The sequence below is a fragment of the Protomyctophum bolini genome (genome assembly GCF_963924005.1).
Source record: "Protomyctophum bolini genome assembly, chromosome: 2".
Lineage (NCBI taxonomy): Eukaryota > Metazoa > Chordata > Actinopteri > Myctophiformes > Myctophidae > Protomyctophum > Protomyctophum bolini.
Window position 1 is genome coordinate 33102359 of NC_137863.1, and position 72089 is coordinate 33174447.

A 72089-nucleotide genomic window follows, 5' to 3' on the forward strand; every position below is an offset into this window, starting at 1 on the left:
CGTTGTGAGCTTGTAGATCTGCTATTTTCAGAAAGTGAAAAAATCTTATGACATTTAGTCAACTCAAACTAGAGTAACACTAAAACATTCCAGGTGACTAAAATGTGACAAAAACTAAATGAAAGCTATTCAAGAGACTATGACTAAAACTAAAATCAAAATGTGCTGCCAAAAACAACACTGGCTCAGATAGGAGAGGGCTCATCAATCTGAAAATGGCACCACCGCTCAGTCACACCTTCCTTCCTCAATCCTGCACTTCCTCTTTTTTTCCATCGCTTCCCTTATTTCTTCCTTTTATCTTCTCTTATTAAACTTAAAGGCATTTTCAGTGATTTCACTTAATTCAAATATGACTTATTTTTTTGTTTTGTTGTGATAATCCTCCTTACTAGAGTGTTCTGACCATATAAGGAGACGTTGGTTTTGTTGATTTCGCTTTTGGCTAGGTGGCCCAGCCTTCATCCAATCAGGATAGAGAGGGGCCTTCCGCCAATCATGATGGCAGGCCTTGGTGTGTGTGCTGTTGGCCTGTCGCGTGCCCCCCCCCCCCCCCCCCCCCCCCCCCACTGTATTGTGTGCTACACATCTTGTTACCGGGGCGGACCGTTTTTTTTCCTCCCAAATTACCCAAATCACTGAAGCTCCTTCTCCATTTTCACGAGAAAGCGAACGAGGAAGAGAAAAGAATAAGGGTAAAGGCAAGGCAGACAAAGAGAGGAATTATGCACGGGAACAAACGGAAGGATGTACTGAAGGCACCGATTTGAGGCTTTACGCGGTTTGAATCATGAGACCTGCTCACTCACTGGCCCTTACTTAACCACTATAGCCCTAGATACACTTTGTCGTATAACAAATAGCGAGCTATTTGCAATATATATATATATATGTTTTCAAAAGATGATACCCAAAATATGGACGGCAGGTCCAAAGTGGTTAAGGCCATAACCAACAGTCAGAGACAGACCCTGGTGCTATACTCTACTTGCAATGGCTCAGAATGCAAAAAGAAAAAGAAAACACAAAGAAAGAAAAATAAAGTGTTTTTTTTTTATTTGATTATCCAAATGACCACAAATTCCACCAAACTAATCTGGCCGCGTGTGCGGGCATCACAATCGTCATGCCGAGCAATCACAATGACTGTCACAGTTTCAAATAAGCACTACTAGCGCTCAAGAGAGAGAGAGAGAGAGAGAAGGGGCTATACACACACACACACACACACGCACACGCACGCACGCACACACACACACACACACACACACACGCTCACGCCATGAGGCAGATCAGAGGCTAGTTTAAGAACTCGGTGAAGAAAAGGACATCGGCATGCAGGAAAGAGGGGGAGAGGGATGGATAGAGAGAGAGAGAGAGAGAGAGAGGAGGCGAAGGGGACAGGGATGTGGATCTGATGGTACGTCCATCTTCATCTCCACAGGCAGAGCATGCAGGGGGAAAAAAAGAAGAAAAAAAATAGAACGCAGGGGGAGCACGCACGTCTGTCTGTCACTCTGCGTTAGGCTCAGCGTAATGACTGTGAAATGACACAGATCCAGCACTTATAACAGGAGGGCAGCTAGAGGGGAGAGACCCGGCCCGCGAGTCACTCACAACAGAGCTATATTTGTAGCAGCTCAGAGAGCCTTATAGAACCTCAAAACTGCATGGAGAAGTATAATGAAAGGGGCTTCTAACGCACGCATTAACCCATTAACATTAAGATATTGTTGGGGTCTTTCTTTCTGCCTTTATTGATAGATTAACTGTATAGGTTGACAGGAAATGGGGGAGTGGCACCCAGCGAGGTCTGGATCACCAGCCTGTACGGTAGCTCCTCGCCACTCGCCCTACACACACTTCCACTCGGTTTGAGCATAGACATATAAATAATAGAGACGGCACCGGAACTCCCCTCCCATCCGCTTGCATCGCATTATATATATATATATATCTATGGTCAAAACCGAGTGGAAGTGTGTAGGGCGAGTGGTGAGGAGCTATAGTTTCAACAATGGCCCTATAGGTGTCTGCAGACGGCTACATGCCAGTCGCACGACATTCTAAATCCTATACGGCTTGTGCTTATAACCACGGCCCGCTTCTGTGGGCAATGCGAAAGTGCCTCTAGCCTATACAACAAGTAGTTTTTAAGTATAGTTTTTGACCGTGACGGAGGCCTGCCGTCTCAAAGCGAACTTGAGCCACGCGAGGCACCACAGAGCCAAATTATGTTCTGGCGCGAGGGCGTTTGCCCCGACTCGACTGCCACTCAAAGTGGCTACTGGCCAGTCGGAACGTGTCCTTGCGCAAGCCGTGTAGGGTTTCGAATGACGCGGGCCAAAGTTTAGATCCAGATAATCAACATAAAGTCAGGGTGGGGGCGGCGTGGAACTCATGAGAGACATGAGTTTTGAAGTGACAGAAATCTTTCAGTATACAACTCAGGGTTTTACTAGAGGGGTTGAACAGAGCCCACCTGTAGCCTGAAGCCCTTATTTGTTACACTTTGTGGTGACGTCGTGTGCCGAAAATAAGCCAATCTCTACAAGCTCACACAACGTGTCGCATCATCAGAGTATAACTTAAGCCTTAAAATGCTATAGGTCACTGCATCCTCTCTTAACACACGACTATACAGAAATGGTCCTCAACTGCTACAGATTAGATATAGTCACATTTGTGTACCTGCTATAACGTATATGGGAGCGATGCAGCACTTCGACCAACACAGAAACCTTTCACAGCGCAACACATTGGGCATTGCTCAAAAAGCCGTTAATGCGATCGATGCTGCTGATACATACTGGGACAACTTGTACCTCATCTACATCGTCAAATAGATTCTCAAACATTACTGGTTAAAAAGAGAAACAAAGCAGCTGCTTTAGTCACAATGTTAATATAAAACAATGCATTTTGTTATCAAAGTCCGTGCAAAACAGAAGCAAACACTACATAATCATTTGATCAGTTTTTTGCCTTTTTACATAAAAGAAGAAAAGGAAAAAAAACACATTCATTTCACTTCCTGTTTTGTGCAATGGTGGTTTTAACGTGGCTGTTGCTGAAGTTGTTGTTTTTTGCTGTTGTCATTGTGTAGATAGCTGGCAGCTTGGTCGACATGTCAGGCGGTCGGTTAGAAATGCGTCTCCTTGTCGCCGATGGTGGATATTTTCCCATCGCCCTTTAGTTTGGCATCGTTGACAGCGTAGGGACTTTGCGAACCCGAAAGCTTCCCTCTCATCTTCAGGTCTGGGGAGGGAGTGGTCAACTTCTTCATCCTCTGTAGAGACACACAGAGAGAGAGAGAGAGAGAGAGAGAGAGCAGAGAGACAGAGACAGAGACATGGAGGTCAGTGTTGTTTTTGGCAGCAAATTTGAGTTTAGTCATAGTCTTTGGACTGAAACTTCATTTAAATATCATAAGATTTTAGTCGACTAATTCTACAGGTGATTTAGTCGACAAAAATGTATTTTGGCGGGCCTTGATGCAGTCGTAATAGTGTTTTTTTCACTTGCTGAAAATAGCCGATCTACAAGCCCACAACGCGTCGCAGCGCGACGTGTTCTGGGCTTGTAGATCTGCTATTTTCAGCATGCAACTAAGTGTACAATGACTTATACTTGTCCATTAGTCCCTTCCTAACAATTTAGTCTAGTTTTTATTCGACAACGAAATTGTCAATATAATTAGTCTTAGTTTTAGTCACCTGCATAGCTTAGTTTTTATTTTGTGTCCATTCAGTTTTCGTCAGTGAAAAAAGGTAGTCAACGAACATTTTTCATTTCAGTTTTAGTCGACGAAAACAACACTGATGGAGGTTATATGCAAAAGATGAAGAATATAAATGATGTCACGTCATCATCATCGCCCCTCCAACCTCACCCCTTTCATCCTCACCTCCCCTATAGACGAATTCAGAAACGGGTCTCATGGTCGCAGCTTACTGTACGTATTTCCTGTAGGCAGAGCCGACATAGCTGCGGGGTAAACCCGCACCTCTTCTACTACAGTGAACTGTAGAGTGACTGATGTTAGTCTACCTCAAACGTAACTCTTTCACCTGCTTTTTACTAACACTAATGTTACAAAGTTGCTCAGAACATTGGGATGAACCTATGTAGTTTATGGCTGCTCCAACAGTAGTGGCAACATTACAAAAAAATGGAAATAAAATATCCATGCGGTGGCTGAGAGCAGAGCCATAGAGTAATGGTTGAGACGAAGCAGTGAAAGGTCTTGAAAGATACATAACGTCAGTCTTACCCAATACCCAATCTTTCTTTTTTATGAACACAAGCCTGCTGTACTTTAAACCTCATACTAAGCATTTAAAGTATGAGTTATTTCAGAAAACATGATCAATGGCATCTTGAGACACATACTGTTCTGTACACTGTAAAGGCCACATTGCTGTCACAAGGGGCAGGTGCTCTAGCAATTAGTGTTATGGACTGTGTACTTTTATTGTATAGTGATGCCCTAGTGTTTCCTGCTTTGCCTGTCTTGTCTCACCTCCCTGTGATTACTAGTTTTCTCCACCTGTGTCCTGTTAGTCTCCCAGCCAATCCTAGTGTTGATTGTTTGTTCTGTACACCTGTGTATTGTGATCCCTGTGTCTACTTAAACCCTCAGTTCCTTGTGTTCCCTTGCTAGATTATACGTTCTTGTTACGTTGTGTTCCTGCCTGTGTATGTCCTGTTCGTTGCTAATGCATACTGGACTTGACCTGCTTGTTCTGCTTTGGGGTCCTCACCTGACACGCACCGTGACACTTAGGGCTCCATTTTTGTCTCATCTTTCTAAACTACTATTTGGGGTGTGGTGTGGTTTGGGCGTTGCAATAATTAAACCAAATTTAACCAATCACCAGTCCACGTGCCATTGCCTTTAATAGATCCCTTATCCGTTGCCCGTTAGTGCTATATTGCTTCATAGCAATATAGCCCTGAAGTCTCACTGCTGTCTATATAGGCCTATATATAGGCCTGGGCCTAGGCCTAGTAAGTCTTAAAACTTACTAGGCCTATATACAGGCCTATATATAGGATATAGGCCTATACTAGGCCCTATAGGCCAGGCCTCATACGCATCCACACCTCCCGTCCTCGCACTCCATCATCCTCCCTCCCTCCCTTTTACCTTTACTCCACTCTATGTATCTGAACATCTTAGTTGCTAGTTACTTTGTAGTGTGTGTGTGCGCGCGCGCGCGTGCGTCTGTGCACGTACACATGTGCATGTGTGTGTGTGTTTGTACCTCAGAGAATGTTCCAGGAGTCTTCCAGATCATCCAGATCATGCCGATAGGAATGCAGATCATGGAGGACATGGCCATGAACCACCCGATGCCGTAACCCCAGTCAGGATAGGTGTACACGTTGTTGTACTTCAAGGGCTTGTATTTGATCAGAAAGAACAGAAAGATACCCTGTGGCAGAAAAGAGAGATTTATGTAGTCAAAACAGAGATGTAAGAGGTGCCGTATACATCTAATATGTGAAGCAAATAGTCCGGAATCTGGATTATAAATATAATTTTATAATTATTTCAGATAAATCCTCTTATCTCTATTTTATCAAATACTATTACATCCTATTCGATCCTGATATTACAATGAGCGCAATGGAGGACCAGCCGCTATATGTGTACATCTGAACTGTTATTATTATTATTATTATTATTATTATTATTTAATTATCACCCTCCCTTTTCCACGGCTCGACATACACATTTAAATTAAAAAAACTAAAACTAAATGTCAACAATGAAAACATTACTAAAATAATTTAATTCATACAATTTAAACTAATTAAACTAATAAAAAAAAAATATATATATATATATATATATATATGTTTTTAAATAAATGATGGCAGACTCACAGCACAAACGCCTGGGGTTAGGAGCATCCAGCACCATTTGATAAAGAAGGTTGGTTTGTAACCAATCATGTCCTCAATGTTGGTGTAGAACCTGTCACTTCCTGGAACACACACAAGGATGGCCATTGTCACACATTATAGAAAGACAGACGCCTCCTTCGGCTCTGGGGCGTCCGTACATAGACATATTTAAAGGCTAGATGGCTCAAGGCGGAGTCTCTGACGCAGTTCACCCGGCGGCCATCTTTCTGAGGGGCTACAGTACAGTATGTTCAATGGCAGCTTAAACAAAAGCATAGACAAGAGAGACAGACCAGACGGGTACAAAGGGTATTTCGGGTATTGCATAACTGGGTGGGGGGGGGGGGGGGGGGGCATACATTTCCAACTTCCATCATTCACTACTTGCCTCGATCTACAAGAACTGGTAGTGTCTGGTACACATGGAAACAAAGTAGAGTTTGTAAGTGTAACTCAAGTCTGCTTCTCAAAAGCCAAATTCCAATCCCCAACATCTCGGCCACTCGCTCACTCACACTCGGTCACTCTAGCATGGCAGTGTTACAGTGCAATTGGTGACCTACCGATATATGTGACCATGTGGACTTCAAATAACTTAACATGGAGGTCTATAAAATAAGTGGCCTAAATACAGCTAAAGTTGAACTCTGCTAATAAACAAACCACAATGATTTATGTTCGGACGCTGATTGTTCCATATTTCATCAGGTCCCCAATTTCACCGTAACACCGCCATGCTAGAGTGACTGAGTGTGAGTGAGTGAGTGGCCGAGGTTTTGGGGTATTGGAATTTGGCTATAAAATACTAGAGGCTTTCAGTGGTTGAAGTAGATGCACTACAGCTCACTATCCAGCAGAGGGCATAGGAGGAATATTAATGTATTGGGAATAGCATTGCTGCACAGCTTTTCACATGGGAGAGCCTGCTAATTCTATGTGAAAACATCTGGCTAAACTAAGACAAAAAACTACCTTTTTCCACTGACTAAATGGAAACTAAATTAAAACTAAGCTATGATGACTAAAACTAAGTTTTAAATATACCGACAACTTCGTCAACAAATACAATTAAGGGACTAGTGGACAAGAGATCCAGTATAAGTCATTTTACAATTAGTTGCATGCTGAAAATAGACGATCTACAAGCTCACAGTGAGACGCGTTGTGGGCTTGTAGATCGTCAAATTGCAAGAGAAAAAAACAGTCGTTACGACGGCATCAAGGCCTGCCAAAATACACTTTAGTCGACTAAATCAACAGTAGAATTAGTCGACTAAAATCTGATGACATTCAGTCGACTAAAACTAGACTAACACTAAAACATCCGGGTGACTAAAATGTGTCTACAACTAAATAAAAACTATTCAAAGGATATGAGAGTGAGACACATAGTTTCTTACCATAGACCCAGCCAATGCATATAGACTCGAATATGGCCACGAACAGCAAACACATCCCAGAGGCAGCGTACGAATCAAATAGCTGGAACACGTACATCCCTCCCTGATAGGGGGATACAGGTGTCAGTCACAGGCAGCCCATAACCCATTTAGACCTACCGGTACTGTAAGTACGATTCTAATGTCTTCTAAATCCTGACAGCTTTCTGAGAAACCCATGTTTCTATGTCAGTGGTGCTCAACCTTTTTCATGTCAAGGACCCCCAGAATTATCTGTATTTGGCCGCCGACCGCCATCTGAAAATATGTTTTCGCAGGGACCCAACAGTAGCAAAGATTTGATTTAAAAACTTTCGCTCTGAAATAATATATATTCAAAGATTTGCGACACATTTTCGTGATTTTTCAAAAATAGCAGACCTACAAGCTCGTAGCGCGGCACCGAGTGCCGCGCTACGAGCTTGTAGATCTGCTTTTTTTCAATAGCTAAAGCATAACATTACATAATGCTGAAAACACCAAAATGCTGTTCCCGCCCAAAATGGGATAAAAAAGCATTGGAATTGGTTCTGTGCGAGATTAAATAATGCAGATGCAAGGTTTCGGCACGACAAGTAACAATATGAAGCTGATTCTGAAGTCAAAGTTCAGTGTGTGAGCCCACGATGTCTCTCGTTCTTCTCAGTGTCTAGCTAGTCTTGAGACAATGCCGCCATGTTCCGAGGTTATGGAAGTATGTATATACAGTAAGATCAGCATACATACTTGTATGTGAAGTTTTGTAAACATATTGCTATCCCTCTTTTAAATAACCTGCAGTCCATCACTTTCATGTGAATTGACCTTTTGCAGATGTTGCCATGCCTCTGATGGCCTGTCCTACTGCCTCTAAGACAAACATTAAACCTGTGTACAGCATTGTCCTGCTGCCTCTAAGACAAACATTAAACCTGTGTACAGGAAAAACATATCACATGGAGTGCTGTACGTGTTTTTTGTACTTTTTCTGTTTTGTATACGTAATATGATTCATTACTGAGAGTTGTCCTCTGTTCCTCTGTATGTGTCTATGGAGTTAACATTACTCTAATAGACCCCCAGGTGTGGTTAGAATATTGAAATATGTCTTCCCTGTGTATTTTCTCAAAAGGCCCATGACAGTGATATAGTGACATCACAATATCATCCCCTCCCCTAACCCCTCCCTCTTTTAAATGGATTCAGGGTTAAATGGAGAGGAAACCTTTCCACGCATATAAAATGCATGTCTGACAAATACCACAAAGGATTACTGAGTACCTGAATAAGACTTACCTCAGACTTGTATTTTGGTGATGGATGGTGGTCGTGATGATGATGATGATGATGATGATGATGATGATGATGATGATGATGGTGGTGGTGGTGGTGGTGGTGCTGATGATCGAAAGCTTTTGGGCGGGAACCCCATTTGGTGTTTTAAACATTATGTTATAATTTAGCAATTGAAAAATCACAGATCTACAAGCTCATAGCGAGCTTGTAGGTCTGCTATTTTTGAAAAATCGTGAAAATGTGGCACAAATCTTTGAATATATATTCTTTCAGAGCGAACGTTTTTAACTCGAATCTGTGCTTCTGAGGGGTTCCTGGAACAACACATTTTCAGATGGGGGTCGGTGGCCAATTACATTTTTGGAGTTCTTGACATGAGATATTGAGCACTGCTGATACAGAAACATGAGGTATTTCAGAAAACTGTCAGGATTTAGAAGACATTTATTGATTTCGACATCAGGCCTAAATGGCTTAAGAAATAATTAGGTATCCTGAAGAATGCCCAAGTGCAAATGAGCAGATAATACCAAATGTGTAAAAATGGAGATGAGTCATACCTCACAACACATGATGAGTCCTATCAGGAAAGAGAATATAGACATGCCCAGGATCAGCATCTCTCTGCGATAGCCTCTCCTGAAGGTCTTTGGATACATGTCCACCACAGCCGTCACCAAGCTCTCCACACACACAAACTGAAGAAAAAAGTACTATTAGGTCAGAACCAAGTAGGACTGTCACTGTATGGAACAGTTTTGTTTTTGGCAGCAATGTCATAGTCTTTGGACTGAAACTTCATTTAGTTTTAGTCATATTTTAGTCACCTGCTGGAATGTCTTAGTGTTACTCTAGTTTTAGTCGACAAAAAATCATCTGATTTTAGTCGACTGAATCTACAGTTGATTTAGCCGACTAAAAGATGTTTTGATCTACAAACGTGTCGCAGCGCGGCGCGTATTTGTTGAGTTTTTTTAATTGTCAGTATATTTAGTCATAGTTTTAGTCATCATGGCTTAGTTTTTATGTCGTTTTTGTCAGTGAAAAAAGGTAGTCGACGAATTTTTTTTGTCATAGTATTAGACTTAGTCGACGAAAACAACACAGCGACACTTGACGGGTTCAACTTCTTCAGTCACCTGATGTTCAGGTTTTGTTTTAACAAACCATGTGCAACCCATATTCGGCACAAACAAGGGACTAGGCCTACTGTAAATTATTTTCACTCCTATGCCACCAAAATGTGGAACTCCCTACAGTCATTAAGACATGCAAATCCCTTGACTCCTTCAAAACCGCTCTCAAAGGGCACCTATGGACGGCCGCAATTCGAAACTGGCCCCGTAAAAGCTGAATCCCCACCACCGTTTTTTCCCCTCACTGGATGTATGTTTGTTTGGGCCCTATTGTAAGTGTAATGCTTTATGGTGCCATCCACAGTTAAGTGACGGAAAAGTGATTGGCCAGTAGTCACTTAAATCAGGCGCAGCGTGGCCTTTTGCACTTCTGCTCTTAGGGGCGCCATGCACTTAAACCCTCCAAAATTTATTTTTTCTGTACTGGTTTCTGCTTTAATTGGGTGGATATCGGTCGGGCAACTGACAACCCCTCACATTCACATTGGGTGAGGTGACAAATGATAGACGCTAGGGGGGTTAGTCGCCACCGACTAAAAATGAATCCTCTACTACGCTGCGCGTTGCCTAGGAGACAGGTTTAACAGCCGACCCTTCGGCCCGGGTTGAACCGGAAGGGGAAAAAAGATAAACAACAAAATTGATTGGATTTCCCAAGTAAACTTTTGGTACCAAAACCAAGCCAGATGTCCTAAAATTCGACTTATAAACGCACAAGCGAGCGGGGGGGGGGCGCACTCTAAAGATCTCGCTTATAGCGTCACTCAGACTCAGAGCTATAGCAACCACAACGTTGATCCTGGATCAGATATTCATTGAAAAACCTTTTTTTTTAATTATTTTACTGCAGTGTCAGATCCTGGTTAAACTTCTTTATTGCTCTTCACAGTCCACACAGGGGACCTTTTATATTGACCAGATTGTAATGTAAACCTTTATGTATACAGTAATTCAGCAACTATATTTATTGTTAGATTATTCAACAACTGAATGACATGAAATGGCCGGTTGTGATTAGAAAGCCCATGGTTAATGTATCTTTCAGTCTTAATTCAATATTTTTTGTCTTTTTTGAAAGCCGGTGCATTTCAGTACCACAGGATACCATGGTTAATTCTCACCTGACTGTCCAGACCAAGGAAGATAAGCATCATGAAGAACATAATAGCCCAAAGTGGAGACAAGGGCATCATTGTAACAGCTTTGGGATAGGCAATGAAGGCGAGACCGGGACCTGCATCATACCACATACACATGTACAATCAATGAAGGCAAGACCGGGACCTGCATCAAACCACATACAGTACACATGTACAATCAATGAAGGTGAGACCAGGACCTGCATCAAACCACATACACTACACAGTACAATCAATGAAGGTGAGACCAGGACCTGCATCATTCACACCACATACGTACACAGTACAATCAATGAAGGAGAGACCGGGACCTGCATCACACCACATATAATACACAGTACAATCAATGAAGGAGAGACTGGGACCTGTAATACTACAATATCAGTGGTGGAAAGTAACTAAGTACTTTTACTTAAGTACAATTTTGAGGTATTTGTACTTTACTTGAGTATTTCCAATTTCTAGTACTCCACTACATCTCAGAGCCACAATTTGTACTTTTACTCCTCCACAACTATTTGAAAACTTTAGTTACTAGTTACTTACTAATTTTGATTAGAAAACGTAGAGTAACCACTTCAACCCTACATTGCGGCCATTTGAAAATAGCCGATCTACAAGCTCACAATGCGTCACAACGCATTTACCTCCCAATGCTCCACATTTTACGCAGGTTATTAACAGGAAATAGGTGAAACTGGTGAAATAGCAAAGGCCTCCTACCTGTATATGCCTCTGGGATAACTTTGATATGACATCAGAAACACATTATGGAATAACACATCTCGTTATAACTAAATCATTAATGCTGACATGAATAAGTCATATACCTGTGACAGTCTTAACAGCCTGGGTGAAATGTGGGTGGTTATATAACTTCTTCATGTATAATGTATCACTGTTTAGAATGGTGTAAGGAGAGAGAGAAAGACAAGGTGGGTTCTATAGGGTTCACAGACAGAGAAAGACAAGGTGGGTTCTATAGGGTTCACAGACAGAGAAAGACAAGGTGGGTTCTATAGGGTTCACAGACAGAGAAAGACAAGGTGGGTTCTATAGGGTTCACAGACAGAGAAAGACAAGGTGGGTTCTATAGGGTTCACAGACAGAGAAAGACAAGGTGGGTTCTATAGGGTTCACAGACAGAGAAAGACAAGGTGGGTTCTAAAGGGTTCACAGACAGAGAAAGACAAGGTGGGTTCTATAGGGTTCACAGACAGAGAAAGACAAGGTGGGTTCTATAGGGTTCACAGACAGAGAAAGACAAGGTCGGTACTGTAGGGTTCACAGACAGAGAAAGACAAGGTGGGTTCTATAGGGTTCACAGACAGAGAAAGACAAGGTGGGTTCTATAGGGTTCACAGACAGAGAAAGACAAGGTCGGTACTGTAGGGTTCACAGACAGAGAAAGACAAGGTGGGTTCTATAGGGTTCACAGACAGAGAAAGACAAGGTCGGTACTGTAGGGTTCACAGACAGAGAAAGACAAGGTCGGTACTGTAGGGTTCACAGACACAACATGTCATTTTCCCTCACCAGACTCCGCCACCTCCGCGATGGGGACGCCCTGTTCATAGGCCATGAAGCCCAACACGGAAAAGATTGCAAAACCCGCGATGAAGCTGGTGCCGCTGTTCAGGCAACAGAGCATGAGGCAGTCCCTGAGAGAGAGATGGAGATAGCAAGACAAGGACAAAGAAAGAGAGGGCAAGGCAGAGAGAAAGAAACAGAGATGAGGGACAGAGACAGAGATGCAGAATGAAGGGAGACAGAACGTGAGACAGTCAGCATTGCACCATCAGTGTCACCATCGTATGACAAAGTATAAATCTTTAGATGTGAGCCGCATTTCAAAACTCCCAGGAATTGGGGGCAAATCTGATCAGCTTCCATGTGTTTTTAGTTTGTTTGATTTTCTGTTCAGACTTGATTCAATTCCAATCTATTTAAGCCAAAAAAATTGGATGTGTGTTTGGAAGAGGAAAGGGAATCAGTAGGAATCATTCCCTGGAGGTAAACATGAAGGTGCAGCGCAGATTGCAGTGCCAATCCAGCCAGCCAGTAGGTTTTGACACATTCCTTTAAGTGCTGGACGGACAGGCGACAATGCCATGCTTAATGTCCCACTGTCTGCTAGCAGCAGAATTCATCAAAATATACAGTAACACAAAGTACAATTACAACTATTTTTTTATTTATTTTTTCCATGTTAAGGCTTCCACGCCTCTCATGTCACTTTCAGTGCCAGACCAGAGTCAAGTTCAACAAGGGAGTTTTCTTTCCCCGCTGATTTTGTCACGCCTGTTTCCTTGGCGGTGGTTTTGCTAAATAGCAGGTGTAGCGACAGTGGGAATCTGTTAATCCGTTAACGCGCGTCACTATTAAGACGACGAGGCATTTGGCTATTTCGAGAGAGTCATCTGCGGTACCTGTAGCAGTTGTTATTGTAGGCATTGTAACTCCCCAGAGCTGTGAGACACCCGAGACAGATAGCATAGGAGAAGAAAATCTGAGTCCCTGCATCCACCCATACCTGTGAGAAAGACAAGCATGCACGCATGCACACACATGCACGCACGCACGCACGCACGGACACACAAACATTTTGTTAACCCTTAAAGGTTCAAGTCTTTCTGAAAATATAGGCTACTCTTATTTCAAACAATACAGGGGTTTCTTCTTTTATAAAACTTTGCCATGATACGCCAAGAAATCTCCAATTGCATGAACTGAACCCTGGATAAATAAGAGCCTATAGTTGTCACAGATGTTTCAATACACTTTATAAAGTGTCATACATAATATAGTGCTCTACCCAGTAAAGTAATAAATGTTATTTCTAGTACATTTAATAGAGCAGATGTGTACATACAGTTAAATCCACAAATGATAGTGGCACTTAAAGGCTGAAGGCGAGGCTTTTTGAAATGTAACTATAAGGTATTTTAAAACAAAACATACATTTTCAAAACTGTCCGATGGCGATGTTCAAAACTGAACAACGGACAAATTGAAGAGAAAAGGCTCATAGATTTTTGCCTACACTAATTGAAAAGTAATTGCACTGCAGTGCACACTGTGCAAATTGAAATGTGTACATTGAAAAGTAAGTGATTAGAAAACAACCTGTGATATGTCTTCTGTTATTTTCCAGAAGTGATTACTTTACAAAAGGTCTCAAATGTTATTGAATAATGTTTGTTATGAGCTGGTCCAGCCGGCTCCATTCACTGCCATGTATTCATTGCACTTCCTGTGTGAGTTTGGTTCCCATGAAAGTGTCATGGCGCAGCCCAGTCACGTCACCACTTCCCTTCCTTCTCAGAGCTTCCTTGCCTTCCTCTGCATATGGTTCCTGGTTGTTATGTGATGTTTGCTCCCACCACCACCCTAGCACCACCGGTGAGCTCTGCTATTTATTCTCCCCATGGGATTGTATACTTATAACACCACTGACAGGGGCTATCATTTGAAGAAGAAAAAAAAGGACAGTGGTAAAATGCACATTAAGGGAACCGAGCTTGCTGTGCCCATGCACACTGGAACCTAGCAGCACCCAGCCGGATAGCACAGGGGGAGCGGAGGGATTCAAACTTAATGCAGCGTGGCTCTTTGAAAACGCTCTCACATCTACTATTCAGCCACTAATCTCATTTCCCCCCACCGATAAACAATTAACAAAAACGCAACAGTCTTCTCTCCCTCCTGGGAGTAACCACGGTAACTTCTCCTGACCTCACAAACACAGGACTGTTCCTGTTTTGGGGAGAACTTGGCCTTTTCTCTCTCTCCTAATGTTCATTAATGTTCCCTTTAGTTCACCCCTGGGCAGATGGCCGCGCAGCGCGGGGGAAACCTTAAAGGTCCGGTCTCTCCGAGAGAATCACTTGTTGATGTTGTGCCTAATTTGTGCGGCCTGTGTTTGGTTATGTTGAGACTGTGGGTTTTTGTTGTGGTTTATTGTGTGAAAGCTGAATAATGTTGGCTCTTGTTTCGATGTAATATTATTCGAGCAGAGTTGTTCTCAATTTACAAATTACAAATCTTAATCCAGAGTGATTTACAGTAACGAAGAACTAAAACATAGTAATACATCAAAATCAAATAGGCAATAGGCATGATGACTATTTTTGATGTATTCGATGCATTTTGTTCAATATAGAATGGACAATATCTGCACATTACGGGAATGGGATGAGTATGAGACTGGAAAGAGATGGTAACGTATATCCCAGCAGTCACACGTCAAATAGTCACATATATCAGTTGCAGGGACGTGCACACATAGACATCAAAGGGGGCTTCAAGCCCCTGCCCTTTTACCCGTCTGTAAAACAACAGCCCTTTCCAGACCACGAATGCAGCATTTACTACATGGTAAAATAAATGCAAATGCCTCTCCTTTTCCATGCCAGCATTCAGGATAATTGCTTTTTGTCTCCTGAACTTGGACACAGTGTTTTGCATTGGTTTCGAAATGTCGTACGTACACCATACATCTCCACTAGCTAAAGAGTGCTTTATTTGTAGATCTGCTATTTTCGCTATTTTTGTCCAAAAGTGCCCTCTTTATATGGGATTCCAACCCCTGCCCCTCTAACACTCTCTGCACGTCCCTGATCAGTTGTGCATGCTGAACAGAGGAGGGTGGTGATCGCCTGGGTTATGATGGAAAATGATGGAAAAAGTAAGGGGGGAAATAGCAGATCTACAGGCACAAAGATGCATCGCGATGCGAAGCAGAGCTTGCAGCTATTATTATTACAACAATGTCGGACGCCAGGTAGGAAGTGGTTAAACTGACACAATAATCTTATGAATGGAATTTGAATTGAAATGAAACGTGGTGGCCCCCCCTGCAGGTGTCCCCCCCTGGTGCCCCCCACTGGTGCCCCCCCTGGTGCCCCCACTGGTGCCCCCCCCTGGTACCCCCCCCTGGTGCCCCCCCATGGTGCCCCCCCCCCCTGGTGCCCCCCCCCCCCCCTGGTGGCCCCCCTGGTGGCCCCCATGGTGGCCCCCATGGTGGCCCCCTATACCTTGAAGAGGGCGGTGGTGCTGCTGTGAATGATGCTGGAGAAAGCGGGAGAACAGAAAAGAAAGGTGGGAACTACGGCCGGAGAGGGGGAATAGGGGAGAGGCATGATGAAGACCTGGGGGTGTAAATGGGGGAGAGGGACGGTCACACACATACAGTCACATCACTGCTCAACACCGGCCCCGCACCACACAGAACAGAGGGCTGATTGTCCCCCCGAGGAAGCTCATTTAACATCGGGTGTCAGAAGTAATGTCTTCCTCGCTAGCTGCCAAACAGCAGCGCTTCTTTATCACCCTTGTCTACCCATGCCTCTCTCCATCTGTTTGTTTCCGCGTCTTGTTCTGTCTCTCCACCTCCCTCCCTCCCTCTTTCTCTCCCCCTCCCTTTCATTCACTCTCTCTTCGCGCTCTCTTTCTCTTTCTCTACTATGCTACAACACAGTCATTGAACAGCAGCTATACACTACGGAATGAATGAAATATCTTCCAAGATCTGTGGAAATACACACTGTACTATACCTAACAGACATAGCCTACTGTATGCTACTGTACTTTGCACCGTGATTAAAACCGACGGACGGGCTACACCAGGCTTTTCGCGCACGTTTTGTGCTCGTTTGCGCGTGTGTGCGTATTCGTGTAAACGCGCACTGAAAAGCCTGGTGTAGCTTGGCCTTAACATACCGTACGCTTATAAGAAAAAAGAAAAAAAAGTTGGGAGTAGTAGAGTTGGGAGGTTTTGGCCGAAGCGCTTAAAAAAAAACCTTTCATCGGTTAAATATTATTGTTTAACACACAGACGTAAAGGGTGCATGTCCAATGAAAAAAAAAATACAATCTGCTGGACAGCGACTAGTATACCAGGGCTGCCATAACATTTTGCCTGCCAAGAGTGACTTAAAATGCTCATTAGCTTTAATTAAATCTGTTCATTTGATTGATTGCGTAAAACATACGTGCCCTGTGGTGGGCTGGCGGTGCTCTAAGGTGTGTAATTAGGCGTAGACTTGTGTGTCATTACCGTGGCCACATGGGGCTGTGGTGGCAGCAGAGTGTGAAACAGACTTGTCCTGTCTTTAAAGTGAGTGAATAGTGAAGCGAGCAGCATTATTACGTTCAACACATCTGGGCCCACAGACGGACTGACTGGTGCCTGGGCGGGAACCGTTGGTGTTTTAAGCATTATGTCATACTTTAGCTGAAAAATTGCAGATCTACAAGCTCATAGACGAGCATGTAGGTCTGCTATTTTAGAAAAATCGTGAAAATGTGGCACAAATTGGGAATATATATTCTTTCAGAGCGAACGTTTTTAACTCAAATCTTTGGTTCTGAGGGGGTCCCTGGAACAACATATTTTCAGATGTGGGTCGGCGGCCAAATACATATATTTTTGGGGTCCTTGACATGACAATGTTTGAGAACGACTGACATAGGGTTTTCAGAAAACTGTCACAATTTAGAAGGCATTTTGTAGGATCAACCTCAGGTATAAATCCTACTATAAATGTGCCACGTGTCTGCGTGTGTGTGTGTGTGTGTGTGTGTGTGTGTGTGTGTGTGTGTGTGTGTGTGTGTGTGAGAGTGTGAGTGTGAGTGTGAGTGAGTGTGAGTGTGAGTGTGAGTGTGAGTGTGAGTGTGAGTGTGAGTGTGAGTGTGTGTGTGTGTGTGTACGGTTGTAATGCACGTAACTCGAGAACACCGACTTCACATTCAACACACGCGTTCCACACCCCCACAGGGAGCCAGGTATCGAGTCGGTCGGACCCACGGTTCTCCAGAACCACCACAAAAAGGCTCTGCTCAGGCTCTGCCAAGTGGGCCTTATCAGCCTAAGTCCCCATACCTGTGCAATTCCCAGCCTCTGCCTCAGCCAATTGATTGCCATGGCAACCCCACACCTGCAAATTGATTACTTAACCAGTACACTTTTCACAGTCAGTTTGCACTCTTCAGGCACAGGCAGACAGAGACAGACAGACAGATATAGAGATCTCCATTACTCCAGTATGGGCACAAAAGGGACACAGACAGATCATTTAAATGGCTGCTATTACAAGTTGACAACGGGTATTAATAGTATTATTAGGCTCCTAAATTGCTTCGTTCTCAAGTAGGCCGGTGGCCGACGGGCACGTACAGGTCTAGTGGTTTAAACAAGCAGACTGAGAGAGAGACAGGTGCTCATAAAGGACAGGTCTAGTGGTTTAAACAAGCAGACTGAGAGAGAGACAGGTTCTCATAAAGGACAGGTCTAGTGGTTTAAACAAGCAGACTGAGAGAGAGACAGGTGCTCATAAAGGACAGGTCTAGTGGTTTAAACAAGCAGACTGAGAGAGAGACAGGTGCTCATAAAGGACAGGTCTAGTGGTTTAAACAAGCAGACTGAGAGAGAGACAGGTGCTCATAAAGGACAGGTCTAGTGGTTTAAACAAGCAGACTGAGAGAGAGACAGGTGCTCATAAAGGACGACAGCTCTTGCCATCATCAGTTTCCTCCCTGTCATTCTGTTAACTCTGAGAGTATTCAAGTGCAAGTAAGGTGGCGTAAGTGATATTTTGGCGTTAAAAGATATGTTACATAGAGCTCAATATTCCCATAGTAATCATCGCTAAAGAGTGTTTGTTGAGTAACAGTAAATAGGTTTTCAATGTAATGAGTCCCGGGTATGCAGGGATGATCTTTTAGATGAGTCCCACTTCAACAACGTTAGGAGTCATATATTACTTAAATTGCAGCATTTAACTTCCATTTAATTTCATGTGGTTATATTGGTGGTTATGTAGAAAACAGAAGAAGAAATGATTATTATAACTAAAGCTAGCAAAATAAACTAGAATAAAAACAGTTCAGTAGTACAGTAAGTAGTACATCCTGTGGATGCAGAGATCGTTGTTTTATTGCATCCCTTATAAACTGCGTTTTGGGATGCAAAATGCACCCTATTTTAATCTCTGTAATAGGGTGCATTTTGCATTTTTTACGTTTTTACGTCATTTCAAATGCCTTTAATTATACTTGTGTTGAGCAATGAGCTACTAATTTAGACTGAAGTAATTAAAGCAGGTCATGTTTGGAATTGTAAACAGCTGAAACCAATATATCAGTATTCTGACATTAACCTGAGGGCCACATTAAGTGAAGGTGGGGGCCGCATGTGGGCCATGGGCCGCCAGTTGCCCACCCCTGATATACGGTAAACATTTTATAACCAATGTGGCAAACCAGGGGAAACAGCCAGGCCTATTCCCCACAGAAGGAGGCTGGGGGAGGTGATAGAGGGAGTATATCACCCTGTACATGTATTGCAGCCAATGGGAGCCTGGACATGGACGCACCTGCAGCCAGAAGGCAATCACCAGAAGCTTTTAACTAGCCGACGCCCAAGCTGTCTGGTGAGTCAGTTTGGACTAATGGAGGAGTGAGGAAGCAGGAATCACTCTGTTCATGAGGAGGCTGGTATGATGGATATCTCACAAGTGAGTACAAGATTTAACTCAAACCTTTGGACCCACTTGGATGTGCTGTGCGTGTATTGTGGCTCACGCTGTATGGGTTTTTACTTTACTTTTGTGTACATTTTATTTTAAATAGTAATTGAGTGTCTCTTGGTTTCTTCTGTTGCTACTGTTACTCGTCTTGTCTAAAGCATTATTCATAGTCTAATATTTTCGGTGGTGAGGTGACCACCAAACTCAGTGGCGGCCTATATGTTTCAATTGTTTCAATTGAAACGGGCCTCGAGCCTCCAGGTGCCGAGCCTTTAAAAAAATGTATAGTAGTAGTAGTAGTAAGTAGTAGCAATTGTAATTGTTCCCACTTCCCAGTGTGTGCACTCACTGCACTAGCAGCGCTGCCAGTTGCGATTGCATCATTGTATAGCCTATGCTGCCTTCCAGTTATACCTTAAAGTAAAAATTTGTTTAATCAAGCAAGCTGCTTTTGTGTAATGAAAACAGTGAAAACAGTGACATCTGCTGGTTGAGACCTTTGGCGATGGATGTCTGCCTTTTACAGACCAGGTGAAGTCTGCTTGCTGTGTGTATGCGTGTACTGTATGTGTGCGTCCATGCATGTGCATGTACAGTTAGCACTGCCTGTGCTGGTATGTTGTAGCTTAGGTGAGAAAACATTTGGCAAAAAATGGGCAAGCTTCTCAACGCTGTTGCAATGCTTGTAGAGCTGTCTATCTATTTGGTGGAGTGATTTTGGTGTTGAGGTGTTATTGAACGTAGGAGTTATGCAGTATGACAATCTTGTTTCCATAGTGCTATCGCCGCTATACAAATGTTGCTATTCATAAAGTGTCCCACTGTGCCATACATCCTTATTCCAGAGAGGAATCGTTTGAAAAACAGTTCATTGAGACACTTCAGCTCAGATTGACCATAAACCATTTATTGCAATGCAAAGCTATTGCATGTTAGTATGGCGGTGTGGCTCTGCTCATGTGATATCAGATAATCTGCATACCGAGACACAGGTCTGATATCACATTTCATATCTTCGATTATCTGTGCACCAAGACACAGCTCTGATATCAACGACCCCCCCCAGAGCAGAGACACAACACATGATTCAACACAATGAATCTACACAATCGCAAACAATACAATAATATCCCATAACCCCTGGATACAGGGAGGAGGCCGGGGAGGTGGGGGAAATTTTCACGCAGACGCGGCACGAGCTGCTTTGACAGCACAGCATGGAGAATGAGTAGTGAGCTGAGGCTGCTTTAGTATAGCCACCTAAATTGCACTGTGGGAATGTGGGCGTGGCCTGGAGAGGTAGCTGATTTAAATAAGCAGACTTAATTACTAGGGGGAATTAATGAGGGGAACTATATATACATAATAACCTTCTGCCTTCCGTGCCTCAATGAACTATCGCTTACGCTTGATTAGTCTGAAAATAGACTCACAAGTCAGTCTGTAAACACTTGGCTAGAACACTGGGACAATCTCCCAGTTTTCTTGCTAAAACTTTGTGGGTACAGTTGCACTAGCAATCAAAAGTACTGTAGCATTTAGGGAGATCCTTCATATTGGGGCTGTGAAATAACAGTTTCCAAAGCAGTGGGTGAGGCTTTATTGCCAGCTTTTCTAGGCTGGACGATCGGAGGTCTCCACCTTCCAATATGTCTGGTGATTTCTTGCCAAATTCAATAGCCTAATGCCTAGAACAACCATAGATAGAAAAAATAGATGCCTCATTGGCCGCTGCAGTTTGTTGGAGCCTTGTGTGTCGACGGAACGGCGGAAGTGCGCTTAGGAACGAAATGAGGAAGTGCGCCGGAAGTGTGGAAGGCACGCTTCGCCACGCTGCCACTCAAGTGACTTACTGGCCAATCACTGCGCATGTTCTCTGGGACTTGTCAGCCCCGAACATCCGCTCTGCCCCGAACATACGGAAGCTTCTGTGAAGCACCAACGCAGAAGCTTGCCCTCCCTTGAGAGCATGAGAACAACGGTGCTTAGAAAACTACCCCATATGAAGGACCGCCCTATAGTCTTTGCGTTGGTTCTGGACGGTTCAGTTACTTCATGAATCTCAGAATTGCATCCACCCACATACAGTATAACATATAATAAATTCCTACACTGACGAAGGCCTGGGTGCAAAACGCGTCTGTTTGGTTTGATATCATTAATATCATTATTAAACAAGACTCCTAAAGATTACAGAGAGTGCAGGTTTTATTCTCCATCTACGTATTTTCTGAACCTGCGCCCAGCAGCATACTCCTGAACACGTACAGACTGTCCTTGAGTCGAGCGAGCCTTTCCCTTGAAGTGAGTTGTGCACCGGTGTAGTCTGGCAGCCGACGGGCTTCTTTTGTTTAAAGTGGGACATTTGATATGTCTTTTTTATTGGCCTAAAATATTGTCTATATTCATATATTCATGAATCCACTTGCTGACCGGCTGTCACTAATGGGCAATCTTTTCTTGTGACTTTCTTGTGACTACCATTAACATCCTATATGGCAGATCGGCTATTAAAATTAATTAGATTTGCAAGCTCACAGCACGTTGCGATATGATGTGCTATGTGTTGTGAGCAATTTTTTTTAAATTGCTCATTGCTGACAACTTCCTTGACAACTTGAAAATATTTGAGAACCACTGATGTGCAGCTTTGGTTCTCAATGTGGGGTCCGTGGGGACCGCCAGGGGTTGTTCAGGGGGTCCCATGGGGTCCCCACAGCAACATTAGATAATGCAGCATCACAGTCAGTTTACCAGTTCAACCGCATACTTCGGCCACTCAAAAATAACTGATCTGCAAGGTCACAACACACCACAATGAGACGCGTTGTGAGTTTGTATATGTCTACTATTTTCAGAAACGCCTTGGGGGGGATTTGGATAGGGGTTCCTCCTACCTGTGGGTCTGACAGCCGTGAGATGTCGGGGTAGAGGTAGAACATGATGCCGTCGTATGCACCGGGCAGCGTCACGCCCCTGACCAGCAGTATCAACAGCATGACGTAGGGAAACGTAGCCGTCACATAGACCACCTGCAAACACGCACAAACACACGTCAAACGCACACACATGCATGCATAATTATGTACAGTTTAAATAAATTAATGTCCACAATCCACATATACACACACTGAAGATTGAATGTGAAAGTGGCTAATAAGTTAAGTTAAGTTAAGCTAAGTTCAGTTAAGAATGCCCCCATTCATGCATGGGGATAAATATGTATTTCTTTACAAAAACATATTTTTTTATTCTTTACTATAGTCCTACTAGACCCCAAGAAATTACATCTGGCCACAAAAGATCACAGGATCTACTGAATGTGTCAAACTGACATTGAGCCTATATGACACACAGTGTGGCTTCCCCCCCAGTAGGCCTCCTTCACGTGATTCAGTAGATCCTGTGATATTTTGTGGCCAGATGTAATTTATTGGGTTCTAGACAGTATACAAGTAAGACGCGCAAACGCGGGAAGCGAACGCAGCTCGTACATATTTGGGTTTTGGACGTATAGCTGCTTTGGGGACTCCTTATATGGTTATGGCTGAGTCATGGTGAAGTAACAGCGGGACAGACACACACACAGACAGACAGACAGACAGACATGATCTGCTAGGTCTCATAGTTAGTGCTCACTGCGTTCGCAACTATAGTAAATAATAATAATAGAAAATCACTATAGAATGTTGTAATTTTTGTTTACGTTGTCATACCAAATGAGCATGATGAGATGACACAGAGACACAGGAGCAGCCATGTATATATAAACTATATACTATTCTATTTCTATGGTGGGAGTCAGTGTTGTTTTTGGCAGCAAATTTCTATTTTAGTTTTAGTCATGGTCTCTTGAATAGTTTTCATTTAGTTTTAGTCACATTTTTGTTAACTGGAATGTCTTAGTGTTTAGTCTAGTTTTAGTCGACTAAATGTCATAAGATTTTAGTCGACTAAATCTACAGTCGATTTAGTCGACTAAAATGTATTTTGGTGCGCCTTGATGCCGTCGTAATGACTTTTTACACTGGCTGAAAACAACAGCATGCAACCAAGTGTAAAATGACTTATACTGGATCTCTTGTCCACTAGTTCCATCCTAACATTTTAGTCTAGTTTTTATTTGTTGACAAAATTGTCAGTATATTTAGTCTTAGTTTTAGTCATCATATCTTAGTTTTCATTTAGTTTTTGTCAGTGAAAAAAGGTATAATCGACAATCATTTTTTTGTCAAAAACAACACTGGTGGGGGAGTTGAGTGCATTGACTCATACATAATCTATAATCTACATACTCAACCTACACAGACTAGCGCTCAACAAAGTATGTTTGGGGACAGGGCACTTAGCCAACTCTGTCTTTCACTGACACAGATGTTCACACATAGACCCCACAGACTCAAACACACACACTTGCATGAACATACTGAGAACGAAAAAAAAGTTAAAAGCCAGAAATAGCATGTGTTGGGCTGTGAAGTGTCAAAGTGATGTTCACTGTCTCTCCAGGTGGGACGCCACAGTCGCAGAACTCGTTTTCACAAACATGGCTTCCATCTATATAGCTGGAGGACAACTTGACACTAAACATGTTTTTTTGTTACACCATCACTAAACACGGGTATATTTTACCCAATATAAAATATTCCATGAAAAAAATATTTCTCATCAAAATATATTGCAGTACAGCAATACATGGCAATGTGAGGTACTCTTCGGTGAAAAACGTGCATATTATTTTTTTAATATTCCTAAAAAAAAAGAGAAATGAAGTTGGGAACTTCTCATTTGGTCCACCCATTCCTAAGACATGTGAGAATGGTCCAGTGAATAATAAATAAATACAATTTATTTTATTTATTTGACAGGGACAAAGCTCATTAATCAACATGTCAGTTTTCACCTCAATGTAAATGGACCAGATTATCACTAAACACGGGTGAAATTAACCTGTAGGTAAAACCAGGGATGTGGGCAGGGAAACAAATCTTCCTTCTATGATGTATAAAGCATACAAGTGCTATTCCCAGCAAGCAACATGGGTGTACAATAAAGCACAAAGCCTGCATTTATACTTGCCTTGCACTGAAAATAGACGATGTACAAGCTCACAACATGTCACAGGATGATGTATTGTGAGCTTGTAGATTGTCTATTTCTGGTGCAAGACACCGGCGCGCAACTAAGCATAAATCGGGCATAAGTCCGCTTGCCATCTGAGAATACTCGTGTTTTTTGGCTATCATGCGTAGCTTTGAATTCAGCCGCGTACATGGCATTCCAAGTGACTACAACCAATACCTGCGGCACACAGTCTCACACTTGCAAAGCCTCTCAAACCGTGGCTCCTCCTCTATCCAGCTATTCAGTTTTTTCGCAGAACTGCGTTCAAGGCTCTTAGAAACCCCCTTGAACAAAGACCCAGGCCTCTTGGAAGGCGAGCGGCGAGTAACGTACATCCCCTGGCTCGTTGGCACCCAGTCAAAGTCCAATTGAGGCCAGAGCAGAGAAGAGCCAAGCCGGGAGGCCGAGAAGAAAAGAAGGCTGTTCTGGCACGGTCTCTTAAACGGGAGGAGCTCAGAAGACTGATGCTGGCAGTGTGGGAAAATGTGCTGCTCGGCACAAAACACACACACGCACGCACGCACGCACGTGCACACTCACTCGTGCGCGCCCACACGGTGCAAATAAGTGGTGCGACAAAAAGCATGACTATTCAGACATATGGGCACGTGTACATCTCACATTCAGACACATACTGTATGCATACAGTACATGTATGCGTACACCTACTGACACTCCAATTACCCAGGTGACCGGGGAGGGAATGCTACGTTGTACAGCAGTTTGGTGAATGGACTCTGAATGTAACAACAATGGAAGCAACTGTTCAGCTAGTGGAACTTGATGTAATGTGCTCATTAATCTGCCCCCAAAGTCCTGTTCACGCTTAGAATCCTGGAGCAGATGTGTGACTAGAGTACTGTTAAAACCCCTTGTTAACGCAAGTGAGTTCAAGCCAAGTTTAAGTTGTAAAGAGCATACTGCAGGCGTGGACTTTCATGACAAAGTATAAACAGTGCCCATGTCATACGGTAGACGCAACCTGTAAATAAAATCACTATCTTCAGACACAAGAGATCTTCGCCTTTGCCATGGCCAGGCAATTATGAATTAGTCTTCCGTCGTAACAGTTTCGCTGGGTCTCAGTAGATATGGCAGTCTGCACCTGGCTGGGAGTTGACGCTTTGCTCGTCCGAGTCGTCCCGACATTGCATCAAGTGTCAATGTGGCATTGAGCAAGACCACCTCTAACTGCTGTTCAAAAGCTGCATGGGTTGAATGCAGACGACAAGGTCCCATAATGTTTCTCACGGCCACATATAAAGTAAAGTCAAATATAAAGGAAAACTTTATTGAAAAGTATCAAGCAAAACAGTGGCTGGACACTATAGTGTCACCTGCAGAGACCTTAATCTGTCCACACCAAACTGTTAATCCCAGTTGGGCCTACAGGGAGAGTGTGGGAAGAATAATGTGTCTTCCGCTCGATTCATCCCTTTTTCAATTAGACTAATAAAACGATTACACATCCTAAACCACTGCTTGGCTCCTCTCTCTCTCTCTCTCTCTCTCTCTCTCTCTCTCTCCCCCTCTCCGCAGATGAATAGAAACATATTCCATTTCCATGTGAACTCGTGATGCTTCTCGTGCTCCCTCCAGCTCACCACGGGGGCACGTTTAAAACCACCCTCTGAAATTTACTGGTCAAACTTGCCCCTGCCTTTGCCGTAAATCTAACGGGAGGGCTTAAATGTGAGAATGGCTGGCAAACATGGCCTACAAAGCAAACAGCTTAACGCAGGGTATAGCTCAATGGTCTGAGGGGCTCTGTATAGAAGAAAGCATCTCTCTCACTCACTCTCTCTAGTGAAGCTGTGGTAATGTCTCAGAAGATGAGAGCGTGAGTAAGAGAGAGAGAGAGAGAGGGAGAGAGAGGGAGAGAGACAGAACGAGGGATAGACAGAGAGGAGGAGGTGGAGGAGGACGTTAGGAAGAAAGGAATACTCTGCATGCTCCTCATGAACGCTCTACTTTCCCTCCATTGAATGCAGGAATCAATCTTGGACCGGCCGCTAAAGCCCAGCCATGAAGAAGCATTCTTTGCGCTTACTTCACATCCAGACAAAAGACACTTCATGGAGATACAGGCATCGCTGCTGCCTGCTCTCCTTCTCCCCCATCCTGTACAGCGTGGGGCCATTAATTTATTTTTGTTCACACATCTCTCTCTCTCTCTCTCTCTCTCTCTCTCTCTCTCTCTCTCTCTCAGCTCATTCTGGCTCACTGAATCTTTGAGGAGTTTCTTAAGAACTTTTTCTTTTCTGTCTTTGTCCTGTGTGGTTACATGGGAGTATGTGCAGTACGTCCTCCCAAAGAGTTACAAGAGAGTTTTTACTGTATGGTATTGTTAATTTAGATCTGCACTGAGTTTACTTTGCATGCAGGCACACACATTTTAAAAGCGTGGTTTTCAACCCTTTGCATGTCAAGGTCCATTATTTGTTCAGCATTTGAGCCACGTACGGACCATCATTTGGTGAGATTTAGCCTTGCAGACGCAAAACTAAAGAGTATGTTGTTGTCTGCATTGAGTTGAAATATTGTTCAAATGGATGTTTCCTTTCTGGGATTAATTGGTCTTTCCTGGCATAACGATGCTAATCACATGCTCCCCAAAATGTAAACCTCCAAGCAGGAAGTCTCTTGCTCCTATTTACTTATGAGGAAATGCAGTAAATAGCAATAAATGGTTCTCCCGTCTCCACTATACCTCCGGCACCCAGCTTTAGAGACAAATACACACACATGCACACTATACACACACACACACACACACACACACACACACACACACACACACACACACACACACACACACGTTTTACTTGTAAGCAACGGGCTGACATGCAGCATCCGTTGGAACTTGAGCCATCAGCTGTTTTGAGACAGAATGGAACTGAGGAAGACAGGAGGACAGGAGGGCTTGCTTGTTTCTTTTTCTTACCTTGCCCGTGGATTTGGGTCCTTTCCAGATGCAGAAGTAACAGATGAACCAGGCCAGAGCCAAACACATGGCCAGCTCCCAGCGCATCCCCCCCATGTGTTCAATGCCATCTGATATTTTCAGCACTCGTCGTCTACACGCATGCACACACACACACACACACACACACACACACACACACACACACACACACACACGTAGAGAGAAACATGTTGGGAATTTAGATAATCGTTGTGGTCGTCTCGAAGCCTTGCACTGTAGCTGTTTCTTTTATTATTATTTAAAAAGTCATTTTTATATAGCTATTATAGGTGAGCTTGTAGCTCTACTTTTGTGCAACACTTGTTTGATGAAGAAGGGCATTATTTTTTATTTAGCGAATGCAAAGTCCTTAAGCCAAACGGTTGCCTCCTGGTCTGCTGTGTGGAGGGTAATTAATCCTCCTTCCAGTCTTTGGAGAGGACACACTTCTATGATGTGCTCCATAGTTTGCTCCTCACCACAAGCACACAGTGGGCTTGGGCTACTGCCCCATTTGTGGAGGCTGGCCAAGCAGGGGCCATGTCCAGTCCTGAATCTATTGAGCGTAGACCACTGTCTCCTTGGGAGGGTGGTACCAGGGACCTGTTGGTTGGGGTCTGACACCAGGTGTTTATTTGGGACCTCATTGGACTCCCATTCCCTTTTCCAAGCTGTTTTGATGGTGAAGTCAGCTGATGGGGGGGTTCCTCCAAATTGGTCGTCTCGATGGGAGTCGAGCAGTGGGTGGGTTGAAAATGTCTGCATGGATTGGTAGATGGGGAGAGTCTTTGACCTTTTGAAGCATCCTTTGAGAGACTGCTGCTCGCCGGATGTGTGGGGGTGCTATGTTTGATAATACTGGGAGCCAGGCGAGTGGTGTGGAGCGAATAGTCCCGGTTATGGTTCTCATGGTGGTATTGAGCTGGGTGTCCACTTGGTGTGTGTGTGTGTGTGTGTGATGACCTAGACCAGACGGGGGCACAATATTCTGCTGCAGAGTATGACAGGGCCAGTGCTGAGGTGCGCAGTGTGGAGGCTGCCACCCCCCATTTTGCACCAGCAAGTTTGCAGAGCAGATTGTTTCTGGACTTCACCTTAGCTGCTGTCCCTTTTAGGTGTTCCTTGAAGGACAGAGTTCTGTCGAGGGTCACACCAAGGTAGGTTGGATAGGGTGCATGCTTCAGTTTGAGTCCGCTCAGGTAGATGTCTAGTTCTCTGGCAGCTTTAGCGTTGTGGAGATCGGTATTAGACGCCATGTTTTGCAGAACTGGTCCAGTTTAGAGAGGGCATTGATTTAAAATAATAAAATCGAAATATATAAAATATAGAAATACGAGGTCTCTGCCCTATACAGTGACGTCATGCGGTGGAGTGATTCATGCAGACAGGTGCAGCCCATGAGCCATCTAATAGAAGAGTTACGACATTGAGGGGGCAGAAACCGAGTGCTCGAGTGCTGTTCATGCAGCCTGAACTGAGACAAGCTATTTTAAGCATGTGTGCAACAGGACAACGTTTTAAAGTATTGTACAGTAACAACTAAAGTTTTTAATTTTAAATTGTTTTGTAGTAATAGTATAACAACATGAAAGATCATGTTGTTATACTATTACTACAAAACAATTTAAAATAAAGGGATTTAAGATCCTTAAAGCTGGACTGTTGCCTGAGTCCAATGCAGTTCTGCCTACTTCTGGTCCAAGACTTGGCCCAGTTGGTTGTCTCCATGCATGCTCAATGCGTAGTCTATGTAGGAGAGCCACCGTTGGACTGGCCCCATGTGATGTCTTCTTACCCCCCCCCCCCCCCCCCCCCCTCTCCACCCCCCCTATCCTCTCTTTCGTTCTTTTTTTCTATGATGCAAGAAAGATGTATTTGGCGCTGCACTGTGGCGACATAGGGCTACGCTTGCATGCGGGCCCTTTGTCTAAGACAAATTTCTTCCTCTGGAGACTAATAAAGTATATCTCTATCTCTATGTAGTGAGCGCAGTTTGCGTAACTCTGTCTATATCTAAGGCTCTGGTCCCAATATCTTCCCTCAGTCCCTACGCTCATTCTGTAGCTCCGAGATGAGGTCACATCCACGCCCGCTCCCACCGCGGTTCAGAAACAGTGCATGGTTTCCAAAAGGAACGTTTCTTACCCTTTTCTGCACATTGAATCCAAAAAGTGAAGCGCTAGTAGCGAGCTAAAATAATTTAAGCTTATGAATGGCCAAGTTTAAACGGTTAAATGAGCATTTAAATCAGTTGTTTAGCATGTTTTTTCAAGGAAGTTGAAAAGCCTCCCCTGGTCGAATGTGGAATTAGATTTCCAACTGACTTCAGTTCACTCGACATGCACGCGCAGTGTCGCGCGCACATGCAAGCGGCTGACTAAACAAACCGATTTAAACGCTAGTTTAACCGTTAAATTGGTTTAGCATGCTACTAGCGCTTCACTTTTTGCATTCAATGTGCAGAAAAGGGTAAGAAACGTTCCTTTTGGAAACCATGCGCCGTTTCTGAACCACGGTGGGAGCGGGCGTGGATGTGACCTCATCTCGGAGCTACAGAATGAGCGTAGGGACTGAGGGAACGTATTGGGGCTACAGAATGAGCGTAGGGACTGAGGGAACGTATTTGGGCTAAGGTGCAGCCATGCTTGCAGAAGTTTTCCTCTTCTCTCTTTGAAGTGGTTCATTGATATTAACCGCGATGCGGCGTGGTGACACAAGCCGTTTCATTCGCCAGTGATAATTACGTCACTCGCTCGTCAGTCAGTGGTGTCTGGTGTGGTGTGTGTGAACTGACAAACGTGCACTTCCTGTGCTCTGACTCGCGGCCAGGGGGGCAATGGCACAGAGGGAGGGAGGATAAAAAAGAGAGGGAAGCTGCCAAAGCTTTGCCACCGAGTTCACACCCCATATAGCTCCTGACCGGCCATTGATCATAGTGACATGTTCTTGGTGGCTGTCCACAGCCACCAAGAACACAGAGGTCCGACAGAAGCCTGGCTGTCGCTGCATGGTCAGTGAGTGGATGGGGAGAGTGAGGGGTGTGTGTGTGTGTGTGTGTGTGTGTGTGTGTGTGTGTGTGTGTGTGTGTGTGTGTGTGTGTGTGTGTGTGTGTGTGTGTGTGTGTGTGTGTGTGTGTGTGTGTGTGTGTGTGTGTGTGTGTGTGTGTGTGTGTGTGTGTGTGTGTGTGTGTGTGTGTGTGTGTGTGTGTGTGTGTGTGTGTGTGTACGTGTGCTTAATATTTCTAGTACAGAGCCTTGTAAGACTCCAATAAACAAAGTATAGGGTTTAAGTGCAGTATAGCTATCGTTATAATTGTCTTTAGACTGTAGCACATGGTCAAGTTATATGTTTTAAATGTATAGTATTGTTTTTATATGTGGACCGAACAGCTAATGGCAATTCTACCAAATAAAACCATAAGTAAGGCATAATAATAATAAAAAGTTAAATGGAGATATAAGCAGTTTCTGCTGGATACTGCAACAATATCTTACTGTAAGCGATTCCTGCAGGGAATTTCTGTTCCCACTGTACATACAGTGAAACACGTGACATATTCCTTGGCATAGTTCATACTTAGGCCCCGGTCGGCATTTGTTGTTTCTCGTCCAATTAACATTCCCGGATTTAGTTGCGTATCCTCTGGCAGTGCGACAGGAAGTGTGGTAAGCATATAACACGCTGACAGGGAAAGCTGATTCGCTGCCATGTTGCACACAAACACGGGTCTAGCTGGGAGACAGCTGGCCCTCCGAGGCCATAGCTGTCGACACAGAATATGAAAAAAGGCCTGGCTAATTATCGGGTGAGAGGTTCTAGCAGGGGTCAGTGACATGCGGTCACCCAGGGACACCCAGGGACGTGCACACATAGACATCAAAGGCGGCTTCAGCCCCATGCCCTTTTACCCGTCTTTAAAACAACTGCCCTCTCCAGACCACGAATGCAGCATTTACTAGGCTACATGGTGAAAGAATGCCATGCCATTGAAGCATTCAGGAGAATTGCTTTTATTCCGAAGTCTACTGAACTTGAACACAGTATTTTGCATTGAACAAATTTGTTTAGAAATCCATGTCGTATACATCGCATCTCTATAGCTATAAAGAGTGATGGGTTACGCCCCGAAAATCTGCAAGCTCACAATGCATTGCAGCACGACACGTTGTGAGTTTGTAGATCTGCTATTTTCACTATTTTTGTCCAAAAGTGCCCTCTTACGGGATTTTAGCCCCTCTAACACACTCGGCATGTTCCTGTCGGCACCCACTGTCACGGTTAATCGATTTAGGAACTCAGAGTGTCACATACTGACTCAACACTTTGGTCTATAGCTCAGGGGTGGGCAACTTTGACGATGGAGAGGGCCACTTTTCCACACTCACTCCAGATGGGCCACATTGCATACTGTATAGTGTAAAGAATAACAGATCTACAAGCTCAAAACGCGTCACACTGTGACGTGTGGAAATAGCCGATCTACAAGCTTGTATTTTCAACAGATTTTGTACACATTCTGCACAATGAGTACTTTTCTTTTAGTACTTTAAGTACATTTGGATGCCGATACTTTTGTACTTTTACTCAAGTACATTTTCAATTCCGTACTTTTACTTGTAACGAAGTAGTTCTAAATTGCAGTATTGGTACTTTTACTTTTACTTTACTACTTTTTAATGAGGGCTACTATTAATACTAGTCATTGAATTACTAATATTGGAGCAGCTGAAATCAATACTATATCAGTATTAAGTGAATGTGGCCCCCGGGCCAGCAGTTGCCCATGTCTGGCCTACTGTAGCTTGTATATCTGCTATTTTCAGGGACAATAAGGTGAAGAGGGGGGGAAAGGAGTGGACCAAGTACAGTATAGAGCCCTGGGAGACCCCTCATAATAGGCTATTATAAATACTGTCAAAATGGGAAAGATGTGACATTATTTCCCGGTATTTGATTAGCCTAAATCAGTGGTTCCCAAAGCGGGGTCGTTTATTGCATCAATGCAATAAACATAAGTGTTGTGAACTCATGTGAGCCATGATGTCACATGTTTTGTGGATTCAAAGATTTCCACTCTGGAAGGTGTTTTCACTTTGTTGCGTTTTCACCTCACGCTGTTCTCAGCTAAAAGGGACACCGGCCTTTTTCTATTAACTGTTACAATTTACAATTTAGGCATTTAGCAGACGCTCTTAATCCAGAGCGACTTACGTTCTCGTGTAAAGGGGGCCTATATCCTGCAGTGATGTCATACTGTATTGGTCCTTTGTAGCCCTGGCATTGAAACAGAAATTATTTTGAATGAGGTGAAAAGAAAATGAGAAAAGAATGTACTCACTCCCAGAACTCTATGACTGGAGAGCTGGCATTGGGGTTTGTAAAGTTGGTAGAATTTGTTTGGGAGTCAACACAGTTATCTGTGGAAACAGAGTGACATCTCATGGAAAATACATTATGTTATCAGCCATACAGTATATGGCTGAGACAAAGACAAAGACAGACAGAGAGGTAGTAGGAGCTCTCAAATCACCGGTGCTCAGGGAAGAGAATACTATAGGCCTATTCAATGAGAGAGGATGAGTTATATCCCAGAGAAGCTATAAAATGGCATAATGGCCCCACACTCCCATTAGTACATTTTAACAGTCAATAGCCAATATTTGTCATAATTCTTCTTGAATATTACTAGGCCAAGATCTTCAGGTACAAATAATGTTCCAGGAATGAAAGGGTCGACGACCGTGGGAGGACAAAACAACGATTTGTTTGTATTTGGCTGGAATGGAATGTGATGATCGACATCTTAAATGGATATCTTAAATTTAAGTAATAGATCTAAACTTTGCACACCACTCTCCACTTTTCTCCTATAGCAGTACCTGTGTTCCAGTAGTGGCCACAGCTGGCCCATGGCAGCTCCATGGTAAAACAGTTGAAGAGGTAGAAGATAGACCAGGCCAATATCACCACATAGTAGATATTTAGATAGGCCTCGATCACCTGGGTTGCATAGCCGATACCTGTGTATAGGTAGAGAAGGATTGTTATCAGGATGGTGTAAAACAGTGGTTCCCAAAAGTTTTCATGTCAAGGACCCCTAAATTGACAATAATCAGCCCCCCATTTGAAAATAATATGACAGGCAGTCATACCTCAACCTCAACATCCTTCTACTTACTATCCCTCCTCTGTACGTGTCCAAACCATCTCAGTCTGGCCTCTCTGGCTTCATCTCCAAAACATCTGACATGTGCTGTCCCTCTGATGTACTCGTTCCTGATCCTATCCATCCTTGTTACTCCCAGAGAGAACCTCAGCATTTTAGTCTCTGTAACCTCCAGCTCTGCTTCCTGTCTTTTCCTCAGTGCGACTGTCGCTAAACCAGTGGTTCCCAAAGTGGGGTCCGGGGACCCCCAGGGGTACCCAGCTAAATGATAGTTTGGAAATAAATTGGACCCTTATGGGTCTGTAACTCTGAGAGTGTACAAATGGAAGATTTACATTAAATGATGGGGGTTCCGTTGACTAATGCATGTCAAACTGGGGGTCCTTGAAATTAAAATGGGTTCAGAATCACTGCTGTAAAAAGCTTCTCATATGGGGGTCCCTGGCATATCTTTTCCAAATGGGGGTCCGCGGGCTCATTGGTGTCAACTTGACCTGAACAAGTTTGGGAACCAGTGCTCTAAACCATGGAACATAGCTGGTCTCACCACCGTCTTGTACACCTTCCCTTTCATTCTTGCTGGTACTTTCCTATCACACATCAACACCTGACACTTTTCTCCACGAATTCCAACCTGCTTGCACTCGTTTCCACACCTCTTTTCCACAATCTCCATTGCTCTGAAATATTTACCCTAAGTAGGCCTACTGAAAGTCGTCCACCTTCTTCACGTCTACTCCTTGTAACCTCACTGTTCCACTTGGGTTCCTCTCATTCACACACATGTATTCTGTCTTGCTGCATGCGGCTAACCTTCATTCCTCTAAAGTTTTCAAATAAATGTAGCGGAGTAAAAGTATTATATTTGGAGCTGAGATGTAGTGGAGTAGAAGTAAAAGTATTGCATAGTGGAAATACACAAGTAAAGTACAAATACCTTGGAATTATACTCAAGTATACAGTACTTAAGTAAATGTAACCTCGTGTCACCAGACTTTCCCCCTCGGAGGAAAGCCTGGTCGGTGTTTCTAAATGTGTGATCCGGTCTAGACCGGATAGAAAAATAAAATAATAATAATAATAATATAATAAAATAAAATAAATATTATTCCGGTTTGTGGTTTCAGTTGTGTTCGGCATCGTTTTTAGTCTCAACATGCAGTCGCTACGAGTTGGAATAAAAGATGGATATACCAAACTAACTATTCCAAGAAGTACTTGAAGAAACTTGTTTGAATATATATTCTTTCACAGTGAATGTTTTTAACTCAAATATTTGCTTCTGGGACTGGGAGGTCGCTGGAACTACATATCAGATGGGGGTCGGCGGCCAATTACAGATAATTCTGGGGGTCCTTGACATGAAAAAGGTTGAGCACCACTGACATAGACACATGGGTTTTTCAGAAAACTGTCAGGATTTAGCAGCCATTTGTAGAATCGTCCTCAGGTCTAAATGGGTTAAGCGCCACATCGAGGCTTTTATTGGGTAGGCCCTAAAATTACGATTCCCTTTTTGATCACGGGGAATTTTGGGTACTACTGATTCCGGTTTGGTTGTTCTGGCCTGATGACTACAAACCAGTAACTACAACCAGTGTTGTTTTTGATTTTAGTTTTAGTTGTAGTCTCTTGAATAGGTTTCACTTAGTTTTAGTCACATTTTAGTCACCGGAACGTTTTAGTGTTAGTCTAGTTTCAGTCAACTAAATGTCATGAGATTTTAGTCGACTAAATCTACAGTTGATTTAGTCAACTAAATGTATTTTGGCGGGCCTTGATGCCGTCGCAATGACTGATTTTACACTTGCTGAAAATAGATCGGCTAAATAGATTTTCAGCATGCGACCAAGTGTAAAATGACTTTTATTGGATCTCTTGTCCATTAGTCCCTTCCTAACATTTAGTCTAGTTTTTATTTGTTGACAAAATGGTCAATAAATTTGTCTCCACCAAGCCGAAGGCTGTTCCGTCCTTCTGTCTGTGAAGTGAACAGCTAATCTCCGGCACCGTTAACCCGGTCGATGCCAATTTTTGCACACAAACTCCCTGAATGCCAACGATGAACCTCTGCCCAAAATTTTCCAGAACAGCCTGTTATAGCGCCACCAGGAGGCCGCTTTGTGCAAAACAAGTTTTTGGACAGTACACCTACAGATTTTGTCCAAACATCACGCAAATTGGTACACAGTCTCTCTAGAGCCATTCAACGAAACCGTTTTTTTCAGATTTCTCAGACTCCATCCTGATTGGCTAAGATTGGCTTTTAAAGTTCGCAGGAGTGCTCAGTTTCAAACAAAATGCTGCAAATCATGAACACATCGTGTGATTTCCGTGAAATTGTGCACGCACATTCCCACTAGGCTGAAGAAGAAATGCCAGTCAGTGAAAAAAGGCAGTCGACGAACATTTTTCGACAAAATCAACACTGACTACAACATGACGTAAGTTACCATCCGCTCCCCGCTCCCGACCGGGTCGTAAACACGACAGTGAAAGGTACTGTCCCCCACTGGACAGAATAAACAACACATTGCAGAGATAAAGCAAGTGTGTGCAGGTATACCTTCAAACAGCGGGCAGATCTTCCTCCAGCAGGTGATTCCTCCCTCGCTGGTGAACTGACCCAACGCCGTCTCCAAGAAGAACACGGGAATGCCACAGCATATGAAGAAGATGACATACGGAACGAAGAAGGCACCTTCAACACAAACACAGGAACATTAACGCTGAGGATTGTACTGTACAGGACATGTTGAGAATACAGTAATCTTACACAAGCAGGAACACTGGCACACCTGCATTAGAATATCATATCATTGCTTCTTCTATAGCCACGTGAAGTCTAATATCTTCCCAATTCAGTGGAGCATGGTTAGTAAAAAGAGTATGTAAAGCAATGATGAGAAACATTGTAATGCACATTGCACATGCAATGCCCTTGTACAGTAACTATATGATACATTATGAGGTGGCTGTGAAGCAGTGGTGGAAAAGGTACTCACATTGTTTTACTTAGGTAAAAGTATCAATACTGCAATGTACTGTAGAACTACTCTGTTACAAGTAAAAGTCCGGAATTCAAAATGTACTTTAGTTACAAAAGTATCTGCATCAAAATGTATTTACAGATGTAGTGAAAAGTTTCAGGCTCACACGCAGAATCTTAGTTTCTGAACCAATCAGAGCGTCGCATCCCTCCAGGCTATGGGGAGGATCGAAGTCTGTTTCATGCAGGAACACATGCACTGTCGTTTGTAAACAAAGTGACAGAGAAACGGCACAGCAAAGCCAGGGGATTTATTTCTAACCTGTACACAACCTATATACATGTTTTAGTGTGATGATTAAGTTTAAAACGAGTAATACACTAGTGTCTGCATGTCATCTTGAATGAGATTAAAAACGGAGTAGTTCTGTAATCAAAAGCACCTGTGTTTGGAGGATGATGCAGCAATGGGAATCATATCATTGTCACCAGTGCATGAGACAACACACACATACAGTATCATTGTCTCCACCAGGCCGAAGGCATGGAGAGAGAGTATATGTTTTGCACTCCGTCCGTGCATGTGTGCATGCGTGTGTCAGTCCATCCGTCTGTTACCAGCTAATCTCTGGCACCGTTCGATATCACAACCCGGTCGATATCACATTTTGCACGCACACTCCCTGGATGCCAACGATGAACCTGTGCCCCAAGAACGGCCTGTTATCGCGCCACCAGGAGGCCGACTTTTGAAAAACAAATCGTTAAACACTATCTCTATAGTCATGTGTTCAAGATCTGTACGATATTTCATATTCCATCCTAATTGGCTAACATTGGCTTTCAAAGTTTGCAGGATTGGCCTGTTTTCAACAAAAAGCCTCAAATCAAGAACGCAGCATGCAATTTACGTGAAATCTTTCACAGACTTTCCTACTAGGATGAGGAATATATATCCCACCCTTTTCACATTGGCCTGTTATAGCGCCACCAACAGGTGGATTTTTGCAAACACACATTTTTGCCCTGGTGGAGACCTGTGCCCCGAGCGGCACTTCATCTAGTTCTTAACTTCTTACCTCCACCGTTCTTGTAGCAGAGGTAGGGGAACCTCCAGACGTTACCCAGGCCAATGATCTCTCCAGCCACGGACAGGAAAAACTCAATCTTGTTGTTCCAGTGGCCTCTCTCTTTGTAGAACACCTTATCCGAGCCATCCTCGGAGCCTTCCTCACTCTTGCTGTCCTCCGATTTACCGTTCACCACCACGGGCCCGCTCTTCTCTGCTGTCATGACTCTCCCAGACGGCCCGCTGAGTGAGGCCAGGAGAGATGAATTGAAGACAAAATAACCGGGGGCCTTTAAATGGACTCGGTGACTATATATCTTCTTCCCCAGCTGGCACTGTGGAGAATTAATGGGACTGTTCCCCAAACTCCACCCACATTACTCAACCATGCAGAATTAATAATAGCTAAATGTTCAAGTTGACTGAAAGATTCTCCAGTAGGAGCGAGGTGAATTTACCTCCCGCAGGTCGGTCTGTTGGTCCCATAGGTCGGCCCGTCCCATAGATCGGTCGGTAAATTCACCACTCTCTCTCTCTCTCTCTCTTTCTCTCTCTCTCTCTCTATCTCTCTCTCTCTCTCTCTCATATTTCCAGCTAATGTTTGACACCTGTTGTGCCTGTAGTAGCCTATAGTGTAGTACGGTATAGTACAGTATAGTACTGTATACATACAGCTACCAACAAGAGGATGCCATCTGTCATTATCCCCCTTGTATGCAGCTGCAGTAGTGTTAAACATGCATCCCATATAGCCTACATGTTTATTTAAATCTGGGTGGAAGGTGATGAAACATCTTCTTGTAATTAAGGTCAAACTGCAGGGGGTCCTTGAAATGAAAATAGTTGAAAATCACTGCTAGAGCCGTAGAAATCTTCTCTTATGGGGGTCCTTGGCATATCTCTTCAAATCATAAATGGGGCTAATTATGGTCAATTTGGGGGTCCTTGACATGAAAAAGTTTGGGATGCACTGCATTACACTACAGACAAAGCAGCAACAGCCAGGGAGGTATTGAATGACCTGTGGCTGTAAATGAAGAAGACAGGGGCGGTTTAACACAGAGTGGAATCAACTGTACATTGTTTTCCCCCCCCACTGTGCTGAATAGCATGGGCTGCACTAAACGTGAATCATCCACGATTGCTGAAGGATATTTTCCCTCTTGTTTGCTGATGTCTGCTTTCATTATACTCCCTACCTTAGTGTGTGAGATAGAATAGGACTTTGTTGTTAGTGTTGTTAATACAGTAAAACTTGAAGGACACCTCCATTCCATCAACAGGCTCTATTTCAGGTATGCTGCCCTTTCTAGAAATTAATCTGATTACAATAGATATTTTGTTATATGCATGGCAAAAGAGCATCATCAATCACGCCCTGTGTTTGCTTGCAAGTCCAGTATTCTGCATTATTAGGCTACTGTCATCTACAGTGAAAATAATGTGTCTGGTTGGTAACAGGTTGAAAGAAAGGGGGGGGGGAAGCCATATCCTCCATGGGAGATCAGGGTATAATGAACTCGTTATCCAAATAAACACAAAGACTAGTAACTTCGTCTTACTCACAGATCTAGATTGGAACAGCGGCAATCCTCCTTTGGCTCCTGATGATGATGCACACACCAACAATTGGGCTATACAAAACAAGGGATGGTTAAGCCTGACCCGGGGCGATGAGAGTTGAGGAGAAGAAGTGAAGGGGGGCAAAAAAAGAAAGGGAGAAATTTCTGGTCCCGCGTTGGTTGTGTGAGTTGGTTTGTAAAGTCTCTATAAAAAGAGGATCCCAGAGGGAGCAGAGCGTCGGTATCTTGTACCAGCCTGTGGATAACGTGCAAATGCGCTCCCACTCTCCCTGCGCTCTACTCTCTGTGCCTCCACTTGGATAAAAGCCATGTGGTAACAGCTTTAAGCGCTCTACGACAGACACACAGCAGTGTGTGACATGGAGAGACGGGCAAAAGAGGAGGGGAAAAGATACAGTAAGATGCCCGGGTTGATATAGCTATTAATAAGCTACAGTATTCTAAGTTAGAATACTGTAGCTTATTAACTATTAGAATTTCTAAGGATTCTTGATTATATTCTTAAGGGTTAGTCTGTCATTAAATTAGTTTCAGTTTTCCAAAGCTAGATATAGATGTAGGCTTATTCACGTGTATTAGTTGTATTGTGAAGATGTAACCTAAAGTCAGAAATAAAGACAGGCTAGATTAAAGGTATAGCTTCGATTTAGCAGTTGGATATTATTCCTCACTGTGTTTAGATGATTGGTCATATCAATGTCTAACATTCAAAACATAATTATAGCCTAACTGTCATTGTCATCTTCACAACACCGCAGGATTGAAGTAAATATTGATAGGCCATCCACGTGGACATGTATTAAAAACCTAATATAGCCTACTGCAAAAGGATCTAAAAAACAAAAAAAAATGAAAGAAAATAAATAAATAAATTAGGATAATGAGTTCCAATCTCATAAGTTTATTTTAGTATAGCTACTGCTATGATCTGGTGGTCTTGATCTTCAAAGAGGCAGCAGCCCCATTTGATTTATGAATTGATGTCACTGGTCTCGTTCCCTTTGTCAGTCCATTTGCTCCATGTGGCTCTGCTTTCAGCATACCAACGCACACCCTTTTGTCCTCGAAAAGTCACAGTGCACTCAAACGTTTTCCTAAATTGCCCCGCCGATATAGGATGGTTCTGTATTCAACATATACACCATGTCAGTGGTGGAAAAAGTACTCAATTGTTTTACTTAAGTAAAAGTACCAATATTGCAATTTAGAAGCACTTCGTTACATAAAAAAATTATACTTGACTAAAAGTACAAAGGTATCGGCATCAAAATGTACTTAAAGTACCAAAATAAAAAGTAGGCTACTCATTGTGCAGAATGTGCCATTTCACAAGTTCAAAATGTGTACAAAATCCATTGAAAATTGCAGATAGCTTGTAGATCGGCTATTTTCAAATGGACAAAATGTATAGGCTTGAAGTGGTTAATGTATGTCATATCAAAATTAAAATCTCCAAAGTAACTAGTACCTAACTAAAGTTTTCAAATAATTGTAGTGGAGTAAAAGTACAAATTTTGGCTCCGAGTTGTTGTGGAGTAGAAGTAAAAGTACTGGAAATTGGAAATATTCAAGTAAAGTACAAATACCTCAAAATCGTACTTAAGTACAGTACTTAAGTAAAATTACTTAGTTACTTTCCATCACTGCATCATGTAGATGGAATAGAATGGTTCTGTATACAGTGGGGACCTCATGTTTTTGTATTGTCTTGGTGTTATGTGCTGTTTTTTACGTGGGTGTTTGAACAGACTGTGAAGACAAATATCCTTTCGGGACAATAAAGATTATTATTAAATACAAAAACTGTGATCACATGCTGTCGTTGGCCAATGATGGATGTGCAGGCTGTCATATACAGTCTTAATAACGCATGCTTATTAACTAACAAAATGTTATGTCATTGGCTTAAAGGGATTTTATTAAAAAAAAATAGGATGTGAGCATACACAAGTTGATTGCCTGGGTTTCCAGGCGTGATAGACTTAGGCCAAGTCACTTGGCGTACTAGGAACTCTAAGAAACTGACCGAGTCTGTGAGAATCCCTTCACATAAGGGTCACTCGTCATTAGGGGCTAAAAGGAAGTGCCATGCATAAAAAGTATATGGCCACCCAATTCCTATACAAAGTTAAGTTCAAACCCATTATAACTTAAAACTCCATTTTAACCATGATAGATTCATCAAAAACACCTAAACCTTTTTCTGTTGACTGATATTGTCCTTCTGAGGGGCTGTGGTTTGTCATTTACTGTTTTCATTTATTTTTAATAATAATAATAATTTGGAAAATAACCTCCTGCTGCCTAGCTCCTTCAGCTTCAGCTCCTCCTCACAAAATCAAAAATAATAATTAAAAATAAATGAAAACAGTAAATGTAAAACCACGCCCCCTCAAATGGAGTTTTAAGTTATAAGGGGCAACTACAATTAATATAACATTTCTAAATAGTGACTGGAGCAACCTAAACACTGGGGTGTTCACATAACACTGAGTAGATGATGAAATTACCAAAAGTTTTTTTAAGTGAAATATCCCTCTAACACGGCACAGCCACGGCCACGTGCATGTTTGTAATGTGCTGAGAGCTGTTAAAAACGCGCTGAGAGCTTGTAGATCAGCTATTTTCGGGGCGCAACCCAGCACTCTTTAGCTAGTGGAGATGCGGTGTACGTCATGGATTTCTAAACAAATTTGTTCAACACAAAATGCTGTGTTCAAGTTCATGATTGGGGACTTTGGGTATGGCATGGAAAGGAAAGGAGTGGCATGTACATTTCTTCCACCATAGTAAATCCTGCATTCGTGGTCTGGAAAGGGCAGTTGTTTTACAGACGGGTAAAAGGGAAGGGGCTGAAGAAGCCCCCTTTGATGTCTAAGTGTGCACGTCCCTGATTACATTGTGTTCCGGCTTGGAGCATTGGAACTGCACAGCAGGGTTCCACCGCGCCTCCAGCCAAGTCTAGGCTGCCAGTGCTGGAAAAAAGTACTCACGTAGTACTTAAAGGAACATTCAGTGATTTGGGTGATTTGGAAAACCCCCCGGTCTGCCCCGGTAGCAAGATGTGCACATGCACACGCTCTACAGTGGGGGGAAGTGCAACAGGCCAACAGCACGTGCACTAAGGCCCGCCCCCACTTGATCATAATTGGAGGAAGGCTCCTCTCATCCTGATTGGATGAAGGCTTTGCCACCCAAAGCCCAAACCCAAACTAGGGTTTTTTGACCCCAGGGGCTCACTGGGGACAGGGAGTCCTTATAAATATGGTCAGCACACTCTATAGTAGGGAGGATTATCGTTTTTTACATTGAACACAATGTATTCACAGTGCGCAGGCAAAAGGGACAACTTTTCGATGTCAATATGTCAGGTCATGATATAAGTTCCTATTCACCTGTGTCACAATAAAACAGGTTGAGTACCACTAATTCTAGATCCTTATGGAAATAAACGTGTAGTTATAGAGACCAGAAAGCCGTCTCACCATTGATTGCAGACAGCTTAAGTCTAGTCTCTCGGCTGTCCAGCCAGGAGACCAGAAAGCAGTGGCGGAAAGTAGCTAAATACATTTACTTAAGTACTGTACATTAAATACAATTTAAGGTATTTGTACTTAATTAAGTAAGTCCAATTTCCAATCTTTTTACTTCTACTCAGAGACAAATATTGTACTTTTAATCCACTATAATTATTTGAAAACTTTATTTAATAGTGATTTTGAAGATTTTAATTTTGATTAGTGTAACGAAGGCTTTCACCTAGAGCTCCATCCAGGGAGACGACCTAGAGCTCCATATACTGTATGAGGACGACGGCGACATCCAGCACTGGCATCAGGCTAATTAGTTAGACGCCAGAACCCGCAGGCTCTGGTGGTCCTGACCGTCATGATTGTAGATGGCAGGGTCCTGAAGTTGTGATCTCTACCAGGGCCTGATGGTCCTGGCGGTTTCCGGCTGTCAGATTAACATCTGGCAGATTCATGGGATTTGACCTTCAGTTATTTATGGCCTACCAGAACATTGAAGGAAGAAAGCGGTATTGCCCATATTGTACAGATATCTTTCCACGGGTAATCTGGGGGTGGCGGCATGCTTTTAATGGGGTGGCCAGAACGGCCGACGTATACTCTTCAAGCCTTCTTGATTATGGTACAGGAAATCTGGTGGTGGCTGAAATGAAGGCTTTCACCTAGAGCTCCCATATAGGGAGACAAGTCCATGAGGACGACGGCGACATCCAGCACTGACCGTCATGTAGAAAACCTCATATATGGGTGTACTTGTTTGGCATCGTCATCGTGACACGCACCCAGTTCATCATTCAGAACCCAGTCATCATTCATGACACGCATCCACTAAAACCTATAAGAAGAATCCGAAGAGGTCTGGCCTTATACAACCCAGATATCGTTGTGTATAGAAGTTTCGGCACCCCGGTTTCGTTCTAATGGGACACCACTGCGGCGGTTCCTAAATCCCACCTTCACTTTGGCCTCAGCTATAGCCCGGCTATCATAGAATCCATTGTCTCCGGACCGTCCCCAGTTCCGGCCAACCTCCGCACACAAATCTTAAGGGGTGCATATGTGGACCTGGCCGAGCTCATCCAACCATCAATCGCAGACCACCTCCGAAATCGGGCTGGAAGTGGTATTTCAGCTTCGTGCGTATTTACCAAGTGTTTCCTCTCGGTGACATCTCTATTAATATACAATACTCTAAGGTCTTCTCTGTATTTTGGTATTATTTGGTATTTTGGTTTCTTCCTGAAAGCTGAGAAAGCCTTTGAGTCAAAAGGCCCAATCGAAATACGCCACTTTAGTGACATCATAACCCTAACAACTCCCCTAACCCCAGCTGTGGGCGAGGCTTAAGCCTAGGTGGGTGGTGGTATACTTAATGAAGTGGTGGGTGTGGCCACATAAAAATATCATTTTAACACTTCATGTACACTGAAAGAATCTTCTTCCTATAATCACTTTAAATATAGGCTACTGTGTTAGTTCCATTGATCCCATGTCAGAACATTATCAATTGGTCGATAATTTAAAATAAACATGCTCTGAATATGCAGGTGGCCCACCCGGCAGTATGCTGTCACGGTATACAAAGTGGGCCCTGATCCAGAAAAGGTTGAGAACCAATGTTGTAAACTATTCATATTTTATGATTATCCCTTACATTTTAGAGTAGGTGATGTTTGATATTTTCTTGTTACACTAGGATGCATGCATTTAGTATTTAGAGGATGTATGCATGTATTTATGGTACTGAGAGTGCAGTTGGCTATTTAATGTTTTCCCATTTGAGATATGGCCATTTTAAACTCCATCTGGGACGCAATCTTGAAAATGACGGCTTTCTGGGGAGTAGATCTTTTGGTTATTTAGTATGTCCAATACCAAAGAAAGTTTGTATCAATTATTTTGGGGTTAACCCATATTGATTCACCTAGCAAGAACAGTAACTAATTGACATTACAAAGGTTTTATGCTGTAAAAGCAATTCATTCAATTGTGCGATTGGCAGATGTGACTCTGGGCATCAACCATAATGTGTTCATGTCTGAATGGAAACAAGTCCATTCCTGTGGAAATCTCCATTTGATATATTTTACATGTTTGGACCAGAGCCCATGAGGGAAACTGCTTGACAAAGACAACGTCATAATTACAACCGCATGTTAAGTATATGCTAATGGCTCCTCCAATGCGTATAAACCGTCCAGTAAATAGAGCCAACACACCCCACATCTTCATATGAACGGCAATTTGTTTGAGCATTTCATCAACACGCCTCTAGAATATTGAAACACGGGTCACTTCATTGCGAAAGCTTTAGACTGCACTGATGCACAATTTTCAACACCAACAAAAAAAGACACTGAGAAAGAAGGAGAAAGAAGAGAAAGGGAACGAGGGGGAAACGGAAAACAAAGCGCTCAGATCAACAGAACCCAAACACAGTTTAAAGAAAAACCTAGCAGCAGTCAGTCCACTGCGTGTATTCACCCCAATTCATTTCAGCTTTACAAGCCCATATTATTCCCATGAGGCCGTTCGTTTACGTGCAACAGGGTGTATTGGGTGTAATATTGACATTGATGGCAATACATGTAAATGGATGTAGTTTACAGTAAATATTGGATTAGGATTACAGAACCTACTCGCACGCGCATGCATGCACGCGCACACACACACACGCACACACGCACACACACACACACACGCACACACACACACATACACACACACACACACAATGTATGCACACGCAAGCTTGCCAACATGCCGACTGACTGACTTGCTCTCTCTTTCCTCTTTGTCTCGGTTCATTCTCTGTCTTCCACATGCATATACACACTGACCCCACCTTAGTGCTTCTCTCCCCGAAAGGCCAAACGCTTTTCTTCTGTTTGGAAACGAGGGAAGCATTGAGCCGCTTACCAACCAACCAACCAACCAGGCCACCCAGTAGTGAGTGAGAGAGCAGCCAGAAGAATCCAGAGACATGCCAATAGAGGAGAAGGAGAGGGAGAGAGAGAGCTCACATTGGTTTGCTAATTATTGATGCCATCTAAGTCCAATGTTGGTATAGCTATAATGAGTAGCTATTTCTTTCAGCTAATCTTGACTACTACATGGACATTTTGCCTCTTTTGACGTGTACATTTTTTTTTTTTTTTATTACAGAGGAGGTTACATTTGTTTAGTTGTCGTTGACAAATTCCATTTCTATTATTATTCAGAATAACCAGTATTGAAAAAGTTAGTACTCAAAATTGTGTTGGCATAACATGACTGGCAAGCCAACTCACTGGACCTAAACCCCATTGAGAATCTGGGTATCAAGAGGAAAATGAGGGGCACCAGATCCAAAACCAAAGAAGAGCTGATAGCAAGCATCAAGGAAAACTGGGCTTCCATAACTCCCGGGCAATGCCACCTGTGGCTGATTGCCTCAATGCCACGGCGTATCGAGGCAGTGTTGAAGGCAAAGGGATTCCTGCATGTATTGAAGATTGACATACCATATTTTGATTGATTTGATCATGTGACCTAATTTCTTAATTGTGGCATTCAGATTAAAACATTCATGCTCTGCATACTGTGAAATTCTTCACAGTATTCAGATTTTTTGAAATTCTGTTTCAGTGGGTTATATGAGCTGGAAGCATGTATGGGAGTGACATTCAGCAAATGGTCCCGCCAGCCACAAACCAAACCTCTAGGAATCAAAGCCCATACAGTATGTTGTCCATCGGGTCGCCCCAATTATGATGCGATATTGATCTATCTTTGATGATCCAATGTTAAGCATAATTGACTGCCAGCCTTCTCTCTCTCTCTCTCCCTCCCTCTCGTGTGCACGCACGCACGCACAGGCAGACGCACACACACACACACACACACACACACACACACACACACACACACACACACACACACACACACACACACACACACACACACACACACACACACACACACACACACACACACACACATAGGTGCAAGTAGCAATTGTATACTCTATAGCTGCTATTCAGTCAGTCATTGAGATCCACACGTTATCTCGAGTTTCATTACAGAAATGGCAAGAAATGCAGATGAACAGGCCGTCCCAGACTCCCAGGTGGAGAGGCACTCGCTACATTCTCGATAACACCTGACAAACCGCAAGGTGATATCACTGAAATTGAGTTCTATACTTCTTCCCGTGGTGATTTCTCATGGAGAAAATGATGCCATGATATCTGATGTGCTATTGTACTGTACATGATGGAGCTCTTCATGGATGGAGCGCAGCTATATCTGTCTCCATGTGCACCTGTCAGACCTTTTTTTCTCCGATGAATGAGATAATTGCAACTTCCTGGTGCGTGCAGTGGATCATGCATGTCTAATGGAGACAAATTGCAGATATTGTGCTAATGCTGGTTAGTCTGCCTCTCTCCGTCTCCATGCATTCACCTCCTCCTCCTCATATAATCCGTTAGCTCTGTTCCATAGCCTTCCTGCTTCCAGGAAGGCTATGCGACTTACCGGTTTAAATCTCAAATCGAAATCAGACCAGCCTCTCCTCTTTAGTGGAAATCTCACGAACGTTTGACCTACTCACCAATACAAACACGGGTTGTGTCAATAGAAAGCCTACTTTCCTTAGTGGAAGCACTCTGAGCCCCCCACCACACGTATAAACGGTACTTTTTGGCCAGAAAGGGATTTTTTTATTAAAAAAATATTCTCTATGAGGCAGTTCTCTGGGCAATATCAGTAGAGGGCGCAGCGGAGTAGGATAGCATGGTGATCATTCTGTAGTCCCAGGATAGCATGGTGATCATTCTGGGCAAAATGAGAGCTGCTATCTTTCCTCAGAATCTGTCATTTAATCACTTATGGCAGGCTGACATCCCGCCGTTTACACAGTGTGAGGGAGACGGGCTGTGCTAACTGTAGGGGTCAGAGGTGGGACAGCAATCACAGACCTGTCAGAGAGGGATTGAGTGACGCATTGCGGTACACACACACAGGCAGACGTGTGTGTGTGTGTGTGTGTGTGTGTGTGTGTGTGGGAGAGTGTGAGAGAGAGAGAGAGCCTGATTGTTTTACCACCTAATGTTCATTAACATTTACTGTACTGTGCTCTGGGGTAGAGTGACCCGATGGGAACCGTAAGGTTGCCAGTTCGAACCCGGGGTTCCCCCAGAGTTAGCGTCAAAGTATCCTTGAGCAAGACACCGAACCCCTAATTGCTCCCGACTAGAAACTCGACCGGCCTTCGGCCGGGCTCGATTCTAGTGCCCACGCGTCGTTGTCTTCCTTGTGACGTTGTCACCCTTGCAATGTTGCACTGCTAATTGTAGTGAGCAAGGAAGGTGTTTTTGAGGCACATGGAGAATAGGGTGTATAAATGCAGACAGGATGTAAAAATAAGATAACATTTGTTGTGTAACAACATGGTCTATTGTCTTGTTGTAATGTATGACAGTGTTTAGCAAAGAGATGTAAACAAGGCTGAATAGTAGTAAAATATAGCTGGTTGGCTCGATACTGTACACAATCACCTCTGATTTTAAATGTATTTAACAAATTGACGACTGACCAAACGTTGATGCAATTTCAGTGCAGATGTGATTGTGATGTGATCGGCTTGCGAGCAAATTACCGTATTTCCTTATTTATTTAATGTTTTTTTTATTCCCTACACCATGTTCACATTAGCATCATGAGTAGACAATAAAATTACCAAAAGTTTTTTTTTAAAGTGAAAGATCCCTTTAACAGCGGTAACAACACAGAAATGTGTGTTGGGAGGCATTAATAATAACAGCTAAAATGGGGAATTGGCACTTTTCCAGCAGAAGAGAGGAAGTAGGCCTACTGAGTGAGGGTCTCCCTGATCTTCATTGCCTGTTACTTGCTGCCCAGGTTTGAGGCTGTGCCGGGTTGGTTATGCAAGTCCATCTGCGGAGGTGAAGATGCTGCAGAATCCCAGCGGATGAAGTTGCTTTAATGAGGGCATCCACTGTTTCAGGTTGCTGTCCCATAATCGTCCCTTAATCCGTTTGTACGTCCTCCATTGAGATGCCAAGTGGCCGAATTAATTTTCAACTCTCCTGGCACGGGACAGCCTGTAATTGAAGATCCTCTTTTCTCTCGGGAGGAGTTTTCCCCCGTAAGGACGCATCATGTCTCTCTTGAGAGGAAATGCTGCGTCTCCTACAAAAGTGTATGGCATTGGCACTACACTGTGAGAGTGGCATCTTCAGGTAGGCCCTTCTTCTGTAGCCTGGCTCATTTCCAAATGCTGAGTTGGCCAGGACTAATGCTAACTAATGCTAACTATACTGCATCGCAGAGTCGCAGACTAAAAACATGAGCTCCCAAAACGACCATCGCAGCTATTTTCGGCCTTTGACACCTATGTATGTATGTATTTGGTTAAAATGGGTGGGGTTTAAAAAAAGGCAAAAGCTTGCTCTGGTGCACTGGCCTAAAAGTGGGTCCTTAAAAACTGCTAAAACGTCTGAAATGTATGTATGTAGGTGGGTATGTATGTATGTGTGTAGTATTTTAAAAGGGGGGGCTTTTTAGTAAAAAGCCCAGCCCATAAAACCTTCCTATATTTAAAACAAATCCAAAATAAGGTTACCAGTGAAGGGCAAAATGCCTATTCACTGGGGACTATGCAAGGCAGAGGCGTCCACCCCCCTGAGTCCAAGTTAAGCTAGACCGCTGTATGTACGTATGTATGTATTTGGTTAAAATGGGTGGGGTTTAAAAAAAGGAAAAAGCTTGCTCTGGTGCACTGGCCTAAAAGTGGGTCCTTAAAAACTGCTAAAACGTCTGAAATGTATGTATGTAGGTATGTATGTATGTATGTATGTGTGTAGTATTTAAAAGGGGGGGCTTTTTAGTAAAAAGCCCAGCCCACAAAACCTTCATATATTTAAAACAAATCCAAAATAAGGTTACCAGTGAAGGGCAAAATGCCTATTCACTGGGGACTATGCAAGGCAGAGGCGTCCACCACCCTGAGTCCAAGTTAGGCTAGACCGCATACTATGTATTTGGTTAAAATGGGTAGGGTTTAAAAAAAGGCAAGAGTTTGCTCTGGTGCACTGGCCTAAAAGTGGGTCCTTAAAAACTGCTAAAACTTCTGAAATGTATGCATGTAGATATGTATGTATGTATGTATGTATGTGTGTAGTATTTAAAAGGGGGGCTTTTTTGTAAAAAGCCCAGCCCACCATACCTTACATGTATGTATGCATACCGATCTACAAGCTCACAATGCATCGCAACACGATGCATTGTGAGCTTGTAGATCTGCTATTTTCAATAGATTTTGTACACATTTTGAACTTGTGAAGGTGTACACAAGTACACAAGTACTTGTGTACACAAGTACACGAGTACTTTTACTTTTAGTAGCCTACTTTTAAGTTTTGATGCTGATACTTTTGTACTTTTACTCAAGTACATTTTCAATTCCGTAGGCTAACGAAGTAGTTCTAAATTGCAGTATTTGTACTTTTACTTAAGTAAAACAATTGAGTACTTTTTCCACCACTGTCCATTCCTTTAAAGGTGTGTAGGGGAACGGAAATGGTGGACATTTTATTTTGAAGTTTAAGCTTGAAACAGCATCGCATCCCTCCAGGCTATGGGGTCTCAAAGTCTGTGACTTCCTGCACATGAATTTTGTAAACAACTTTGTAAACAAAGTGTCAAAGAGACATGGGGAAAAGTCTAACCTATATACATATTGTAGCATGATGATTAAGTTTAAAACAAGTAATACACTGTCTGGATGTCATCTTGAATGACATTACAAACGGAGTAGTTCTTTAATCACACCAGCTGTGTGGAGGAGGACAAGAAGCAAACTGGTGAGCTTCATTTTTATTGGCTTTTATTGATGTGTATCTCTACACGTACGTAGCACGCAGCACGTTTTCTTTACTTACTTTTGATATAAAAACACACCAAAATTTTAATTTGGCCATTTTTTTGGCATCCATTGTTAGGTATGCCCATATGATGACATGGGATATGGTCTAAAAGTGTGACAAACATATTTTTCATTTCACTACGCCTTTAAAGCATTCACCTCTAAGCCCATTTTATAACGACCTAAAAACTTGCAACGCATTGCAATGGGACACACGGTGCACTAGACCTGTTCTTTTTTGTAGACCTGTTCTTTTTCAAAAACTCAATTGGTGAATATTTGGAACAAGAGTTTTGTGTAATGTGGACTAAGGCTGTCCCCAAACATTCAAGGTTTGAATGTTGGCTCGTTAGGGTTGGCACTCGAATCTTAATTAATGCATTTGAACCATTCGTTTTTTTTTTTTTTTTTTTTTTTATTAACTCGAAAATATATCTCGGCGAGAATGTGATATATGTTAAAAAGTAAGTTTCTCGTGCATTCCTGTCAGAAGTTATGTCTATCTCCTTGTTGTGCTGTCCCAGGTGTCTCTCTCCAAAATCCCCTGTGCACATTAATTTGGTGATGGGCCTGCAGCCAATCAGCCAATCAGCAACAAACACACACACACACACACACACACACACACACACACACACACACCAGCATGGCACAATTTGAGAAAAAGGTTAGTGTGTGAATAATACCGGACCTCAAAGTGAGGTCCAGGGGTCCTTGAGGGAGTTCCAGGGAGTCCCCAGCTAAATGATAAATTAGGAACCAAATGGACCCTTATGGGTCTGTAACTCACGGATCTATTTGGTTCCATTTGTACATCTCAGAGTTAAATTAACATTGATTTTATAATATAAGTGGGGGTCCCAGAGATAGAAATGCCATTAAATGGGGAGTCCGTAGACTAATGCATGTCAAACTGGGGGTCCTTGAAATTACTGCTAGAGTCAGCAAAAATTGCCAGTGACTCCCATAAAAGAGGATTATTTAGAGCACCACCTGGTGTCTATCTATGCACGGCCCTGTCCATATACAGTACATGTGGGACAAGCCGGACGTGTCTTATTACTACCAGAAACATGGCCTATACCACATGACGCATATGGCCCTTCAAGGATATTTTGGTACACGCTATAGAGCAGCTATGTTCAACATTTTTAGATTTTTTTGTTTGTTTTGTTTGTGGTTAAGTGGTTAAAGGGTTATAAGATTCCCATGTCATTCCCACTTCCGCCGACCCCTAACAGGAACCATAGTCTGCACTTATCCCATTATTAAGACAATTGCAAAGCCTTGCATTCACACACACACACACACACACACACACACACACACACACACACACACACACTCATCGCACGCACGCACACGCGCGCTCTCTCTCTCTCTCTCTCTCTCTCTCTCTCTCTCTCTCTCTCTCTCTCTCTCTCTCTCTCTCTCTCTCTCTCTGGGCAGAGCGTCATTTCAAAATCAATCCTTTAGAAGGAAAAAGAGCAAAACAGGAGAAGGTGGTGGTGGGGGGGGGGGGGGGGGTTGGGGTGTCTCTCAAAATGTCCACCATGTGTTGGCCTGATTGTAAAGGACTGTCAGTTATACTGCAAGACTGTTCTATTGGGCCCGTTGAAGGGGCCCCATTCTTCCTGGAAATCAGCCCCTGCATGTGTGGACCTGAATGCACTCTGAAGGCACCCAATCGGCCCGCAGGGCTGTGGGAGACCACTCTGTAATCTGTATGCACTGACCAGGGACGTGCACACATATAGACATCAAAGGGGGCTTCATACCCGTCTGCAAAACAACTGCCCTCTCCAGGCAATGCGGATGCAGCATTTACTATGGTGAAAGAAACACAAATGCCACTCCTCTCCTTTCCATGCCAGCATTGCTTTTTTTCCCGATGTCTCCTGAACTTGAACACAGTATTTTGCATTGAACAAATGTATTTAGAAATCCAGGTCGTTACACCTGCATCTCCACTAGCTAAAGAGTGCTGGGTTGCGCCCTGACAATAGCTGATCTACAAGCTCTCAACGCGTCGCAGCACGACGCCTTGTGAGCTTGTAGATCTGCTATTTTCGCAGTTTTTGTCCAAAAGTGCCCTCTTCCGGGATTTTAGCCCCCTGCCCCTCTAACACTCTCTGCACGTCTCTGGTATGCACTTACTGTGACTCCCTTACATATGCTACCATGCTAATGCTATAAGGCTAATGATAATCACTATACAGTGATGCCCATCATGGGCCCACGTGTTAAGAGGATGAGCATTGTTTGGCTTTGCGTTATGTTTTTGTACAGCATGGCTGCACGCGGAAGCCACGTATAAGTTGGAATGGTGTGTGCATCAGAAAGAATGCCACTATATTTGACCGCTGTTCAGGTGAACTTTTCCACAGGGAGAGCCAGCACTATATTGAGTTCAGCACCTCGGCAAGCGCCAGCTCCTCTGCCAAGAGGCAGGTCATGTCAATCTCTATTGTCAACATAAAAGACGATAAGGCTCATTCATATAGTCTGGATTTTTCAAAATAGTAAAAAATGTCAAGGGATAAGGCTAAAATATTTTGATATTTGGTCGACTAAGACTATAGACTAGACTATTAAACACCTTCAGATGACTTCCTTGGTTGGGGAAACTCTACTGCCGGTCCGTGCCGCGGCAGTGTCGGTTCTGTGCGGCAGATAACAACAGTGTTATGGTGGCTCCCAACATGCCCTTCCGCTAAGACACATGGTTAAAACTCACCCATGGCTCCCGACATGTGTTATTGCCGGTTAAAAATCACCCGTGGCTTCCCTGTGAGATTAAGGTTAGGGTTTTTGTGGTATAGGGTTTCGGACTAATGCATAAACCCCGTTATCAGCAGTTGGCGGCTGCCGGAAAATGCACTCGTCTCAAAATAGAACAAAAACGAATCTAGTAAAAATGAACACGTACCCATAGACAGTGTCAGAGTCAAAAAGGCTAATCCAACATCCACTCCCTCTCAAAACACGCACGCACGCACGCACACACACACGCACGCATGCACACATCAACAGTACACTGATCCGCATCAGTGTATACTGTTGATGAAGGCTAATCCTGTAAGGCGTGACAGTCATCTCTCTCCATTTGCCCCGCAGAGAAACCTTCTTCTTCATCGTCATTATATATACTCTGACCTCGTTCTCATTGCTCCATTTCAAACGCTCTGATCCTGAAATGCATGCGTTGGTTCAACCATCACTTGTGTGTGTGGCAACCGTTAGTTAGTTAACCATGCACTTAAACCCCAGGCAGGATACAGATTCCGATGGAAGTACACGTTCGCAGAAAATAGCAGATCTTCGAGCTTACAACGTGTCGCGTGCAGAGCGAAAACAGAAAAGGCTCTATAGCATAGATGCCTGAGGGACTGCACTCAACCCTATAACCCATACAATTTTCAATTTTAGGCATTTTAAGCAGACGCTCTTAATCCAGAGCGATTTATACTGAGCAAGAACTACATCAAAGTAGGGTTGGATTTGGGGGTGCCATACCTTTGGTTGCTTTGTAGGCCAACATTTTTGCGAGGGGCACGGGGGCTCAATTTTTTTACTCCGGTCATGGAAGTATCAGAAATGACCCAACTAGGAGCCAATTGGTTTAGTTTTGAAATCACTTTCTCTGCTAATTCAAATCCAGCATCCTGGAACTGGTCCCGAAAAACAACGTGACATTTTTATTGGCAGGAAGGGCAGCGAGGACGGGGCATGATAATTACAAATATGGCGAGTGAAAACATAAAGTATTCATGGAAATGTCTACTGAGGTAATAGTCTACTTGCCCATATTAGAGCCCCATTGTGAACCTGGACATGTTGAGTACACCAGTTTTATGTTAGACATGTTGAGTATGGAGACTGCATGGACTGCATGTAGAAACTGCCGGATGCTAACTTGTGACCTTATACCATTAACAACATATAGAAGGCAAAAAAAGAGCAACATTTCATCTTGCTTTATGTAGCATGTGACATGTCAAACTATGCATCATGAAAAACCCCTAGTTTGACATGTCACATGCTACATAAAGCATGATTACATTTAGCATTTTTTGCCTGTTGTTAATGGTATGGTCATATATCATGCCAATTATGAAAATCAACATATACAAGTTAGCATCCGGCAGTTTCTACATGCTGGAGACCCATACTCAACATCTCTAACATAAAACATATGTGTACTCAACATGTCCAGGGTCATATTCTGGCTAGTGGATTATAAAGTGTAGTCTGGCCACAGTGTTAATGCTTCTGCAGCCAGCAAGAGGGGAAATAGCGCCATCTGCTGGTTCAGTAATGAGGGGGGAGAACTGCAGGGGAAACTGCTACTGTATGCATTATTGGCCTGCAACAGTCTTGCGTAATATAAATGGAGAAATACTACTCTTTTGCATCTTACAAATATGATGTTATGATTTTCAAGCATATGGAACTCATCAATGCCATGACACAGGCAAAGAAGATACACCATTAGCCAGAAGCATTTATACTTAAATATCTACGTAATTAGCCTGTCTCCTTTCATCAGCCTAATTGAATCCACAAATTTGAGCTAAGCCATCCGGATTTAGTATACAGTACATCATAGTCTAATCAGTATGCTAAACAGATTCGGCATTATTATGATGACTGAATATTCCTCGTCCCTCTAGAGATATTTTATTAGAGGGCATAATTAAAGGGAATCTTTCTAATATCAATGTCATTAGACTGAGCCATTTTGTCACCAGACAGGGGCTCATTAACCATATAGGCTAATCTATAGGAGATGCTCTAATTGGCATAATATTGGGACTCAGCTGAGAATCTTGCCAGAAAATGAGCATTAACCCCCCCCCCCCCCCCCACACACAAATACATTTTTATACAATCGCATATCATGAAGTTAATGGACCTTGTTGAATACAAGACTGCACTAATTATGTTTAGAGCAAGGAAACATCTTTTGCCAGGTAATATACAAAAAAAAATCAGTGATAGAGAGGGGGGTTATGACTTAAGACAAGAGTTTAATTTCAAAGTACACTTTGTTCACTCAAAATTGAAGTGCATTTATGGAATGGACTATGAGTAAGGAGGTGCGACTCAGTCCAGACAGGTCATATAAAATAATTATATTTGGGAGGTACTTGGACGAGGAGGGGCGGTATTTACCAACAGTCTGGTAAAGTCCCAGCTGCAATCCAGCCCGCCGTAGGCCTTTGGATGTTTAGTTTTTATAACAGTTTTACCAGTTTTATTGATTTTATTTATTTATGTTATTGCTTGTTCTATTTTCATGTTTTTCTTTAAGCAACAAGTAGATGCTTGGATTGTTAATACATTCTGTTGAACATTACCAGTAAATGTTGCATTGGTAAAAGTAGGGTAGGAGTTTAATACGTTTTATACTTCATCCTACTCCTTTTCGGACATTATTGTTTCTTTTGTTGTTGCTTTGTTTCAGTGTAAATATTGAATAATCAAAATAAACGCATTCATTAATTCGTTCGTTCATTCATTAATTAATTAATTCATTCATTCATTCATTCATTCATTCATTCATTCATTCATTCATTCATTCATTCATTCATTCATTCATTCATTAATTCATTCATTCATAGTTTTGGACTTCAAAGAGGTCAGACTTGTGTCATTGGTAAACGGCAGTGGTGGAAAGTAACTATATGTACTTTTACTAAAGTACTCACTTTGTGGTGGAAAGAATAAAGAGAGAATGAGAGAGAGACCACTTGAATAGATAGGGCTGAATAGTGATATGGGGGCATTTTGTTAATGTCTCCAGTCAAATGCTGCCCTCCAGTGGAGGGACCATGCTGTACGACCAAGACCTCTAGTCTCCATGTCCTTTCCACTGGATAGCATGAGCTCAACTCCTACTGTATAATACATTCCTCCACTCTACTCAACTACTACACAATCACCAGATGGATATATGTATCTACTATATCCATCCACCCACAATTTCCGCAATTTCCATTTCCATTTCCAACTATTAATGGCAGCTGGGTTTCATCATTCAAATAAAATAGAATTCTGTCCGTTTAGCTATAAAATTATGTCAGGGAATAGGGATACACAGTATATGTCTTTCATTTGCATTGCAGCTCCCCCCCCCCCCCCCCAAGCTTTTATTTTCGTTCGAGTAATAGTACAACTCTAATAGTATTACTTATAATAATGTAATTAAAGATAACTTCATTCAGATTTATTTATTTTTATTTCATTTTCCAGATTTTTTTTTCTTCTTCTTTTTTTTAGATTTTCATTGGTGGGCCAGTCATAATGGTCCCGCGGGCCTGATGTGGCCCGCGGGCCTGAGGTTGAGTATCACTGCTCTAATTCATGGGCCTGGATTTTTTTTTCCAAAATTTCAAAAAACATGGGCTATAACCCATCGTTTTTTTCATTTTTTAATTTTTTTCAAATCCTCAAAAATGATGAAAAACGGCGTGCCATAGTATGCCGTACGATATGGGCTATAGCCCACGGTCCAAAATGATGAGAAACGAGGCTAACTTTTTTTTTCAAAATTTCAAAAAACATGGGCTATAACCCATCGTTTTTTTCATTTTTTCATTTTTTTCAAATCCTCAAAAATGATGAAAAACGGCGTGCCATAGTATGCCGTACGATATGGGCTATAGCCCACGGTCCAAAATGATGAGAAACGAGGCTAACTTTTTTTTTCAAATTTTCAAAAAACATGGGCTATAACCCATCGTTTTTGTCATTTCGTCATTTTTTTCAAATCTTCAAAAATGATGAAAAACGGCGCGCTATAGTATGCCGTACGATATGGGCTATAGCCCACGGTCCAAAATGATGAGAAACAAGGCTAACTTTTTTTTTCAAAATTTCAAAAAACATGGGCTATAACCCATCGTTTTTGTAATTTCGTCATTTTTTTCAATCCTTTTTAAGAAGTAACAAGTAACAGTCAATGTAAAAAAGAAATGCTGGATTTGACACTTGCAAGCCGAAATAGCTCAGTTGGGAGAGCGTTAGACTGAAGATCTAAAGGACAACTTTAAAAACATCCTTGATGTAAGAGTGAGCTAAATATTGTATAAATGTCCGTACTAGTAGGCCTACTTGTGTGCAACAAGCAAGTAGGCACTCGATAGGGTGCAGTTCTAGTTTATTTTGCCATAACACCCACATTTTACTGTGTGGAAACACCGGGGGGGAAATACCCCCCCCGGCCCCACTGTACTGCATCCCAGTAGACCCAGGGTAACAGAGTACATCGATGAGTATTGGCTTCAGTGCTTGGTTACAGCTTGGTCCCCCAGGCTGGCCTTGAACCTGCTTTGGCCATGTACCTCGGTACACAGTCGCATTGGTAGCCACGCTAGAACTCGATCACCTAGAGCACCTCCACCAATTACACTTGTTTCTTTAGGGCTTTTATGTCGAAAGTGTGCATTGTTTTTTAACCTAAAGAACCTCTATATTCTGAAAGGTGGGTTAAGTCAGACATTCTCAACTGCATCAAGTTCGAACCTGCTGAAGATTTAAAGGTCGGTCCCTGTTTCAATCCTGGATTTAGGCAGTTCAAATGAGGTACAGAAAACCCTTCGACTCTTTGGCTGATCTCACGGAGTGAAAAACTTTATGAGTTTACAGAAGAACAAAAGAAACAAAAAATAAGTGTGAATTGTCTGGAGCCAGTGGCTCAGTGTGTTAGAATGCTGCCACATGATCGGGAGATGGTGGGTTCAAAGCCCACTCAGGTACAAAAAAATAAAGGGTCCAATCCCAACCCATTCTTTACTGACACTTTGCATTCCACACTAACATCAACTAGCACAGAAAAGCTGTGTTGTAGTAACCAGCAGTTACCTCAGTGTGATTAGCTGTACTTGTGATCCACAGGTCCAGGGTTCGAAAAACGATGGGTTATAGCCCATGTTTTTTGAAATTTTGAAAAAAAAGGTTAGCCTCGTTTCTCATCATTTTGGACCATGGGCTATAGCCCATATCGTACGGCATACTATAGCACGCCATTTTTCATCATTTTGGAGGATTTGAAAAAAATGAAAAAATAAAAAAACGATGGGTTATAGCCCATGTTTTTTGAAATTTTGAACAAAAAAACTTATCCTCATTTCTCATCATTTTGGACCATGGGCTATAGCCCATATCGTTCTAGTCAGGGTTCTAGTCTCATGAAGAACATTTTCACTGTCCATCTAAATTCTAAAAGGCTGGTTAAATGAGACATGGGCTATAACCCATCGTTTTTTTCATATTTTCATTATTTTCAAATCCTCAAAAACGATGAAAAGCGGCGTGCTATAGTATGCCGTACGATATGGGCTATAGCCCATGGTCCAAAATGATGAGAAATGAGGATAACTAAAATTGTCGTAGTGGTTAAGATGTTGGCTTTCCACGTGGGAGACCAGGGTTCGATTCCCGGCTGTTACACTATCATACAAAAGAAGACCTCAACAGCGCTAAGAAAGATCTGATTAATATGATGCTGTGTTATTTAAACTTTACTAACTGAAGGCTAACGAACAAAAGATCACTTAAAAATTACCAGGAGACTTTGCCTGAGAGTGTCTGACTGATGGTGCAGTGGTCTAATCATCAGGGTTTCAGTACAGACATTCCATGTTCAAGGCCTGTTCCTCCTACAGCTCAATGCTGCAGTAATTTGAACTTTTCAAGGCTAGAATAAAAAATAAAAACTCAAAAGCACCCGGAGACATCTGCTGAATGCCCAAAGGTGCCGTGGCGTAATGGTGTGGAGCGCTTGGCCCGATGCCTCTGCTACAGTCAGTTGGCCGGTTCAAGTCCCATGTCATGACATCAAGGTGCTGGAGGACCATCGGGAGTTCCTCCTACAGCTCAATGCTGCAGTAATTTGAACTTTTCAAGGCTAGAATAAAAAATAAAAACTCAAAAGCACCCGGAGACATCTGCTGAATGCCCAAAGGTGCCGTGGCGTAATGGTGTGGAGCGCTTGGCCCGATGCCTCTGCTACAGTCAGTTGGCAGGTTCAAGTCCCATGTCATGACATCAAGGTGCTGGAGGACCATCGGGAGTTCCTCCTACAGCTCAATGCTGCAGTAATTTGAACTTTTCAAGGCTAGAATAAAAAATAAAAACTCAAAAGCACCCGGAGACATCTGCTGAACGCCCAAAGGTGCCGTGGTGTAATGGTGTGGAGCTCTTGGCCCGTTGCCTCTGCTACAGTCAGTTGGCCGGTTCAAGTCCCATGTCATGACATCAAGGTGCTGAAGGACCATCGGGAGTTCCTCCTACAGCTCAATGCTGCAGTAATTTGAACTTTTCAAGGCTAGAATAAAAAATAAAAAGCACCCGGAGACATCTGCTGAATGCCCAAAGGTGCCGTGGCGTAATGGTGTGGAGCGCTTGGCCCGTTGCCTCTGCTACAGTCAGTTGGCTGGTTCAAGTCCCATGTCATGACATCAAGGTGCTGGAGGACCATCGGGAGACGGTGCTCTCTCCCCCTGTTTCCTGAGATGTAACGGTTGGGGCTTATATCTGAAAGAACCCTGTCCAGCTAATCTTTTACCATGAAAATGTCCAATTTAACATACTCTTACCACCTCTCAGTGTGCCATTTTCCAACTGGCCTGGAAGCCAGACATAAAAGAGGGACTTTCCAACCAAGTTTTGGGCCACCTCAATTTCCCAAATTTGCAATTTCCGCAATTTGCAATTTCCAATTTCCGCAATTTGCAATTTCCTCAATTTCCTCAATTTCCAATTTCCCAAATTTGCAATTTCCGCAATTTGCAATTTCCGCAATTTGCAATTTCCGCAATTTTCAATTTCCTCAATTTCCTCAATTTCCAATTTCCCAAATTTGCAATTTCCGCAATTTTCAATTTCCGCAATTTGCAGTTTTTCATTGTCAAATTCATATAGTCACAGACTATTCTGTCAGATGATGGGCCAAAATGCATTGCTATTTATTTTTAAAAGTTTGACCTAATTCTTATCTGTAAAACTTTAGGTGGACAGGGTTCTTTCAAACATAACCCCCAAATGCTACTTTTCAGGAAACAGGGGGAGAGAGCACCGTCTCCCGATGGTCCTCCAGCACCTTGATGTCATGACATGGGACTTGAACCGGCCAACTGACTGTAGCAGAGGCATCGGGCCAAGCGCTCCATACCATTACGCCACGGCACCTTTGGGCATTCAGCAGATGTCTCCGGGTGCTTTTGAGTTTTTATTTTTTATTCTAGCCTTGAAAAGTTCAAATTACTGCAGCATTGAGCTGTAGGAGGAACAGGCCTTGAACATGGAATGTCTGTACTGAAACCCTGATGATTAGACCACTGCACCATCAGACACTCTCAGGCAAAGTCTCCTGGTAATTTTGAAGTGATCTTTTGTTCGTTAGCCTTCAGTTAGTAAAGTTTAAATAACACAGCATCATATTAATCAGATCTTTCTTAGCGCTGTTGAGGTCTTCTTTTGTATGATAGTGTAACAGCCGGGAATCGAACCCTGGTCTCCCACGTGGAAAGCCAACATCTTAACCACTACTACAATTAGAGTTATCCTCGTTTCTCATCATTTTGGACCATGGGCTATAGCCCATATCGTACGGCATACTATAGCACGCCGTTTTTCATCATTTTTGAGGATTTGAAAATAATGAAAATATGAAAAAAACGATGGGTTATAGCCCATGTTTTTTGAAATTTTGAAAAAAAACGTTATCCTCGTTTCTCATCATTTTGGACCATGGGCTATAGCCCATATCGTACGGCATACTATAGCACGCCGTTTTTCATCATTTTTGAGGATTTGAAAAAAATGAAAAAAACGATGGGTTATAGCCCATGTTTTTTGAAATTTTGAAAAAAAAAGTTAACCTCGTTTCTCATCATTTTGGACCATGGGATATAGCCCTTATCGTATGGCATACTATAGCATGCCGTTTTTCATCATTTTTGAGGATTTGAAAATAATGAAAATATGAAAAAAACGATGGGTTATAGCCCATGTTTTTTGAAATTTTGAAAAAAAAAGTTATCCTCGTTTCTCATCATTTTGGACCATGGGCTATAGCCCATATCGTACGGCATACTATAGCACGCCGTTTTTCATCATTTTGAGGATTTGAAAAAAAAATGAAAAAAACGATGGGTTATAGCCCATGTTTTTTGAAATTTTGAAAAAAAAAGTTATCCTCGTTTCTCATCATTTTGGACCATGGGCTATAGCCCATATCGTACGGCATACTATAGCACGCCGTTTTTCATCATTTTTGAGGATTTGAAAAAAAATGAAAAATGAAAAAAACGGTGGGTTATAGCCCATGTTTTTTGAAATTTTGAAAAAAAAAGTTAGCCTCGTAATCATCATCAATTTCCGCAATTTGCAGTTTTTCATTGTCAAATTCATATAGTCACAGACTATTCTGTCAGATGATGGGCCAAAATGCATTGCTATTTATTTTTAAAAGTTTGACCTAATTCTTATCTGTAAAACTTTAGGTGGACAGGGTTCTTTCAAACATAACCCCCAAATGCTACTTTTCAGGAAACAGGGGGAGAGAGCACCGTCTCCCGATGGTCCTCCAGCACCTTGATGTCATGACATGGGACTTGAACCGGCCAACTGACTGTAGCAGAGGCATCGGGCCAAGCGCTCCACACCATTACGCCACGGCACCTTTGGGCATTCAGCAGATGTCTCCGGGTGCTTTTGAGTTTTTATTTTTTATTCTAGCCTTGAAAAGTTCAAATTACTGCAGCATTGAGCTGTAGGAGGAACAGGCCTTGAACATGGAATGTCTGTACTGAAACCCTGATGATTAGACCACTGCACCATCAGTCAGACACTCTCAGGCAAAGTCTCCTGGTAATTTTGAAGTGATCTTTTGTTCGTTAGCCTTCAGTTAGTAAAGTTTAAATAACACAGCATCATATTAATCAGATCTTTCTTAGCGCTGTTGAGGTCTTCTTTTGTATGATAGTGTAACAGCCGGGAATCGAACCCTGGTCTCCCACGTGGAAAGCCAACATCTTAACCACTACTACAATTAGAGTTATCCTCGTTTCTCATCATTTTGGACCATGGGCTATAGCCCATATCGTACGGCATACTATAGCACGCCGTTTTTCATCATTTTTGAGGATTTGAAAATAATGAAAATATGAAAAAAACGATGGGTTATAGCCCATGTTTTTTGAAATTTTGAAAAAAAACGTTATCCTCGTTTCTCATCATTTTGGACCATGGGCTATAGCCCATATCGTACGGCATACTATAGCACGCAGTTTTTCATCATTTTTGAGGATTTGAAAAAAAATTAAAAATTAAAAAAACGGTGGGTTATAGCCCATGTTTTTTGAAATTTTGAAAAAAAAAGTTAGCCTCGTAATCATCATTTTGGACCGTGGGCTATAGCCCATATCGTACGGCATACTATGGCACGCCGTTTTTCATCATTTTTGAGGATTTGAAAAAAATGAAAAATGAAAAAAACGGTGGGTTATAGCCCATGTTTTTTGAAATTTTGAAAAAAAAAGTTAGCCTCGTTTCTCATCATTTTGGACCGTGGGCTTTAGCCCATATCGTACGGCATACTATGGCACGCCGTTTTTCATCATTTTTGAGGATTTGAAAAAAATGAAAAATGAAAAAAACGGTGGGTTATAGCCCATGTTTTTTGAAATTTTGAAAAAAAAAGTTAGCCTTGTTTCTCATCATTTTGGACCGTGGGCTATAGTCCATATCGTACGGCATACTATGGCACGCCGTTTTTCATCATTTTTGAGGATTTGAAAAAAATGAAAAATGAAAAAAACGGTGGGTAATAGCCCATGTTTTTTGAAATTTTGAAAAAAAAAGTTAGCCTCGTTTCTCATCATTTTGGACCGTGGGCTATAGCCCATATCGTACGGCATACTATGGCACGCCGTTTTTCATCATTTTTGAGGATTTGAAAAAAATGAAAAATGAAAAAAACGGTGGGTTATAGCCCATGTTTTTTGAAATTTTGAAAAAAAAAGTTAGCCTCGTTTCTCATCATTTTGGACCGTGGGCTATAGCCCATATCGTACGGCATACTATGGCACGCCGTTTTTCATCATTTTTGAGGATTTGAAAAAAATGAAAAATGAAAAAAACGGTGGGTTATAGCCCATGTTTTTTGAAATGTTGAAAAAAAAAGTTAGCCTCGTTTCTCATCATTTTGGACCGTGGGCTATAGCCCATATCGTACGGCATACTATGGCACGCCGTTTTTCATCATTTTTGAGGATTTGAAAAAAATGAAAAATGAAAAAAAACGATGGGTTATAGCCCATGTTTTTTGAAATTTTGAAAAAAAAAGTTAGCCTCGTTTCTCATCATTTTGGACCGTGGGCTATAGCCCATATCGTACGGCATACTATGGCACGCCGTTTTTCATCATTTTTGAGGATTTGAAAAAAATGAAAAATGAAAAAAACGGTGGGTTATAGCCCATGTTTTTTGAAATTTTGAAAAAAAAAGTTAGCCTCGTTTCTCATCATTTTGGACCGTGGGCTATAGCCCATATCGTACGGCATACTATGGCACGCCGTTTTTCATCATTTTTGAGGATTTGAAAAAAATGAAAAATGAAAAAAACGGTGGGTTATAGCCCATGTTTTTTGAAATTTTGGAAAAAAACGTTATCCTCGTTTCTCATCATTTTGGACCATGGGCTATAGCCCATATCGTACGGCATACTATAGCACGCCGTTTTTCATCATTTTTGAGGATTTGAAAAAAATGAAAAAAACGATGGGTTATAGCCCATGTTTTTTGAAATTTTGAAAAAAAAAGTTATCCTCGTTTCTCATCATTTTGGACCATGGGCTATAGCCCATATCGTACGGCATACTATAGCACGCCGTTTTTCATCATTTTTGAGGATTTGAAAAAAAATGAAAAATAAAAAAAACGGTGGGTTATAGCCCATGTTTTTTGAAATTTTGAAAAAAAAAGTTAGCCTCGTAATCATCATTTTGGACCGTGGGCTATAGCCAATATCGTACGGCATACTATGGCACGCCGTTTTTCATCATTTTTGAGGATTTGAAAAAAATGAAAAATGAAAAAAACGGTGGGTTATAGCCCATGTTTTTTGAAATTTTGAAAAAAAAAGTTAGCCTCGTTTCTCATCATTTTGGACCGTGGGCTATAGCCCATATCGTACGGCATACTATGGCACGCCGTTTTTCATCATTTTTGAGGATTTGAAAAAAATGAAAAATGAAAAAAACGGTGGGTTATAGCCCATGTTTTTTGAAATTTTGAAAAAAAAAGTTAGCCTTGTTTCTCATCATTTTGGACCGTGGGCTATAGTCCATATCGTACGGCATACTATGGCACGCCGTTTTTCATCATTTTTGAGGATTTGAAAAAAATGAAAAATGAAAAAAACGGTGGGTAATAGCCCATGTTTTTTGAAATTTTGAAAAAAAAAGTTAGCCTCGTTTCTCATCATTTTGGACCGTGGGCTATAGCCCATATCGTACGGCATACTATGGCACGCCGTTTTTCATCATTTTTGAGGATTTGAAAAAAATGAAAAATGAAAAAAACGGTGGGTTATAGCCCATGTTTTTTGAAATTTTGAAAAAAAAAGTTAGCCTCGTTTCTCATCATTTTGGACCGTGGGCTATAGCCCATATCGTACGGCATACTATGGCACGCCGTTTTTCATCATTTTTGAGGATTTGAAAAAAATGAAAAATGAAAAAAACGGTGGGTTATAGCCCATGTTTTTTGAAATGTTGAAAAAAAAAGTTAGCCTCGTTTCTCATCATTTTGGACCGTGGGCTATAGCCCATATCGTACGGCATACTATGGCAAGCCGTTTTTCATCATTTTTGAGGATTTGAAAAAAATGAAAAATGAAAAAAAACGATGGGTTATAGCCCATGTTTTTTGAAATTTTGAAAAAAAAAGTTAGCCTCGTTTCTCATCATTTTGGACCGTGGGCTATAGCCCATATCGTACGGCATACTATGGCACGCCGTTTTTCATCATTTTTGAGGATTTGAAAAAAATGAAAAATGAAAAAAACGGTAGGTTATAGCCCATGTTTTTTGAAATTTTGAAAAAAAAAGTTAGCCTCGTTTCTCATCATTTTGGACCGTGGGCTATAGCCCATATCGTACGGCATACTATGGCACGCCGTTTTTCATCATTTTTGAGGATTTGAAAAAAATGAAAAATGAAAAAAACGGTGGGTTATAGCCCATGTTTTTTGAAATTTTGGAAAAAAAAGTTAGCCTCGTTTCTCATCATTTTGGACCGTGGGCTATAGCCCATATCGTACGGCATACTATGGCACGCCGTTTTTCATCATTTTTGAGGATTTGAAAAAATGAAAAATGAAAAAAACGGTGGGTTATAGCCCATGTTTTTTGAAATTTTGAAAAAAAAAGTTAGCCTCGTTTCTCATCATTTTGGACCGTGGGCTATAGCCCATATCGTACGGCATACTATGGCACGCCGTTTTTCATCATTTTTGAGGATTTGAAAAAAATGAAAAATGAAAAAAACGGTGGGTTATAGCCCATGTTTTTTGAAATGTTGAAAAAAAAAGTTAGCCTCGTTTCTCATCATTTTGGACCGTGGGCTATAGCCCATATCGTACGGCATACTATGGCACGCCGTTTTTCATCATTTTTGAGGATTTGAAAAAAATGAAAAATGAAAAAAAACGATGGGTTATAGCCCATGTTTTTTGAAATTTTGAAAAAAAAAGTTAGCCTCGTTTCTCATCATTTTGGACCGTGGGCTATAGCCCATATCGTACGGCATACTATGGCACGCCGTTTTTCATCATTTTTGAGGATTTGAAAAAAATGAAAAATGAAAAAAACGGTGGGTTATAGCCCATGTTTTTTGAAATTTTGAAAAAAAAAGTTAGCCTCGTTTCTCATCATTTTGGACCGTGGGCTATAGCCCATATCGTACGGCATACTATGGCACGCCGTTTTTCATCATTTTTGAGGATTTGAAAAAAATGAAAAATGAAAAAAACGGTGGGTTATAGCCCATGTTTTTTGAAATTTTGGAAAAAAAAGTTAGCCTCGTTTCTCATCATTTTGGACCGTGGGCTATAGCCCATATCGTACGGCATACTATGGCACGCCGTTTTTCATCATTTTTGAGGATTTGAAAAAATGAAAAATGAAAAAAACGGTGGGTTATAGCCCATGTTTTTTGAAATTTTGGAAAAAAAAGTTAGCCTCGTTTCTCATCATTTTGGACCGTGGGCTATAGCCCATATCGTACGGCATACTATGGCACGCCGTTTTTCATCATTTTTGAGGATTTGAAAAAATGAAAAATGAAAAAAACGGTGGGTTATAGCCCATGTTTTTTGAAATTTTGAAAAAAAAAGTTAGCCTCGTTTCTCATCATTTTGGACCGTGGGCTATAGCCCATATCGTACGGCATACTATGGCACGCCGTTTTTCATCATTTTTGAGGATTTGAAAAAAATGAAAAATGAAAAAAACGGTGGGTTATAGCCCATGTTTTTTGAAATGTTGAAAAAAAAAGTTAGCCTCGTTTCTCATCATTTTGGACCGTGGGCTATAGCCCATATCGTACGGCATACTATGGCACGCCGTTTTTCATCATTTTTGAGGATTTGAAAAAAATGAAAAATGAAAAAAAACGATGGGTTATAGCCCATGTTTTTTGAAATTTTGAAAAAAAAAGTTAGCCTCGTTTCTCATCATTTTGGACCGTGGGCTATAGCCCATATCGTACGGCATACTATGGCACGCCGTTTTTCATCATTTTTGAGGATTTGAAAAAAATGAAAAATGAAAAAAACGGTGGGTTATAGCCCATGTTTTTTGAAATTTTGAAAAAAAAAGTTAGCCTCGTTTCTCATCATTTTGGACCGTGGGCTATAGCCCATATCGTACGGCATACTATGGCACGCCGTTTTTCATCATTTTTGAGGATTTGAAAAAAATGAAAAATGAAAAAAAACGATGGGTTATAGCCCATGTTTTTTGAAATTTTGAAAAAAAAAGTTAGCCTCGTTTCTCATCATTTTGGACCGTGGGCTATAGCCCATATCGTACGGCATACTATGGCACGCCGTTTTTCATCATTTTTGAGGATTTGAAAAAAATGAAAAATGAAAAAAACGGTGGGTTATAGCCCATGTTTTTTGAAATTTTGAAAAAAAAAGTTAGCCTCGTTTCTCATCATTTTGGACCGTGGGCTATAGCCCATATCGTACGGCATACTATGGCACGCCGTTTTTCATCATTTTTGAGGATTTGAAAAAAATGAAAAATGAAAAAAACGGTGGGTTATAGCCCATGTTTTTTGAAATTTTGGAAAAAAAAGTTAGCCTCGTTTCTCATCATTTTGGACCGTGGGCTATAGCCCATATCGTACGGCATACTATGGCACGCCGTTTTTCATCATTTTTGAGGATTTGAAAAAATGAAAAATGAAAAAAACGGTGGGTTATAGCCCATGTTTTTTGAAATTTTGGAAAAAAAAGTTAGCCTCGTTTCTCATCATTTTGGACCGTGGGCTATAGCCCATATCGTACGGCATACTATGGCACGCCGTTTTTCATCATTTTTGAGGATTTGAAAAAATGAAAAATGAAAAAAACGGTGGGTTATAGCCCATGTTTTTTGAAATTTTGAAAAAAAAAGTTAGCCTCGTTTCTCATCATTTTGGACCGTGGGCTATAGCCCATATCGTACGGCATACTATGGCACGCCGTTTTTCATCATTTTTGAGGATTTGAAAAAAATGAAAAATGAAAAAAACGGTGGGTTATAGCCCATGTTTTTTGAAATGTTGAAAAAAAAAGTTAGCCTCGTTTCTCATCATTTTGGACCGTGGGCTATAGCCCATATCGTACGGCATACTATGGCACGCCGTTTTTCATCATTTTTGAGGATTTGAAAAAAATGAAAAATGAAAAAAAACGATGGGTTATAGCCCATGTTTTTTGAAATTTTGAAAAAAAAAGTTAGCCTCGTTTCTCATCATTTTGGACCGTGGGCTATAGCCCATATCGTACGGCATACTATGGCACGCCGTTTTTCATCATTTTTGAGGATTTGAAAAAAATGAAAAATGAAAAAAACGGTGGGTTATAGCCCATGTTTTTTGAAATTTTGAAAAAAAAAGTTAGCCTCGTTTCTCATCATTTTGGACCGTGGGCTATAGCCCATATCGTACGGCATACTATGGCACGCCGTTTTTCATCATTTTTGAGGATTTGAAAAAAATGAAAAATGAAAAAAACGGTGGGTTATAGCCCATGTTTTTTGAAATGTTGAAAAAAAAAGTTAGCCTCGTTTCTCATCATTTTGGACCGTGGGCTATAGCCCATATCGTACGGCATACTATGGCACGCCGTTTTTCATCATTTTTGAGGATTTGAAAAAAATGAAAAATGAAAAAAACGGTGGGTTATAGCCCATGTTTTTTGAAATGTTGAAAAAAAAAGTTAGCCTCGTTTCTCATCATTTTGGACCGTGGGCTATAGCCCATATCGTACGGCATACTATGGCACGCCGTTTTTCATCATTTTTGAGGATTTGAAAAAAATGAAAAATGAAAAAAAACGATGGGTTATAGCCCATGTTTTTTGAAATTTTGAAAAAAAAAGTTAGCCTCGTTTCTCATCATTTTGGACCGTGGGCTATAGCCCATATCGTACGGCATACTATGGCACGCCGTTTTTCATCATTTTTGAGGATTTGAAAAAAATGAAAAATGAAAAAAACGGTGGGTTATAGCCCATGTTTTTTGAAATTTTGAAAAAAAAAGTTAGCCTCGTTTCTCATCATTTTGGACCGTGGGCTATAGCCCATATCGTACGGCATACTATGGCACGCCGTTTTTCATCATTTTTGAGGATTTGAAAAAAATGAAAAATGAAAAAAACGGTGGGTTATAGCCCATGTTTTTTGAAATTTTGGAAAAAAAAGTTAGCCTCGTTTCTCATCATTTTGGACCGTGGGCTATAGCCCATATCGTACGGCATACTATGGCACGCCGTTTTTCATCATTTTTGAGGATTTGAAAAAATGAAAAATGAAAAAAACGGTGGGTTATAGCCCATGTTTTTTGAAATTTTGAAAAAAAAAGTTAGCCTCGTTTCTCATCATTTTGGACCGTGGGCTATAGCCCATATCGTACGGCATACTATGGCACGCCGTTTTTCATCATTTTTGAGGATTTGAAAAAAATGAAAAATGAAAAAAAAAACGATGGGTTATAGCCCATGTTTTTTGAAATTTTGAAAAAAAAAGTTAGCCTCGTTTCTCATCATTTTGGACCGTGGGCTATAGCCCATATCGTACGGCATACTATGGCACGCCGTTTTTCATCATTTTTGAGGATTTCTAAAAAATGAAAAATGAAAAAAAAACGATGGGTTATAGCCCATGTTTTTTGAAATTTTGAAAAAAAAAGTTAGCCTCGTTTCTCATCATTTTGGACCGTGGGCTATAGCCCATATCGTATGGCATACTATGGCACGCCGTTTTTCATCATTTTTGAGGATTTGAAAAAAATGAAAAATGAAAAAAACGGTGGGTTATAGCCCATGTTTTTTGAAATTTTGAAAAAAAAGTTAGCCTCGTTTCTCATCATTTTGGACCGTGGGCTATAGCCCATATCGTACGGCATACTATGGCACGCCGTTTTTCATCATTTTTGAGGATTTGAAAAAAATGAAAAATGAAAAAAAAGGTGGGTTATAGCCCATGTTTTTTGAAATGTTGAAAAAAAAAGTTAGCCTCGTTTCTCATCATTTTGGACCGTGGGCTATAGCCCATATCGTACGGCATACTATGGCACGCCGTTTTTCATCATTTTTGAGGATTTGAAAAAAATGAAAAATGAAAAAAAACGATGGGTTATAGCCCATGTTTTTTGAAATTTTGAAAAAAAAAGTTAGCCTCGTTTCTCATCATTTTGGACCGTGGGCTATAGCCCATATCGTACGGCATACTATGGCACGCCGTTTTTCATCATTTTTGAGGATTTGAAAAAAATGAAAAATGAAAAAAACGGTGGGTTATAGCCCATGTTTTTTGAAATTTTGAAAAAAAAAGTTAGCCTCGTTTCTCATCATTTTGGACCGTGGGCTATAGCCCATATCGTACGGCATACTATGGCACGCCGTTTTTCATCATTTTTGAGGATTTGAAAAAAATGAAAAATGAAAAAAACGGTGGGTTATAGCCCATGTTTTTTGAAATTTTGGAAAAAAAAGTTAGCCTCGTTTCTCATCATTTTGGACCGTGGGCTATAGCCCATATCGTACGGCATACTATGGCACGCCGTTTTTCATCATTTTTGAGGATTTGAAAAAAACGAAAAATGAAAAAAAAAAACGATGGGTTATAGCCCATGTTTTTTGAAATTTTGAAAAAAAAAGTTAGCCTCGTTTCTCATCATTTTGGACCGTGGGCTATAGCCCATATCGTACGGCATACTATGGCACGCCGTTTTCATCATTTTTGAGGATTTCAAAAAAATGAAAAATGAAAAAAAACGATGGGTTATAGCCCATGTTTTTTGAAATTTTGAAAAAAAAAGTTAGCCTCGTTTCTCATCATTTTGGACCGTGGGCTATAGCCCATATCGTATGGCATACTATGGCACGCCGTTTTTCATCATTTTTGAGGATTTGAAAAAAATGAAAAATGAAAAAAACGGTGGGTTATAGCCCATGTTTTTTGAAATTTTGAAAAAAAAGTTAGCCTCGTTTCTCATCATTTTGGACCGTGGGCTATAGCCCATATCGTACGGCATACTATGGCACGCCGTTTTTCATCATTTTTGAGGATTTGAAAAAATGAAAAATGAAAAAAACGGTGGGTTATAGCCCATGTTTTTTGAAATTTTGAAAAAAAAAGTTAGCCTCGTTTCTCATCATTTTGGACCTGTGGGCTATAGCCCATATCGTACGGCATACTATGGCACGCCGTTTTTCATCATTTTTGAGGATTTGAAAAAAATGAAAAATGAAAAAAACGGTGGGTTATAGCCCATGTTTTTTGAGAATTTGAAAAAAAAAGTTAGCCTCGTTTCTCATCATTTTGGACCGTGGGCTATAGCCCATATCGTACGGCATACTATGGCACGCCGTTTTTCATCATTTTTGAGGATTTGAAAAAAATGAAAAATGAAAAAAACGGTGGGTTATAGCCCATGTTTTTTGAAATTTTGAAAAAAAAAGTTAGCCTCGTTTCTCATCATTTTGGACCGTGGGCTATAGCCCATATCGTACGGCATACT

General features: G+C 41.9%; 1 protein-coding gene across 1 annotated transcript; it reads right to left on the reverse strand.

Moving 5' to 3' along the window:
- Nucleotides 1-3026: 3026 nt before the first annotated feature.
- slc6a11b (solute carrier family 6 member 11b) lies at nucleotides 3027-39423 on the reverse strand. The gene is made up of 15 exons (XM_080793452.1): nucleotides 39310-39423; nucleotides 37754-37986; nucleotides 36252-36386; nucleotides 33399-33539; nucleotides 32858-32936; nucleotides 27499-27631; nucleotides 22328-22462; nucleotides 13332-13435; nucleotides 12439-12563; nucleotides 10885-10997; nucleotides 9188-9325; nucleotides 7314-7416; nucleotides 5893-5993; nucleotides 5268-5438; nucleotides 3027-3289 (listed from the first exon to the last, which is right to left on the reverse strand). The coding sequence occupies exons 2-15, from the start codon at nucleotides 37965-37967 to the stop codon at nucleotides 3143-3145; spliced, it is 1839 nt and encodes a 612-aa protein (XP_080649578.1). The 5' UTR covers nucleotides 37968-37986; nucleotides 39310-39423; the 3' UTR covers nucleotides 3027-3142.
- Between the last annotated feature and the right edge of the window lie 32666 nt (nucleotides 39424-72089).

Excerpts from the sequence above, each read along its gene's own strand:
- slc6a11b (XM_080793452.1), bottom strand. The coding sequence starts at position 37,967 with ATGACAGCAGAGAAGAGCGGGCCCGTGGTGGTGAACGGTAAATCGGAG. Across the intron at positions 22,463-27,498 it reads GACCCAAATCCACGGGCAAG|GTGGTCTATGTGACGGCTAC; the intron begins GTAAGAAAAAGA and ends GCGTGTTTGCAG. Across the intron at positions 7,417-9,187 it reads GACTCATCATGTGTTGTGAG|GGAGGGATGTACGTGTTCCA; the intron begins GTATGACTCATC and ends TCCCCCTATCAG.